The sequence below is a fragment of the Periplaneta americana genome, chromosome 7 (genome assembly GCF_040183065.1).
Source record: "Periplaneta americana isolate PAMFEO1 chromosome 7, P.americana_PAMFEO1_priV1, whole genome shotgun sequence".
Classification (NCBI taxonomy): domain Eukaryota; kingdom Metazoa; phylum Arthropoda; class Insecta; order Blattodea; family Blattidae; genus Periplaneta; species Periplaneta americana.
The window spans coordinates 69,585,610-69,657,698 of NC_091123.1; the positions used below are offsets into that span (position 1 = coordinate 69,585,610).

Consider the following 72,089-nt stretch of genomic DNA (forward strand, 5'->3'; position numbering starts at 1 on the left):
TGGTGAGTTCCATGTATCTCATGAATATACTTACTTACAAATGGCTTTTAATGAACCCACAGGTTCACTGCCGTCCTCACATAAGCCTGGCATTGGTCCCTATCCTGTGCAAGATTAATCTAGTCCCTACCATCATATCCCACCTCCCTCAAATCCATTTTAATATTATCCTCCCATCTACGTCTCGGCCTCCCCAAAGGCCTTTTTCCCTCCGGCCTCCCAACTAACACACTATATGCATTTCTGGATTCGTCCATACGTACTACATGCCTGGCCCTTCTCAAACGTCTAAATTTAATGTTTCTAAGTATGTTAGGTGAGGAATACAATGCATGCAGTTCTGTGTTGTGTAACTTTCTCCATTCTCTTGTAACTTCATCCCCCTTAGCCCCAAATATTTTTCTAAGAACCTTATTATCAAACATCCTTAATCTCTGTTCCTCTCTCAAAGTACGAGTCCAAGTTTCACAACCATACAGAACAACCAGTAATTTGTTTTATAAATTCTCTAACTTTCAGATTTTTTGACAGCAGACTAGATGACAAAAGCTTCCTAACCGAATAATAACAGGCATTTCTAATATTTATTCTGCGTTTAATTTTCTCCCGAATGTCATTTATATTTGTTACTGTTGCTCCAAGATATTTGAATTTTTCCACCTCTTCGAAAGATAAATCTCCAATTTTTATATTTCCATTTTGTACAATATTCTGGTCACGAGACATAATCATATAGGTACTCTGGCTTTTCGCGATTTACTTCCAAACCTATTGCTTTACTTGGTTCAAGTAAAATTTCCGTGTTTTCCCTAACCGTTTGTGGATTTTCCCCTAACATATTCATGTCATCCACATAGACAAGAAGCTGATTTTTAGAGGATGTATGTCATACATCAAGTGTTTGTACATGCAGGTTTCAACATGTATTGAGATTAGAGTTGAGCTTAAACGATATTTTCAAGTATCTGTGACAACTGTGACTGTGACAATTAAATATCTGTGACTTTTACCTGTGATTTTGTCACACTGATATTTTATATCGATAAGTAAGCACAATATGCATGAATTACACGGATATTTTGTCACACCGATAAAAATTAACAGGAAATATTGAAGAGCAGTGCAATGTGAATACGATTTCTCTATACACGCCACACATCAGTGGTTTATATGGGAAAATCCAACAAATAAATTATGTACATGTACCATTAACAAATAAATACTAATCTAACTGAACAGTAACATGTAAAAAGTTAACCTCATATACCAAGAGGTTATATCGTAATTGATTGTAGATATAGAATCAATTGATAATTTTTTAATGTAGTTGGGTATGGAGATATTGAGGTTATGTGATTATGCTAATCGTTTTAAAAATTGATCCTTTTTATTGTATATAATATAATGGATAAATTATTTTAAGTCGTGCATTAACATCATAATACTGAGTCATAATAAAAATTAACGAAACATAAGTATTCGGAAAACAATGGAAAATAATTACAAAACAAAACGGTTGTTCAGACAATTTTACACAAGATAAAGTATTGGTAGCCAATGGTATTATTATTTAATCGTGTAATCACTATATCATTTATAATAAGATGGTGAATCTAGCGTTGAAGTAGTTTCGGCGATTTCGGATGTGAAAATCGTTGCATTTGTAAGGATTTTTTTTTTGTGTGGAGAGACAGTTGCTTGGGTTAAACTAGCGCTGAGGTAGTTTCGGTGATTTCGGAAGTGTAAGTCGTCAACTTTGATTTTTTGTGGAGATGCAGTTGATCGTATATCCAAGGCATAACAAATGCAAAACTAACCAAAGCTAACCTGTCACAGATTCGTATATGCAAGGTGTATATGCATAGTACGAAGGGAACTACCTCAACGCTAGTTTAGTCGTTGATAGTATATGTCTAGGCATAATAAAAGCTTAAACCAACCAAACCTGACCTGTCACAGATTCGTATATGCAAGGTGTATAAGGGGAATACGAAGGAAACTATCTCAAAGTTAGTTTAGCCAAATAAGTTTCCCATCATATTAGCCAGTTTTGTCTCGTTCGGTTTTAATTCTATAGATATTGTTGTCGGCTTGTGAGAAATGCTTCGAAAGTTCGGAAGAGCATAACGTTCAGCAGTGACACGGAGTGAATTAACATGATTTACGTTTGACGCCCCTTATTTTCAAATGTAATTCATTATCCCATTTATGTGTAAGTGTAGGCCTATTTTAAAAGTGTGCAAGGGCAATGAGAACGATTTGATGGAGCAGTGTCTGCTAGACGTCAATCTTTTTTAAATTTATAAAATTGACCATTTTTGCTAACTACCCCATAGTATCATATTTAAAAGTTGAAAATTACTTGCAAGTTGATTATTTTAACAATATCAAGATAAAAATCACTAAATATCAAGTTTGGAGCATTGATTAGGCCTATTAATTGGGGTGAAATAACACCCCACACAAGTACCAATGTTAGGAAGCACTGTGCGATTTCATAAGAGTTAATAACCATAAACAACATACCGGTAAAGAACTTATTACAAAAATAATTTTATTTTAAGTTTAATTATTTTAATTAATACTACCCTGCACGGTTCGTGTTAGAGCTATACATTAAAACTGGATCATACATAAATGAGAGAAGTACAGGACGGTAAAGTTATTAAAATAATATAGGCTCCTGTGACTAGCCTATTCTGTTTGTAATTAATAGTATAACTAAAAAATATATTGTTACAGCGTAAAAATTGGGTGGAAAATACTTACACATTAATATAAATTCACAGTAATATGAAAATGTGAAGATCTCGGGGAATACATAAAATATTTATAAAGCATATATACAGACTAAATATGAAAACAAAATGTTAGATTCATGATTATATTATTATAATGCCGATAATAACTTTGCAACATATCATCATTTTGAAAAAAATAATATTGAACAGAATGTCACGAAAAAATAATCAAATACCACCGCCCGATTGCTGTTATTGTATCATGCGCATGCGCAAACTCACGACGTAGAGGAGAAAATATCAGTCGCAGACGTTGCAACGGTCATAAAGTACTGAATACGGAGCAGATTTCGATAGCGATATTTTGTCACAGATATTTCGCGTCATCAGTCACAGGTTCACCTGTGACAAAAAAATACCTGTGACAAAATATCGGTTTGTGAAATATCGGCCATCTCTAATTGAGATGTTCGACGTTGCCTGTCATTCTTGAGCTATTCTGCATAGCATGAACATGGCTGGCAAATAATATGCCTCCATTGTGGAAAGTAAAGTGATTTTTACAAAAATAAACAATTAAAGAAAAAGTGTTAATCCTACACGAAATTAACCTACATTTTGCAAGTAAACGTTCCTCATGCTGGTATCACCAATACAAAAAGAAAAATAGAAACTGCTTGTGATCAGCATGTAGGCATGAATTTAAAATAGTGGAAGCTAGCAGGAAATGGGAAACTGGATTGGATGACATAAGTTATACATATCAACAATGTGGTACTTTAACGACCTCGAGAACGTCTTCAAAAATCTTCATCTAACAGAGCCATCATTTAATTTGCCCAAGCACTTCCTGAACAAGATTTGTACGCTGAAAAGGCCTAAATGACATTCTCTTCAAAGCAAGAATGAACACACTCCATCGCGGCTCTGTTAATACCAATCACTATTGTCCCTGTATGAGGACAAGCATGCCTTAGACTTTTTAACCCAACAACTCTGAATCTTTCAACAGTTCTGGAAATGTACTGGTGTGTCAATCACAATCCCAAAACTCGGTATCATACGGTATTGTTCTTCTCTAGTTAGTTGATTTTCTTTGCTGTAATCAGTAGGCTTAAACTGTAAAGGAAAAAAAACTGAAAATCAATAAAAAAAAATAGTTTGGATGATATTATGTTGTAGTTCCCTTCAATTTCGTTTCAGTGAAGAAATTATTTCTTCACAAGTTTCGAACATTGAGCATTCGATCATCTGCAGAATGACAACAGTAGAATATTTCGTCTTCGAATGTGCAGCAAGTAGTCAAATATTGCAATGTCCATGACGAACGACATGGAGGTATATATTATGTTTCCTCATCATAGTGTGTTGTTTAAGGTGCAACCACAGTCTAGTACATAGTCACGAAGCTCAATACATAGGGAATATGCATCCAATGACAGTTGAACTTTAGTTGCTAGCCACTAGGATCGCTACTATCACACAGTCTATTGTTCCTAGTACTCTCAGTTGCTAACCGCTTGGAGCATTGTATTGCGAGAAATGCAAAAAATCATCTCAAGCTTCGTGACTGTATGTACTAGACTGTGGTGTAACCATTGCTACAAGCTCCATGAATATCTCATGACCCATTCGAAGATAGTTCTCGTAATTAGCTGGTGAGGTCAACAGTAATTCATCCAAAATATATAGACTCTGACCTGACTCTATTCTGGAACCAGTTTTTCATCCAAAATCTTTTCATACTATTTTTATCATTAGCACAAACGACTCTTCCATTACCTTTACTATTTACTAGTAATGTCTCCCTTGATTGTTCAAGAGTGACTGTATCATATTTTATGTATGTCACACTTATGTGATGATGTATGAGCAATCAGCATCACAGTATGAACAAACATGAAGTATGTCATACCAGTACATGTGTGATCATCAGGGAACGGATTTATATGGACTAAAAATATATGAAATATGTAAATATATATGTAGTTATTTTTACCAAAATATGGAATTAAATATGGATTTTTACCAAAATATGGAATTAAATATGGTCTTAAAATTATAAAAAAAATGACTATGGACGTTAAATATTGGTACATTTTAATCAAACTAAACAAAAAATATAATGGACGTACCTTATCTTCCAATGTAGTTTCAACAAAACACAATTTTTATTGTCTGTTACCATAACAATAGGTTACAAACATTTCTTTCAAGTGCTGAAAAGTGAATCTTCTTCTATTGTCTCTGAGGATAGATTTATACTGACTAAAAGAGCGTTCGACGTCACAAGAAGTAACTAGTACATAATTCAATTTCACAATGTCTGCTGGGGATAAGTCCAAGTTAATCTTCACTGTTGATTCACCACTCATCACAGCAACAACCTTTTGTAGTTCTTCATATCCAGGGTTTTTTGAAAGTACAGTGTCCACCTTAGCTCTTACTGCATCTGCAACTTTACCTCTACCACGATTCAGTTGTTCCACAGTACTATTTATAATTTCAAAACTTTCAGATAGTGAAAGGTGCCTATTTTGGAGACTTTTGAGCGTTTTTATGATGCATGAAAATGTATGCTGAATGTGAGCTAAGTCATTCTCCACACTTATGTCACAGGTAACTGTTTTCGCAGTATCAATTGAGACTGCATCTTCAGAGTCCAATGCAAGGAGAACATTGTTAATAGAGTCTATATGTTCGGCATAATATTCAACTGCTTCTAGCCATGTACCCCATCTAGTTAAAATTGGCTTTGGTGGCAATGGAATTTCAGGGTACATTTCTTTCAACACGTTAACTCTACTGGGAGCTTTGAGAAATACTTTTTTCACTGATGAAATCAACAAATCTACTTTAGGGAAATTGTCTCTGACCACTTCTGCCACACGATGAAATGCATGCGCCACACAAGTAAAATGAGTCAATTTAGGATATACAACAGATAATGCTTGTCCAGCTTTGACCATATAAGGGGCAGCATCGCTAATAAAGAATAACACATTATCGTACATAATACCCTTTGGCCACAGGATACCCATAGCTTCGTTGAACAGTTTAACTATAGTTTTGTTATTGCACTTTTCTAGAACATCACAATGTAAAAGAATTCGTTCAGAATATTGTTCACTTAACAAACCGATAACTACATTACCAACAAGTCTACCTTCTTTGTCGGGAGTCTCATCAATGGAAACCCAAATTGAACTATCTTTAATTTCATCTCTTATCTTCTGTATTGTCTCATCGTAGATGGATGGAGCATACGTCTTCCTAAGTGTTGACTCATCCGGGATTGTATGTTGAGTATATTTTTCAAGGAATTCCCTGAAGACCTTATTCTTTAGTTTGTAGAGAGGAATATCAGCAGAGATGAGAGAACGGCACAGGTCGATGTTAAACTCAGATCTTACATTCGATGTTGTTGGTTGTGTTAAAAACAATTGTCTCTGCTTGGAATTTAGTTGTTTGTTGGCCTGATGTTTACTAGTTGTAATGTGTTGTTGCACCAGGAACGTTTGTGTAGATGATACTGCACACTGACACAAATTACAAAATAATATTTTATTGTCAGTTGATAAACCATCTTCTTTAAATTCTGAAATGTAACTTGTTAGTTTTGATTTTAAATTGACTGAATGACGTACTTTTGGCATATTTACCGTCTTTATAGTATGATTTACAAAACTGAACCTATGTGTACTCTGACTGGCATTTAACTGTTGAGCTGCACAACTGAAGTCTGTTAAAAATTTTAAATTAAATTAATACAGTTTTGTAACTTACTTTCCCATTGTTGATAGGACTGCTAATTTTCAAATAACTCTGATGTTAAAGGGATTACTGAACATGTGTTTAAATCTCTATTGTTGAAATGTATTTTTAAAAGTTAATGGAATTTTGTTTTGTTTTATTGTTAAACCTAATATAATATGGACTGTTTTATATGAAATATGGAAAATATATGGAAATTAACGAAAATATGTACTAAACTCTAAAATATGGAAAAATATGGAAAATAAAAGTAGGATTTTTCAACCCTACACATTGTGAAACATAAAGATAATGCAAAATATAAATTATATTAGCTTTATAAGTAAATATGTATTTACATATAAATCCTTTCCCTGGTGATCATGTATGGGCTACTTTAAGCAAAATGTAGGTCAACAATGTAACTTAGTGATTTTTTTACTTGGTTATTTAACGACGCTGTATCAACTACTAGGTTATTTAGCATCGATGGGATTGGTGATAGCGAGATGAGGCCGAGAATTTGACATAGATTATCTGAAATTCGCTTTACAGTTGGGGAAAATCCAATTAGGTAATCAGCCCAAGCAGGAATCGAACCTACACCCGAGTGCAACTCCAGATCGGCAGGCAAGTGCCTCAGCTGACTGAGCTACGCCAGTGGCTACAATGTAGTGAAATTAATTTACTTTGATACATAGCACAATAATTAACATGTTACTTACTTACTTACAAATGGCTTTTAAGGAACCCGGAGGTTCACTGCCGCCCTCACATAAGCCTGCCATTGGTTCCTATCCTGTGCAAGATTAATCCAGTCTCTATCATCATTTTCCACCTCCCTCAAATCTATTTTAATATTATCCTTCCATCTACGTCTCGGCCTCCCCGAAGGTAATTAACATGTTACACAGAAAAAAAAAGATAGGTGTCTGTAATGTCAGACATCTTGAAATAATGACGTCACATATGCCCTTCGCTACAGATTCAGACAGAACATAATTATGATAAAACGTGATTGTGTAGCACAGCTGAATATCTCCAGTAGTCATACTATTCCTTCATTTAAAATCTCACGGAATAACATAAGCTTCTACAGTAGTAGGCTACCAGTACTTCAGCCACAACCTCACTCATAGACGAGAATCAAAAGTCTATTCTATTATTCTTTTGTAAACACAAGACTTTCCCTTACTGCATCCTATCTTCTACCACCATATAATTATGTCTTATATGATGAAAGACGTATGTTTAATTACAAGCTAAGCTTAGCAAGAAAATCATTGGACTGCCTAATTCAGATTATTTGTTTTTAAATCTCAATTCACACAAAAGAGATTAGAATACCATTCGTACAATGCCCCTTATGGTTTTAGAAGAGAAATTGTACAAAGCAAAGGATTTAAAAGCATCGCAATTCAGAACACTGCAACTTAAGTAGGAAACCATAACCTCATTTCTAAAATTCACTCAAGAGATTGGGTGCATTCAGCCTAGGGTTGTCAGATTCTAAAACTGAAAGTATGGAACAAACTTATGACTACCGTGGACTAGAGACGAGGGTAGGTGATTACAGATAATGGAATCTGATGGGGAAATATATTTGAAAACTTGAACTAAATAAGCATCTAAATGTCATTTTCAAAGTTTCGAGATAATTGTAGCTATCATAATATAATATGTTGAAGCTATTGGCATATAGGCCTACACTTCCCGCTAATTATGAACGCATACATATGCCGTGGGACTGAAGCCGGATGGTCTATGGCGAGTCCTCGGCATCACTTCATTTCACCCTTTTGATTTGATTACCTGGTTGGGTTTTTCCGAGGTTTTCCCCAACCAAAAGGCAAATGCCGGGTAATCTTTTGGCGAATCCTCGGACCTCACCTCATCATTGTAGAAAATTACTAAATTGTAAAACTGTAAAAATTGTAAAATATTGTAAAAATTGTAATTGTAATATTGTAAAATTTTGACTTGTTCCAAATCTTAAAGCTTCTTTGCTCATGTAAGATCTATGGAATATAATAAATGAATTAATGAATGACACATCGACACATCACAGTTTGCAATGAACTGAAACATTAATTTTCATACTCACTGCTCTTTCTAGTTAATGTAGGCTATCTTTAACAAAGCATTATTGGAAATAATACTATCATAAAATTAAGTTGTCCTTTGCTAATCAAATCAACAAGAACCCATCTTTCATCAACAGACAGGCCTATGCCAAACTTTTTCCTAAAAATATATATTTTTATCATGACAGTAAAGTTCTTTAATCAAAAAAATTTCTGAGTACATATCAGATCATAGGGCAGACCAGGGTAATTGTAAACACTTTTCACTCGTTTCAAATATATTTCAACATTACATAAACCTCAGTAACGGTAAGCATGACAAAGAAACATTGTGTTATTTTTAGACCTTTCTTCTCCCTGAAAATGGGGTTCAAATAATAAGGTTGACTTTTTCATCTTTTAATTTACATTTACCACTTTGTGAGGGGAGTAATCATAACACCAATTTTTGCACGGGCTATCAGACAGTGAACATTTTTTGTTCTATTTCAGAAGAAAGAATTGTACTCCTTCCAGCTCCAACTTTGGTCACTCGTACATTTCGTCTCTTCAAATTATGATATATGACGGATATAGGAACTCAGTATCTCTCCTGAACTTCACGATAACTGTAGTTACCATTTTTCACATCTGTGACAATCCTCTACAGTGTAACTGGGTGAGAATCTCTTTCTAATATAATTTCTTGGCATTTTGATTACTGAAAAGTACGGAATGTAACCACACTAAATCCCAAAACATGTTTACAATTACACCAAATTCATGTTTACAACAATTATCCCCAAGCAATTAAAACTATGGGGCAAATATAAACATGTCATAATTTAATGAACTGAGGTTATGGGAGATCTTAAAGCCATGGTAAAAATGTCGTAACTACTATACATTACTCATAAAAACAAGTCTTAAAATAACAGTGTATGTTTGCTTACAAAGCCAAAAATGAAGGTGAAGCAACACTCTTAACCAACTTTTTTTGTAGACTCTTACAAAAAATTCGTTCACAACTAAACAGTTACCCCTATTTGGTGCCAAACTGCTTTATAGGTTAACCAACATGTTTATTTCAATATTCCCGGATCAAGAGGAAAAGGAATTGTTTGGGTCACTGACTGAGAAGAAACTGCCTACTGAAGGATGCACTGGAAGAAATGGTGAAAGGCAGAAGAGTTTGGAGTAGAAGATCAGATGATAGACGACATTAAGATATATGGGTCATATGAGGAAACGAAAAGGCAGAAAATAGGAAAGATTGGAGAAAGCAGTGAAAGACCTGCCCTTGGGCAGAACACTAAATGAATGAATGATATTGACAGTTTTGTATTTCTCACAGCATTTGTTTACAATTACCCTGGTCTACCCTATGTTATCAACAAGAGAGTGATTCAGCTAAACTTAAGAAACTTTTAATCAGGTGAATTTCTCAGGGTAATATATTCCATTTTAGAAAGAACACCTTCATTGCTAAAATAAACTTTTGTAACTTGCACAAGCTTTGTACACATCATGACATTCTTTTACCATAATTCTTCTTGTCATCTACATCTCACTTGTCAGCCTCCCCAAAGGTCTTTTTCTCTGAAGTCTCACAACTAACATTCTATGCACATTTGTTCAAGAATTTTATTTTCAATAATTCAATAACTCTCCTATGTTCTAATAGGCAATTAAAATAAGTACGGTATTTCCAGAGGAGTTTCCTAAAAAACCCGAAACACAAGCATAAATTTAACCTGTGCTAAGATTTTTATAACAACATCTGAATGCATTTCAACACCTGCAATAATGAATCAATTGGTGAAGAAATTCATTTTAAAGATTTCGGCACTACTGTATACATGAGAGTGGTTTATACAGATGACATTCTGTAACAAAAATCAAATAGAAGATAGTTGTTCAGAAAGTGGATTGTGGCTGAAGAATACATATGGTTTTCTACTGATGGCAAAATTATATTTTCTCAAATATGAGATAAAGAGGTAAGTTTTAATCATAATTTTGTCCTAAATTATTATAGTTGTAATTTTGTAACATATTATCCCTTCAGTTTTAAACTTGTATTGTTTGGATATCATATTCATTGCTCATTTCTGGAAATGTAGACTTATTTAGGTAAATACATATTTTCACACTATGTGCATTATTTAACGCTAAATACAATAGCTATCAATTTTTTTCATTACAGGGTAAGCAGTGCTGTAGTTGGAAAAAATTTTTAGGGGGTACTGTTGAAATCTCCTTGATTAGAACAGACTCCATACAAACTCGTACCCTGTGCTTCATTTTCAAGATTATTTCATCAGCATGCAGTCTCCTCTGCAGACCTCCTTCCAGATCACAGCCACAATTGCACATAAGACACGGGGTTAAATGCTGACACCAGTGGCCCCAACACATTTTTTTGGAACAAAAGCCTAGAAATTCTTTTACTAGAAGAGTATTCCTTTTCTTAGTCCAGATATTGTTCATTACACTAACATGCCTTCGTATTCTGAAGTTGAAATTTGAATAGAATCTATTATAGATCTATGTAACGAACTATAAAGCTCTGGTGACTTCACATTGAAGTCAGTATATTCCCTGAATGTAGGCCTACTTTCGCTTCTCTTCGAGATGGAAATGTTCATATGAGTTTGAGATGCATATATCACTACAGGTTATAATATATGTTTGTATTTACAAGTCAAATCAAGTCTTTTTTTTTTCTTTTACCTTTCTTCCATTTTGTATTACTAATCTTAGATTGTCAATTTAAGTAGGATATTTTTGTGTGGGACTGATAAGCCCCTTGTTTGAAGTTTCCTACCAGGCTTCTGTAAATTTGACTAGGGTACATTTCAACTATCTTTGTCCTGCTGTGTAGCTCACTATCTCTGGAAACTTTCTGTTTTGAAGCATAGAATGCCTCCTCAATATAAGGTCCTGGCGAGTATACCATAGATTCAAAGACATTAACAGTACAGTACGTTTTACGGCAAGTAACTATTAAAAAAATTATGCATTTTTTTCATTTTGAGGGCATTTACAAAGTAGGCTCTCCTTTTTCGAATTACACTGAAATCACTTTTCCATCTTCTTTTACACAGTAAGAAAACTTCAATGAATGAAGCTTTGCTAAACCAATATTTTAAATGCAGATTACTGCCAAACTATGAAGAATATAAATATAATATTGCGTGAAATTCATATTTAGAACATACAAAATAACCTACTACAATATTTTTAACTTTTGAGACATCATGGTTCAAAAACAATGACAAAGGGACTACCAGAGTGATATCGACTTTAGTACAACGTTTCCTGATGCACATTTACCAACTTGGCAACATTTGCAGAAACTTAACCTAAAATTCGAAAAGACAGGAAACACTGGAGATGCATCAAGGTCCAGTCAGCCACATACTATCTGTAGTGAAGAAAATGCTCAATTGGTTGCTGAAGCATTTGTAGCAAATTCTCATAAACCAACGAGGGAGGCATCTGCACCACAGTTGGGCATGTAAATGCATTATATAAACTTACGTGCCATACAAAAAATGTTATACAACATACATTCCACTCAATAAAAACAGCTGACTCACAACTGATAAATGAAATGTAGTGCTGCAAACTATTTTTACCGAATTAAACTTAAATCTATGCATGTATTGTCTCATTATTCATGACTGCATAAGGGAAAACTGAATTTTTAAGAGTGGAGAATATGTTTTCTAATGCCAGGCATTTGACCTCTTGCACTCCAATATTTTTCAAAGATATTATCATGACCAGCCACTGAAGCACAGATTTTGAGGTGTTCAGAATCCATTTCTTGGTTTGAGTTGCACAATGGACAGTTAGGGGACTGATATATTCCAATTCTATGCAGGTGTTTGGCCAAACAATCATGGCCTGTTGCCAATCTAAATGCAGCTACAGACGATTTTCGTGGTATATCGGGAATTAACTGTGGATTTTGATGCAGAGTGTTCCATTTTTTCCCTTGGGATTGTGTTATCAAATTTTGTTTGTTGAAGTCTAAGTATGTAGATTTAATAAATCTTTTCACAGAGTAATACATAGATTTAGTAACAGGTCTAAGTAGCAGTGCTGCCCTTCTTTGCGAAAGCATCCACATTCTCGTTTCCCAGGATTCCACAATGGAATGGTATCCATTGGAATACAATTCTTTTATTGAGTGATATTGAGAGAGCATTTTATTTATTTCTGCTGTTTGAGATGGTGTGTGTTTAGAGATGATTGATAGAATAGCTGCTTTGGAGTCTGCCAAGATAACTGCATTCTTAAATTTATTGATGTGGCATAGAAGATTCCTGAGACTTTCCTCTATTGCAATGATTTCACCATCAAAACTTGTTGTTCCATATCCAAGAGATCTATAAAGTGAGAAGAGACAGCACGTAACACCTGCACTGGCACCTTGTTCTCTGGAGATCAAGGATCCGTCGGTGTATAAATGAAGCCAGTTTTGTGGAGGGTACCTAATATTAATTGTCTCTAAAGACAATTGTTTCAGTATTTACTTCTGATTTCAGTATTTCTTCTGTTAAATTTAGATTATATTCTATATTTAATAGAGTTAAAGGGTTTGGTTTAATTTGTAAGTTTTCTTTTAAATTCGGGATATTGCTTTTCTGTTTTAATTCTTGAACAATGGATATGAAACTTTTTTGAGTTTTCAATCTACAGAGAGGACTGTATGAATGCCACATGTTTCCTGGTAATCTGATATGTTTTTCATATTGAATCAGTGCTTTTTCTTCTATAGAGTGGAGAATATAATTAGTCTTCAAAGCCTGTTAAAAAGGAATTTCACTGTAATCAGTAAGGCCATGAACTTTAAAAAGCATTCATCCTATACTTCCAAGTTGCAACAGTCAGTCAAACTTTCTCTACAGGAAGCTAGTAAGATTTGTGGGAGGTACACCCTTTGACACTGTAAATTGATTGCTGTTCAGAGACTGAGTCCCACCTCGGAACAACTCGAGAATCGTTGTGTGCACTGTTTACATGCATGCATTTTACATATTGAGATTCAAAGCCTGGGCTTTGTAACAAGAGGAAAGACCTCTATTGCCAAACCATAAAGGCTTCGTAGGGAATATGTCATTTCGTGACAGACACATCGCTGTTGTAACTTCAGTTTTCATCCTCTGACCTTGATGCTTAATATTTCCCTGCTTGAATATCACATTAAGCCAAAACGACATTTAGACAAATTCGCACTACAGAAGAACAACCATTTTCCGTGTCAAAGGGTATACATTGAATAAAACTCACAAGAACTCTGAAAGAAAGATTTATTAACCTTTAAATTTCCCATTGAAATTAAATTATTTCATATTCATAATGCTTAATAGTAATGCAGATGTTGAAATTTTAACCAGAAGATATACCTACGTTTTCATCTACTAATTTTGAAGTAATAATGAAGAATTTGGACCAGAATACATACTTTAATATTTATCATTTATTTATTTTTTTTTTTTAAGGATTTTCTGACAATTGTTATAGATTTTATGTGTTAGGAACACGTTTTGCTCTTTTTATGTATTATTTTTCAAAAACAATTTGTTGTGTAATGTTACTTAGAGAACTCTTAGCAATTTTATAATAACGGACATACCTATTGTACACAATAGCCCTAGGGGATGAAAATTTCCACGTGGGTTTGTTACAGTAAGAATGAAAGGTTTTGCCATTTTTTTTTTTTGTTTAAAATAGGAATGCATTAACATGGTAACTTGTTTCAACATTTTCCCTCGGTTTCAAATAACTGGTGAGGTAAGGCAAAGTAGAAAAATATTAAATTAATCATATAACACCCTAAAATTAATTACATTTGCCAATACTTTTATCAAGTTTTCATCAAGCTATTAAAGTGCTGTAGCAGATAAAATGCCATGCCTCCCTCAAGCATCAAAAGTCATTTAAAATTGTAGAATGTATATAAAACCAATGGAAACTAAGTAACAGAAACGCAACAAACATCAAGAAATATACATTTTTATTCTCCCCAAGATTGACTTGGGCTCAAATAGTCATTGAGAAGCCTTGGAATTTATTTTTAGGGCTGTTAAGTTGGGTAAGTTGATCCCACTTTTATTATTTATTTTTTTTTTTTGCAAACTAAATGTGTGAATATTTTTGTAGCCTTCCATCATTCAACAGCAGCACACAAGTCTCTCGGCACAGTCAAGGCAGCAGAGAATTGCGGGTGCCTTACATTTCAATCTTACAAGATGAGTTCCATCCACAATTAAAACCACAATGCTACACGTTTATAAGCAAAATTTCAGTTTAAAGAATTCGAAGAGACAAACTTAATAAGCCCTACATCATATGAACTCCCAGAACACAATAAAAAAAAAAAGTCATCCAACCAGACAGCACGGAATTTGGTTTTGCAGGAATTTCATCATTCACATCTCTCCTCCAAACTATCGTAACATATTATAAGCAATGGTATTCATTTAAACACTATAGGAAGCTGTCTGGTTGTGAACAGGTGAAGTGGATTATTCCTTCTTAACCTGCGATGCAGCTTGCTTGGCCTGATGAGCCTGTAGCACTGCAACAGCTTCTTCAACCTGCAACATCAAACAGAGTGATTTACACACATTTATGTAACAGCCAATTATTTGAAGAGACAAAAATGTTGTTGTTGTTTTCTAATGCCAGGCATTTGACAAAGTCATTTGACCTCTTGCACTCCAATATTTTTTAAAGATATTATCATGGTCAGCCAATGAAGCACAGATTTTGAGTTGTTCCGAATCCATTTCTTGGTTTGAGTTGCATAATGGGCAGTTAGGGGATTGATATATTCCAATTCTAAGCAGGTATTTGGCCAAACAGTCATGGCCTGTTGCCAATCTAAATGCAGCTACAGACGATTTTCGTGGTAAATCGGGAATTAACTGTGGATTATGATGCAGAGAGTTCCATTTTTTCCCTTGGGATTGTGTTATCAAATTTTGTTTGTTGAAGTCTAATTATGTAGATTTAATAAATTCTTCACAGAGTAATACGTAGATTTAGTAACAGGTCTGTAAGTAGCAGTGCTGCCCTTCTTTGCAAAAGCATCCACATTCTCGTTTCCCAGGATTCCACAATGGGATAGTATCCATTGGAATACAATTCTTTTATTGAGTGATATTAATTGAGAGAGCATTTTAATTACTTCTGCTGTTTGAGATAAAGGTGTGGTTTAGAGACTATTGATAGAATAGCTGCTTTGGAGTCTGACAAGATAACTGCATTCTTAAATTTATTGATGTGGCATAGAAGATTCCTGAGACTTTCACTTATTGCAATGATTTCTCCATCAAAACTCTTTGTTCCATATCCAAGAGATCTATAAAGTGAGAAGAGACAGCACGTAACACCTGCACCGGCACCTTGTTCTCTGGAGATCAAGGATCCGTCGGTGTATAAATGAAGCCAGTTTTGTGGAGGGTACCTAATATTGTCTCTAATTCTGTTAAATTTAGATTATATTCTATATTTAATAGAGTGAAAAGGGTTTGGTTTAATTTGTAAGTTTTCTTTTAAATTCGGAATATTGATTTTCTGTTTTAATTTTTGAACCATGGATATGAAACTTTTTTTGAGTTTTCAATCTACAGAGAGGACTGTATGAATGCCAATTGTTTCCTGGTAATGAAGAGACAAAAATACAAAATTGCATTTGTAATAACACAAATTCAGCACTTTACATATGTGAATACCAACAATTTAAAGGAAAAAGTTTTTACCACTTTTTAAAAAAAATAAGATTTTTTTCCATTTCTAAGAATGTAACGTGACTGTCAACTCCGGTTATAGTGAACCTCTGTGGACCAGCATATTCCATTCACTATATCCGAGGTTCACTACAACCGAAGTGTCTGTTTTTATACAAAGTCTGGCAGAATGGTCTCCCTGGTTTGAATTGGCCACCATACAGGTTTCTTGACAGTTGCACTGGAGTGGCATATATCTTTGACAGCACAAGCCATGCCATTTCAGTTACCATCATAATGTGGGCAGGTGAACATTGTGCATTTTGTTGTTGAGCTTTTTTAAAAAATGGTGACTGTGATTACAACGCTATGGCAATTTCGTACCCATTTTAGAGGAGGTCGACACGAAAGGATTCCTGATAAGAAAACCCTACTGATATGGATGAGAAATGTCAGACTATAGGTTCAACTTTCAAACAGAAGTCGTCTGGAAGATGTCGCAACGTTCAGGCTTCCGAGAATATCGCAGCAGTGAGGCATGCTGTTACCACATCTCTACAACATTCAGTCATTAAATATGCTCTGGTATTGGCAATATCTCATCGGAGTATCAGACGAATCTTACACATACATCTCAAGTTTCATCCCTACAAAGTTACGGTGGTTCAGGAACTTCGGCAACATGGCTGGCTCAACCGCCAAGATGCTTGCGAGATCTGTATGACAAGTATTTGCAGAAACAAGAAACCGAGCAAAGCATTTGGCGCAGTGCAGAATCTGATCATATCAAAATGAAGAACATCACAATGGTGATAGGTTCAACCAGTATGACAACTACAAGAAGCAGTCAACAAGCTAGAAGTGTGGGCCGACGAGAACTGCCTTATAATTAACGGAGACAAAACAATGCAAATGACATTTAGAAAAGGAACACACAAAAACAAGAGGAAAAAACCTAGAAATCGCCAGGTCATACAAATACCGCGGTATCACCTTGCAAACAACAGGAAAATCATACAGAATACGCGTAAAGGAAAAGGTCTCAGCTGCAATCAGGGCAACATACACGATAAAAGACCTGCGAAACCTCTCGTTAAACTCAGCAATGAGATTATTCCATGCAGTAGTGAGCCCCATTATAACACATGGGAAAGAGATCATATGGGACGACCTAACAATAGCAGATCTAAGATCCACAGAGACAGCCATGGCGAGGTTCCTCAAGGTCTAAACAAATACGCAATCAAGACTAGTCTACGAGCTGGCAAAAGAGCCTTTCTACATCGAGGAGCTGAGGGCCAAGTACTCACTTCCATACACCCAACAGAGCGACAGAGTACTCAAAGAGAGGAGACAGAAGAGAGAGGCGATATGGCTAGAGTTTTACTGCACAGACGCCATGATGGAAAGAAAATGGACAGAAGCCAACCAAGAGCTACGACATGTTATCACTAGACTATCAGTTCATTGGTATCACCATAAACTATGTGTGACAATATGTTTCCACGAAGTGAACAATGATTGCGTGTGCTCTCTGTGTGGAGAAAAGTGTGAAAGCTACCATACACAGTGTTGCAAAAAGAAAACCAACACAGTGAAGAACAGTAACAATTCAAAACCAATGCACTTTCGTGTGCACTCATACTATTACTATTATTATTATTATTATTATTATTATTATTATTAGAATGAAGAACATCATATTATGAAGTATACTTGTTCTACCTGGGTACCAACGTATTAATTTTTGAATCTATTACAATGAAACTTATGTTCAAAACCAAGCTCCCAGACTCATTACTGGTGGAATCAAAACAACTCCAATAGATTCTATGAGATTCCTCACTAATATTAACAGCATCAAAATGACAATAGAAGAAAAAGCACTGATTCAATATGAAAAACTTATCAGATTACCAGGAAACAATTGGCATTCATACAGTCCTCTCTGTAGATTGAAAACTCAAAAAAGTTTCATATCCATTGTTCAAGAATTAAAACAGAAAATCAATATCCCGAATTTAAAAGAAAACTTACAAATTAAACTAAACCCTTTAACTCTATTAAATATGGAATATAATCTAAATTTAACAGAAGAAATACTGAAATCAGAAGTAAACACTGAAATACTAAAACAATTGTCTCTAGAGACAATTAATATTAGATACCCTCCACAAAACTGGCTTCATTTATACACCGACGGATCCTTGATCTCCAGAGAACAAGGTGCTGTCTCTTCTCACTTTATAGATCTCTTGGGTATGGAACAACAAGTTTTGATGGAGAAATCATTGCAATAAGTGAAAGTCTCAGGAATCTTCTATGCCACATCAGTAAATTTAAAAATGCAGTTATATTGTCAGACTCCAAAGCAGCTATTCTATCAATCGTCTCTAAACACACACCTTCATCTCAAACAGCAGAAATAACTAAAATGCTCTCTCAATTAATATCACTCAATAAAAGAATTGTATTCCAATGGATACCATCCCATTGTGGAATCCTGGGAAACGAGAATGCGGATGCTTTAGCAAAGAAGGGCAGCACTGCTACTTACAGACCTGTTACTAAATCTAAGTATTACTCTGTGAAAAGATTTATTAAATCTACATACTTAGATTTCAACAAACAAAATTTGATAACACAATCCTAAGGGAAAAAATGGAACTCTCTGCATCAAAATCCACAGTTAATCCCCGATTTACCACGAAAATCGTCTGCAGCTGCATTTAGATTGGCAACAGGCCATGATTGTTTGGCCAAACACCTGCATAGAATTGGAATATATTAGTCCCCTAACTGTCCATTGTGCAACTCAAACCAAGAAGTGGATTCGGAATACTTCAAAATCTGTGCTTCAGTGGCTGGTCATGATAATATCTTTGAAAAACATTGGAATGCAAGAGGTCAAATGACTTTATTGTCAAACGCCTGGCATTAGAAAACAACAACAATGAAACTATGTACTTCACACATAAAACCATAGATGAATTTTATTCTCACTTCATTTTGAATAGTGTGAGTTTCAATTAAGTGCAAAATAGTTCACTAAAACAGAAGTGTTTCGAACCACAACGAGACAAAACTAAGTTAATGATATTTTTTCACTGGGTTTTCTCAGCATTACTGCATGCTATGGTAGAAAGTTTGATTCATCACTTCTTATAGCGCAAATTGAATAATCAACACTCTGAATAACACACGTGATATTTTTAACCCTCCAGTGGCCACGTGGATCACTAAAGTAATCCAGTATTTATTTTTTATTGGTGATCCGAGATATCAGCACTTATTGCATCTGTCATCTGTGTGCCTTTCCTTTGCATATTTATTTACCCCCCTTGACAAGTGTTAAGCAAATTTTTTTTGTTGCATAATTAAGTTGACGCATTCTTGAATCACAATTGTGCTCCATGTAAACTTTCTTAGCCTCTAAATTTATGTTTTTACAGCATTTATTCTAATAAGTATTTGGAGAAACAACTGTTATATGAATAATGAAAAATGAATGCAGCTATACTCTGCTAATGTGTAATAATTAGTAATTAACTACAAAAAAATTATTAAAAAAAATCATATGTAAAAATATCAACTTCAAATATCACAATTTGTAATCCACGCGACCACTAATGTTGCATTTGGGTGCGCAACCACTGCAGGGTTAAATAAGTTCATTCTATCTTCTTTTCTTGAATTATGAGGCCTTGGCTGTTAGTAACTCTTCAATGAAAAATTCATACATGATCTCCCTAGTTCATAGTAATTCATTGCAAAACAAATTCTACTGTAATCATTCTTTAAAATGATTCTTCCAATTAATGATGAGAAATGTAACTTCAAATTGGAAGGAACTTAAATCAGTTAGACTGGAAGGAACACATCTCAAGAATGGTTTCATCCAGGATCCCTAAGACAATAATGAAGTATCGTCCAAATGGGAAACGGTCACTTGGTCGACCTATGAAAAGATGGCAAGAAAATCACTTTTTCAGGCCGTAACAGTTCTTTTGGGACTAGTACTTAACAGGATGATGATGAAAGAATATTTTCAATCATTTTATTAGGAATTAACCTCAGATTCAAGATTAAATCATTTACAGAAAGAATAAGCACGTTACACGTGAATTTCCACAAATAAACAATGATGTTCCTAGGTTTGAAAGCTATAGGTACCTATTCTATCTCCATTATGATGGAATGTTGTCAAACATAATGAAGCTGAAAAATGTGACCTTTTATTTTTAAATAAACATAAATAATGTCCCTCTCTATGTACAATATTCACCCCAGAAATTCAAAGTCTCCATTCTAAAACATGCAAATTAGTTTTGAAGTGGAACTTCCAAAATGAGTCTAATAATTACGATGAGTAGCACAGCTGAATTTCGAAAATGTCAAGAACCCTAGCTTAACTTTCAATCTGAGAGAAGCCATATTTATGGTTTTTATCACCATCAGCCACAGACTTTGGGCCTACAAGCGAGAATGCAATCAATAGACACCGAGAAAGAATAATATTCAAAATGAACTTTAATACAGTTTAAGTGAAAACATCGTTCAAGTTAATATACTTTCACTTGATTTGTTCTTACCTTGGCCTTGAGAGACTCGTGATGTTCAAGCATGTGAAGAAGCTCGGAATTGTCTATTTCTAGCAGCATGCCAGTTATCTTTCCAGCCAAGTCCGGGTACATTCGCTGGATCAAGGGGAACAAACGCTCACCCAGCATCTGCTTCTGTTCTTGAGGTGGAGCAGCTGCCAACATCGATGCAGTCAAAGGCTCCTGCCCTTGGATGTGTACAGCCTGCAACATTATAGAAAAAGAATTATTAAATGTGCTAACCTATGAGAAGGGATGGGGATTAAATACGCACGAAAGTTGATAATGTTGCATATTTAAATATGTAATTGTAAAATTTGCATATTTATGTATGTAACTGTATTCAATATATTCAAGTGGGAATCGTGGTACATTCTTAAGGCCCACTTCCACCTAGTGGAATAGGAACCAAAATGAAACGTCTGCAGACTATCACATCTAGTGAAATCGAACCAAACAGTGTGCAAACTAAAATGGATTGCATAATGGCTTCAGCAGTTCTATGAAAAGGTGGAAAGAGAAGAAATAAATATCCAAAGCAAGGAAAGTAAATACTGGATTCATGGAGAATTTTCACTGTTACTATATTCTGAGAGGTGAAGCAAAATTTCTTTCTTTAGCAGTGCTTTGGATTTTAATTTTTACCTGATGTTTCCCATAATTTACTTATTTTGCTTCAAGCATTATCACGGGAATAATTATTACAGTAGTACTTTTGTGTTTCGTCACACAATACTGCCAATTTCGAACAAAATTTATCAATTTTTCTTCGTTCATATTACTGAATTATAATTTTCTATATACATACTATTTCAGCAATAATTTTCAATAAAGAAATTGCACTACCAAAAATGGATATAGGTCATTTGTTTTTCATGAAGGCTTCACAAAACGTACGATCATACCTGAACAAGAAATTCTGTTCTGGCAGTGGAATAAATATTCTAGCTCATGAATTCTATTAGATTCGAAGTGTCGCTGTCTGCTATCTTCCATTTAAATACATTGTGGAGAGAAATTCTGTTCGGTTCGATTCCACTAAGTGGGAGCGGGCCTTTACAAATCCTGTACGAGGAAATTTCATCACAATTATCCTATGATCCACGTTCCATCATAACAATTAAAATTAGTGGGAAAAGTGCGAACCCATGGTATTCTCTATTACTTTTATTTATGGACTATGCTTAAATAAGAAATGTATGCAACCAATTCACATAATACAGAGAAATCAAAACAAAATATTTAAGTCATTTCTGCAATACAGCAAAATGAACTTCACGCAGATAGACAGATAACTGGGTTTAAAAAGGGCACGCCAGAAACCATGACTATTTGCACCCTTATCAATAATTCTTAAAAACAACAAACTAAAATCCAGGGGGGAAAAAAAAAAAGACACACTAAACTTCACGCAGTTTCCCGCAATCTTGTCAACAGGACTGATGTGTATTTAAGAGCAGAGGGTGAACATTTTGGTCTGATGTAACAGTGCATGTATTATTGTAGTTTTTTTTATCCTCTACAAAAATAGAAATGTGTTTCTGTAAAATAAGAGCAAAATTACATATATATTTTTTTAATATATAAAAAAATCTAAAATACCTGCCAAATATATATATATTTTTTTTTCAAATAGTTTCGTCACTCCTCCATGTTAGTTTTTACAGTATGAATAGCACAGGAATGTGACTTATCTGATATTTAGTTATTGTTATCTGAAAAGCAAGTTTTCAACTAATTTGGTGCTAGTAGTATAATATTGGCTATCAATGCGATCTTTAGGTCCAGTGTCCCCTCAAGTTTTATGTGGCAGCAGTTCATTTTGATTGAGTAACAAGATGGGTCACAATAAAATCACACTACATCTTTTGATATGTTTCTTAATGTTCACGATGTCACTGTAATTTTAAAATATGTTCCTTTGACATCAGTGAAGTTACAAAACAGTAATGACAGAGATACAGCACTTTACTGATTACTAATCACTGCTGAATCAACCAGATTGGTGCTGAAGTACAATTTTTGTAGTTAATCCTGTTTTCTACTTTTATTCACGATGCTGTTGCTATAACATTTGAGACCTTAAAACCTTAAGATATTTTGGATAAAATGAAATGTAACTATCACCTTTCGAATGATGGAAGCAGCAGCAACAATTAATATCATGAAACTCTTTCAGGTATCATTAATTTAAGTTGAACTGAACTAAAATTTCATGTGTCATCTAACAATTTAGCTCAAGGGTGGGAAAACTTATTTACAGGAGGGCTAAATGAAAAGACCAAAATATTCTGGCAGATCAAAGGCTTTTACTAGTTAATTTTTCTTCAATATTAATTTTTTAAAATATGCTAATGCACATTAAGGCAAATGATCTAATTACTATATGATGAGAGGGAGAAAAGGGAACTTCCACAACCATTTTTATCTCTCGACACTCGACATTCTGCACCAACGTTCAGTTTCTTAGGAACACTAGCCATTATTTACAAATGAAATACTGTAATACAAATGCAACAAGATTACAAGATGATGTTTACATACAAACAAATGAACTAGATGTCATATACTGACAGAGAAGCTGGTTTAGCACTGTGATGGGGGTGTCAGGGTGGAAATTTAACGGAACTCAACCAGTAAGCTGCAAATAGCTTTGGAAAACAAGCAATACAGCAACGATGAAGCCTTTACATGATCAAGGGTACACCATCCCTACATTGTGTTATTTACAACAAAGGGTGAAATTTTTCCTTAATTTACCATTAAATTTGTTCTTACCAACTTGTAATATTTGTATATGTTTATGTAAAATAATCAATTGAAAAATTATTTATGCTGTAGGCTGGACTGATCAGAGGGCTGTATTTGGCCTGTGAGCTATAGTTTTTCCACTCCTGATTTAGCTTATACAACACAGACATGAACTCCCCCACCCATGAATGGAACTTGTTCAATTTTGAAGTAAATTATTTTACCACAATCCTATAGCCGAAGTTTCAGATTCAATGAACTGCTAAAGAATCAGAAAACAAACTCATTTACACTAATAATTACATCACCTTACAGTAGGTTTCTATAAAATTACTGCACACACAGTCTTATGTATTAAAGAAAGTCAAATTCGGTGGAAAGAGGAAAAATGAGTATATTCTGAACAGCAAATCTGTATCCTGCATATACATTTAAAAACTTTCAGCTATATACATACCTGCTGCACAGGTGCCTGTTGAGCAACAGGAATCGGTTGTGGTGGGTTGCGCATGTTTGCAGTGTATTTGTAGTTGGTAGGGCGGCCCTGAGCGGACACGGACACTGTTGGGGCCATTGGACGGCCCTGGATGTTTGCTGCACCGACTGCTTGTTGGCCTAGACAATGACATTTTTATTTTTATATACAGTATAAATGAATAGTGAAACATTTAACAAATGTGCATTACTTTGGCTTCCAAAGAAAAGCTTTACTGTAAACTGGGTTAAACTTGACCACGAAAGAAAGAAAGAAAAAAATAATCATGATCTCAAATGCACTGAATATACAGTACTTTTAAGTTCATTTATTTTTTTCTCCTTTTCTTAAGTTTTTTTTTTTTATATAATTCTAAGTCACAAGTAAGGCAGATAATAATAGGATTACATTTTTCCTTTTGTGTTTACCACAGTTTACGCTAGTGTGGGTCAAAATACAAAGAGGTACAATATCTTTAATTATAAAACTGTGCTATACTTTTACGCTAAATACAGTGCGTTCATAGCTCGGCCGGACCGTTATAACATAACCTAAATAATATAAACAAGTGTTAGAAAAGTTTTAATTAGGGATGATGAAATAAACAAGAAAACTTTTAATTAAGGATGATGAAATAAAAAATAAACATGAATAATTTTAAAGGGACCAATAAAATTATTGAAAGTACAATTTTCAAATTTGAATGTTTTAGTGGTCCGGCCGAGCTATGAATGCACTGTAGATGTTTTAAAATTGCAGTTACGGTTTCACATGATCTACTACTGTAAATGAAATTCGTTAATTCTTATTACGAAAAAATGTAATTTTACCGCTACTACTACTAATGATGATATCTTTCCACTGCTTGGATCGAACGTAATTTTTCACTTACACTTAAAATTGTTAAAACTAGCTTTTTCTCCTTGGTGTTTACTGTATACTGTGCTAGAATGAATTAACCACAAATGTTTCTAGGTTGAATTAAACACAAGTGTTTCCTTTTGCTGAGTCTACTTAATTAAGGATCCAAACATTTTAGTTACACACATTTAGGGGAAACCCATACCGTTTAACTTTCAACGAAGAGAAATCGAGATTCTCTCTGCTTTTCAGGACGATGATTTTGGCAATTCATAATAGTTTGAAAACAGTAACGTTAAAGACATGCCATTATTTCCTACCAGTGGTGCTCATTGTGCAATACCGTTACGGTACAGATACATGCCTGTAGTGATTGATAGAGATAGGATTAGTACTAATTGCAGTCTAGTATGTACAGTCACGAAGCTTGAGTTAATGAGGTTGCTAGGAACAATAGACTGTGCAAGTACTATCTAGCATTGTCTGTAATGAGGCGATAGTAGCGATCCTAGTGGTTAGCAACTATCTATGGATGCATATTTACTACATATTGAGCTTCGTGACTGTATATACTAGACTGTGCTAATAGGTGATTCCTGGAGGACAATCCTAGACATTTTCAAAAGGAGGTAAATACTAATGTACAATGCTTGTTAAACTAATGGCATTTCATCAAATTCCTTCAATTTTACTTACACATGTGTGCATACTTTCATTTTTATCTTAAAATCGAGTTAAAGAATAAGAATTTCCTACTGGGAAAAGAAGTATTCATCGATATCTATGTAATAAACTTCGAGACAGAGAAAAAAAATATTACATGTAAATTACAGTATATAAGGTAAATTAAAATTACTTCGAGATATTGAAAAATCGACTATTACATATGCTCCAGCAAAATATTGTAGCCAAAAAGAAGATGAGTCACATGAACTAAGTCATGCAAAAAGCATTAAAGTCTTTGTAACCCAGTAGACGTAAATGAATGCCACATTTGTTCACATTGTCTCCAATTAAAAGATCAAATTATTATGCACATTGGTGAAGTAATTTAACGACAAAACATGATAAATGGACTTAAAACAAAACCCATAGTTATGAATTATAACCTTCAATTCTTCTATATTTTTTTATTTTTTAAATCAATAAGAAATATACCATTTCACTTTGCCACTTTCTTGAAAACTATATATTGTAACTTTACCCTCCCTCCATACATTTCATATAAAGAATAAATAAAAAGTGACGTGCTCTGATGACTTTTATTTTATTGGGTTATTTTACGACGCTGTATCAACATCTAGGTTATTTAGCGTCTGAATGAAACGAAGGTGATAATGCCGGTGAAATGAGTCCGGGGTCCAGCACCGAAAGTTACCCAGCATTTGCTCGTATTGGGTTGAGGGAAAACCCCGGAAAAAACCTCAACCAGGTAACTTGCCCCGACCGGGATTCGAACCCGGGCCACCTGGTTTCGCGGCCAGACGCGCTGACCGTTACTCTACAGGTGTGGACTGCTGCTCTGATGACATCCCACTAGTCTAGTACATGATTCCATACCTGTGATGGGTCTTGCTGACAATGCATTCCGCATGGAACCTGGCTGAGCACCAGGGGCGCGGGGAGCAGTTCGGAATGGACCCTGCATATTTGGAAAACCTGAAGCACCACCCTGGGCATTTGGGCGTACTTGGGGTTGGGCAGGCCAACGTGGGGTAGCACGGATTTGAGCCATCTGTGCTGGTCCGTAAAATCTCTGTGGTTGGGGCAGTGTTGGTACAAAGTATCCACCGGCACCACCTGGCTGGAAGATTTGCTATAGAAATACAACACACACATAATTAATATTTTCACTAGATATTTTAAAATTTACATCTATCACTACTCAAAGGAAGAGAATTTGTAACACTGACAAAACACATCGCATCCCAGCTCTGTAAACTTGATAGGAAAGAGATCAGAAGCTGTTGTGAGTTATGGAAAGTAAGAGAAAATGGTATAACTTATACAGTAGAACCCCGATTATCTGTCACTCTATTAACTGATCGGCAGAGTACCCGACTCTCTTTCTGTCGCTTTTTTCTTTCTTTCTTTCTTTATTGCCGAAAGAAACATGTAAGAAACTTAGTACTATACCTTATATTAGTACCTATTTTCTCTAGTGTCTTGTATTACAAGCTTTACCCTTACATAGTACTACTGCCAGCAATAGAAACAGTTACTTGAAGGTGTTTTTCCCAACTTGTAGAATAGTCACTGCCTACTTTCAAAGAAATAGTCCCAAGAACTTCCACACAATATATAGCAAACCTGTGCAGCTTTCAGTCCTTGTCCTACTGTTCGAATGCTCATACTTTATAACTTCTATGCAAGACATCTCCCATGGGTGTTAAAAGTGTTTTACTAAGTATCAAAATGAAAATGCAAATAATTGAAAGGTTTGGAAAAAGAGAAATGCGGCCGATTTCGCATCAGAATACGAGATTGTCGTTACAACTGTGCGCGATTTAATGAAAAATAAGGATAAAGTGTATAACGTAACTTATGTAGATCTACAACAGGAGACCTCTATCTAGCCTTCCACAAACAACTATCACAAGGAATTTTCTTGGCCCTTATAAACCAGTCGTTGGCAGCCAGAATTAGATTAGCGAACTTCTGATTCACTATCTAGCATGTTAAACACAACACCACAGAGGAAATTATGAGATTGTAGTATGCACTTATAAAAATATTTTATGGTACGGATTATCAGATTCTTTTGATTAACCATCCAATCCACTCCCTTCATTACCACAGATAATAGAGATTCTACTGTACCTCCATTCCAAACAAACGTACACCTAAGAGGAAGGCAGAAGATAAGAAACATTGAAGAATGCTGGGTTTGCAGTGAAAAATCTGCACTTAGGCAGGAAACAATGAATGAATGTACACCTTATTACAGATATATATATATATATATATATATATATATATCTAATAAGTTCATAAATGTGTCTGAATGTAACGTAACTATGGAATGACCCTATTGTAAAATTGTACATTTATTGGCCACATTTGGTGTATTACAATCTGTTTTTTTTAATTGAAAAAACTAAAAAGACAAGTTTGAAAGCAAACCCAGAAAAAACAATTTATATGAATATGTCTCGTGACCAGAACATAGGCCTAGCACGAAATGGGAAACAATGGAAATTTATCCTTCGAAAAGTTGAAAAAATTGAAGTATCTTGGAGCAACAGTAACAAATATAAATGACACTTGAGAGGAAATTAAACACAGACTAAATATGTTTATTATTTGATTGAGAAGCTTTTGTCATCCAGTCTGCTCTCAAAAACGCTGAAATGCAGAATCAAGAAACTTGAGAAAGTTTAATAAAAATCCATTGATTACAATTTTGAAGGAAACCATTCGCTGAGGTATGTAACACATACAGTATGCAAAGTCTCAGCAAGATTGGAAACAGTGGGCAGCATGGTCTGGATGAATTTACATGGAATGACCCCCAATTGTCAGAAAAACTCTCATATCAGAGACAGCATATTTCTACTTGTATGGTACACCACTAGCCAAATGGCTAGAGCATCTGCTTTCCATGCTGGTAATCCAGGTTCGAATCCTGGTGGATAGAAAAGATGGTGCTTAACAGTAGGTTTTCACGGGATACCATTTCTCTTATTAGCATTCCACCATTGCTCCACTGATCATAATCATGTGGTGCTATATAGTTCGCCTCCCCCCCCTCTCCATTGTGCACTGAGGGCAACACCTATGGTGGCAAAAGAACTACAGCTCCAGCAAATGTGGATACTTGGGTGGATAATGCAGTTAAGTACCAGTCGTCGGATAAAAACAAAAATTACTGATGTAGAATACCTAGTTTTATTGAGCACTTTGCAACTAGCCAGACACTTACTGGCAACAGCCTTCTCAAATATGGTCAATGAAAAATGTCAACTTACTTGTCCCATCTGTTGCATGCGCATGTTAGCCATGCGTTGCATGTACTGTGAGGCAAGATGTGCCTTGCGATCTTCCTTTCGTTGAGCCAACGCGACATAAAGAGGCTTAGTACCAACAATTCGGCCATTCATTTCCGTCACAGCCTTGGTAGCTTCTTCTGGAGATGAGAAGCACACAAAGCCAAATCCCTTGCTACGTCCTTCTTCCAACATTACCTGAATAATTGAAATTCTTATTAGCCAAATGTAGTTTCGTTATTGAATATTGAAATATTTATATTTTGGAAATATAATATAATACACAAATTCAATCACAACCGCTTTACGAATCTATTTAAGGATTTGTGCATTGCTTGTGAATAAACAGTATCAACTCTGGATAAATCGACGAGACTGTACCTTCTCAATCTCAAATTCGGGAAATATTCAATTATATTCGGAAAAAAGTGTTCTATATAATTTCGGACAAAGTAATTTCAGTTTCGGAAGATGTAAAGTTAATTTCAGAAAATGGAAATTCAATTTTGGAAAACAAATCTAATTTCCAAGCTTTAATATTAAATTACTTTTCTGTTCCCTTGAGAGAGTATGGAAAATAAATTTTATTTTAACATACATACAATTGTATTAAATAAAATGTGCATAGACAGTATTAGTATGTAGCTGAAAAAAGTGAGAAAAAACTTTAAAATTCTAAATTGACTTCATTGTTTTCAAAGTCTGGTATTATTGCCGATATAGGATTTACATTTTCCGAAAATGAGGTATAGTTTTACCGAAATTAAGTTTATTTTCTCTGAATATGATTTAACCATTTCCGAAATTGAAGTTGAGAAGGTATATTATTAAATGATGGAATGTTTTCTATGTGTAGGCATAAAGAGGCAAGACATTTTACTATGAATTTAATACAGGAAATCTATGAAAAAAATCATACTGTTCTCCAACCAGGAGATTAACCGTGAAAGGAATGTGCTTACTATTGCGTCATCTATGGGAATGAAGTAGATAATATTACCGTTATAACGTCAGTTTAAAAAACATGCGCTCTCCTGCATATGTTATTTCCTGTATGGAGGGATTAAAAGACCAGGAGATTAACAATGAACTAATTTTGTAACTAGGGTAGTATAAATATGTATCAATGTTATCGTTTGTGCTTTGAGAGTTAGCCAATGGAGATGCGTGTATCCACGTGTGTGACCTTATGACATCAACATTCATTCACAGCATTACCCCGCTGCGTCTCATTCTCCTGGTTGGAGTACAGTAAGCAGAACTTATGAAAGTACACAAATTTTTAACTGAAAAATGCTCGTGTTTCGAACAGTCAGCTAACTTGAATAGCAAGAAACAACCCGAACACTTATCAAATGCCTCTTGTTATGGTATAAGATAACCAAAGCATAATGGCATTAATTAGACATACACAAGAATTCTGTCAACATATCACTGGGTCAATATTACAAGGTTCTATGTCTATGTCAGAAATATTACTACATACACCCTTGTAACATTTAGCCAGCAATATATTACTGAAACATTATCCACGAAGATTTGTTTTCAATTGTTTCAGTACATCTTTTAGAATTTTTTTATAAGTTAAAATAACTATACACTACACAGATTAATGAAACAACTTGTAATTTTATGCACTCAGCATTCCATCTGATTTTCTTGTAAGATGTCCTGAATTTTAATTTCCAACATAAAACAACTCTCTACACACAATTGTTACCTTTGCACTGGTAATGGTTCCAAATGGAGTGAACTCTTTACGAAGACGTTCATCATCAATTGTGTCATCCAAATTTTTCACATATAGATTAACTCCTTGGTAACGGTTGAGACGTTCGATCTTGAGCTGCTCAAATTTTCGCTTAAGCTCTTGTTGACGTTCAGCCTTCTTCTGTGCACGGCCAACATACAGTGGCTGGAAATGAAGGCGAGAGAGTCAGAAGACAATTCAGCATTGAAACAACGAAACAAAGAAAGAAAATGGTAGTTTGGAACTGCATACCTTGCCTTCAATAAGCTCCTTGCCATTCAGCTCATCCACAGCCCTCTCTGCATCCTCAGGTTCCTCAAATGCCACAAAACCAAAACCACGGGACTTCCCATCATCCTTGCTCATGACCTGAAGATGTAAAATTCGGAAATATAACAAAATATTACACAAGTGGACGTATTCAATTAGTTTTCTTTGTCCAATGACAATGCCGTTATTTGCCTCAACTTTACAAGCGAGCGCATAGATGTTGCTAGTACCAAGCAGCAAAGGGCACTCCACACGAGGTGAATTTACTACATTATGATCTTAATGAATATGGAGAATTACTGGGATGTCAAAGGAGAACTGGGGTACCCAGAGAAAACCGCTGTGTTGCCTGGACCATGGGATTTCCCAATGCAAGTTATAAATAAATTCAGGGTGGATCGACTGGAATTTGAACCCAGACTACAGCTTATAAACCCAACACACTATACTAAAAGCCAGGTTATGAACCGACTAAACAGGAAGTAGTTGGGTGGGCGAGAGGAAAGTGCAGGTTAGAGGGGTAGCCTGTGCAGCGATGACACGTTGAGTATGGGGGGTGGAGGGGAGAAGGAGAACGGAGGTTTTCATTGGACCTCACGTGAAAATGTCCGTCTGCTAACGAAAATCTGGCAACGAGATCACGGAGACAGTGTAGCCAAACTTCCCAGTTCATTTGCAATACCACATGCATTGCGACTTGTATTTCGTACCAGTGTCATTAGCTCTTGCTTTCTTAAAAACAGTAATTTTAATTACTAATATTGTTGATAGTGTTATTGATAACTATATACAGTAGTATTTGAAATACAATAATGAATTCTCCCGAGTGCTACGATACAAAAAGGAAGCGGATTTTTAAGTCTGGAGAGACAGAAATGATTTTGTTTGTAAACAAGCTTTAACGACTATTTTTTTTATAAAACATGTAAATGGAAGCATCACATTGGTAGAAGAAGCACTGCAAACGGCTGAGGCACTATTTGTGACTGACTTAACTGTTCTAATTTCCATGTTGTGTGTACTTCCTATAAATTAATAGTAGACCTAATAGTGTCCGAATACTCTTATTTATTTATTTGTTTGCTTATTTATTTTAAACAATGGCTCAGCCGGCTCAAGTTTTCCTTTTAGATTTGTATATTTGCTTATTGATATATGTGAATAATAATAATAATAATAATAATAATAATAATAATAATAATAATAAATATATATATACCGGTATATAACTCAATCAGTATAAATATAAAATTAAGATCATATCCATTAAATTATTATTATTGTTATACAAAAATAGCCAAATAGTAAATTCGATTTATAACTGATTCAAAATAAAATAAAAATTTCTATAATATATCTTGATACATTTAGTTAACACTATATTGTTATCGTTATTATTATCATTATTCTTTTGAATCGAATTGTTGTTCGTTCGTTCAACTGAAATGTCTGAATTCGTTATATACTTATTATATTAATAATTGAAAACACCAAAGAAGAAAGGGCAACCACTGAAGAGTGGAGAAGCCCACCAAAGAAGAAAACACAGCTACCTTTAAACATATCGGTGACAAACGCTGAACACACTTTGAATCTCGTGCCACTACGTGGCAACAGAGCTCAGAAAGAGAGCAACAGAACGTTGCTTTCAGTTTAGTCGGTTCATAACCTGGCTTTCAGTATAGTACTGATTTACCACTACACCTTCAATTATGTAGGTTATAATAATTGTTGCACGAAATAATGTAATGCTATATTATTTTTGAGACAAGTTTTAAAATGTCGTAAAAAATGTAATGAAATGATACAGAGTTCTATTTATGATTTTCTAAAGCATAAAAAATTAGTTAACTTACAAGATAAAATTGTGAAAAAAGTTCTGTACACAACTTATTATAATTAACAATACATTCCTAGTTCATTTATTTTATATATGTGGAGTGATTTAACTCATTATTGGGGGGGGGGGGGACTGTCTATTAAGCAACCATCTCTCTAAAAGAAACCAGTGATCGTTTAATATAGGTTTCACTGTATTTGAGTCATATGCAATGAGGGTGTTTGTGCTTACAATTATTTCTGTTAGATTAAACATACTATATAGTATGTATATATTAAACAACATCAAACTGTGTTCACACGAAGTCCCAACCAGCACCCAAACTTCTTCTCTCTCCCCCCCCCCCCTCGCTGTTATTTATACTCGCTTTAACATATCTGAGTTAATCTTCTGTGTGAAATCCGAAGGCCTGTTTACTATTGTTGAGACTGGTTCTATTGTTCTGAACTAGATGGCAACTGTATATGCATTACTGATTTGTTATGAATATGATTTCGATGATGAATGAGCCGGTAATATTCAGGGATGTTGTGGCCCGAATTTTCTGGCATTTGCCTTATGTTGAGGGAAAACCCTGAAAAAACCTCAACCGGGAATCGAACCTGGGCCCTCTGCGTAAGAGACCAGCATAATGACCTCTACACCACACAAGTGGTCGGAACTTCTTTGTTCCTCTCAATAAAGAAGAATTTAATTGCAATAGTTTGCTGAAAGCAGACATTGAAGAAATAACATGAAATATAAATTTGGTGATTTGCCCGCGAGTTACTTGTATGACAGTTACACTAAAAATGGTACAGCATTTATTATCTAGCTTTCCTCTTCCTTGAAAGAAACTTAAGACAACATCTAAACAATGTAGCTTACTCGAATTAAAATTACATACTATGAACGTTTAACACACTGTTATTTTTATGCAGACAGCATTGTTTCTATCACTTTATATCAACATATTTCTAAAGAACAACTTATTGCATATTTTTACCTTGTGACTGGTGATTCGGCCATACTTCTCGAACATCTCACGAAGTAGCTCATCGTTGAAGTCCTCGCCAAAGTTTTTAATGTAGACATTTGTGAAAAGCTTGGCCTTTTCTCCCAGCTCCTTCTCACGCTCCTTACGTGGAACAAACTTCCCAACAAATACCTTTTTTCCATTCAACAACATTCCGTTTACTTTTTCAATAGATTTTGTGGCAGCTTCTTCAGTTTCAAAATGCACAAAGCCATATCCTTTTGATGCTCCAGTTTCATCTTGAGCAACCTAATGGAATCAGAGAAAATCGTATAAATTACGACCTTGTATCTATCAAATTACACGAAAGGTTTACACACTAATGCAACATTCTGGAATATATATTTCTGCTTACTGACACTAACTGGAGCAGTGAATGAATTTAAACGTTGCAAAATACAACAGCTCTGAAAAGGATATAAATCAGTAATATTAAAACTAATTCATATGTATGATCAATGAAATGTGCAGTCTTAGAAACAATTGATGACACACAGATATTTTCAAAGTCCCAGAAAGGAGGCACTGCGCATGATCAAAGGACAAACTACCAGGTTCACAAGCAAACCACTAGTTGATGTAATAACATTTGTTCTGTTTCGTTATATGTCATCCCTACATAGCTACAACAAGTGCCAGGGAAAAGAATTTAGCGTAAGTAGTGTGATAAAGACTGCAAATGGAACAAAACAAAAGGGGGGAAAAAAAGAAGAGAAAAACAATCCCAAGGGTCGAACATGACTCCAATGTATGCGAAGAGGAAGTCTCCACTAGACAAACTGTCTGTGATAGAAATGGTCTGTATGAAGCAATTTAATATTCTAGGACTGATTTAAATCATGAAATTGGACATTAACTTCATTTAGTTTAAATTAATGAGACGAGTTTTGCATTAATTGTGGAAATAAATCATTTTGTTATGCTCTGTGATATATAAATGAATTAATGTGGGTTTGAAAATCGTTATTCATTTGCTATATGTGATCTTTTTCCTTTTACTAATACAATTCCACAACTTGGCTGACTCAATGCCTCGAAGATGACAGGCAGTGACAATGTCGGTGGCATGTGAAAGAGGTTAGGTCCACATATCTTTTTTTATATTGAATAATTTCAAGGAAAAATTGTTCCGGGGCCGGATATCGATCCCGTGATCCTTCCCTTAGTGCGCGAATGCTCTACCAACTGAGCTACCCCAGGAACTATACACGACAACGTCACAATTTTTCCTTTATATCCACACAAATCAAATGAGCTGACAAGATGCCAGAACTCAATTATGAGTGCACACAAATGCTGTGCGACTTTTTTATATTGTTGCATTAATTTGTTTATCTTTGTTTTATTTCGAGAAGAAAATTTATCTAATGTTTATCTCCCAAGCAATATAGTATGTAGTTTTTTAAAATCAAGCCAAGTATTAATCCACAGATATTGGGTATAAGTTGTTTTTTTTTATCAATTGAATGCAGACATACAAATTGGAATTATATCGTTTGAAAAGGTGGAAAAATTCAAGTACCTTGGAGCAACAGTAACAAACATATATGACAATCGAGAGGAAATCAAATGCAGAATAAATATGGGAAATCCTGTTATTTGCTTGAGAAGCTTTTGTTAACCAATCTGCTCTCAAAAAGGTCAAAGTCAGAATTTGTAAAAGTTATATTATTGATTGATCTGTATAGTTGTGAAACTTGAGCTCCCACTTTGAGAGAGGAACAGCTGTTAAGAGTGTTCGAGAATAAGGTGCTTAGGAAAATATTTGGGGCTAAGAGTGATGCAATTACAGGAGAACGGAGAAAGTTACACAACACAGAACTGCATTCATTGTATTCAACTGACATAATTAGAAACGTTAAATCTAGATGTTTGAGATGGGCAGGACATGTAGCATGTATGGGTGAATCCAGAAATGCATATAGGTGTTAGTTAAAGGGAAAAAAAAAACCTTTGGGGAAGCAGAGACATAGATGGCAGGATAATATTAAAATGGATGGGATATGATGCTAGGGACTGGATTAATCTTGCTCAGGATGGGGACTGATGGTAGGCTTATGTGAGGGAGGCAATGAACCTCTGGGTTCCTTAAAGGCCATTTGTAAGCAAGCAAGCAGACAGGTATAGTAGAGGAGGCAAGATCTGTCCTGTCACCTTACGTGTCGTGGCTATATCACCAATGGGTATGGAGAGGGAAGACATGTTTTTAGTCTGAGATGAACTTCTGCGTCAGTAGATTTGTATAATATTAACCATCATGAAACAAACTCGCTTTTATTATTTTTATTTTATTGGGTTATTTTACGATGCTGTATCAACATTTAGGATATTTAGCATCTGAATGTAATGAAGGTGATAATGCCAGTAAATGAGTCCGGGGTCCAGCACCGAAAGTTATCCAGCATTTGCTCATACTGGGTTGAGGGAAAACCCCAGAAAAAACCTCAACCAGGTAACTTGCCCCGACTGGGATTCGAACCCAGGCCACCTGGTTTCGCGGCCAGACGCGCTGACCGTTACTCCACAGGTGTGGACAACAAACTCTCTTTCCGATAGCTTATTCTTTCCCCAATTGCACAGCTTACATGTCAGAACTCGTTTGCTTATGTATATCATGTATAAAAATTAGCGACTATATTTAAAGCACACATAAAAAGTTACTGGTGTGAATAGCTTGCGCCATATATTGTTTCTAAGACTGTACATCTCTGGTTTTAAGTACACTGACCGGCAAAAAAAAAAAAAACCGATCACTTGAAAAAAATACTAAAAGTCAAGTTTAAATGTAAATTATGAAGTAACCTAAGAAATAACATAACTGTAATCGTACTCAATTTAAAGATTACACTTTTATGAACTTGTGACACGTAAATTCACACATTTCATTCCAATTTTGAGTCAATGACCGTCATATGTTCATAAATCTACATTTCTGTTGGAATTTTGCAAAATTTTTCACTTAACTTTCAGCTGAATAGTTGTTCATTAAACTTCACTGAAAATGATGTTGATGCACAAAACTTAAATTCACACTATCAATAACTGAAACAAACACTCAGTATCCGGTGTGTCCCCGCTGGCCCTAATTACAACTGCCATTCTCTCAGGTATGGTTTCGATTAAGGTTATGATGTCTCTCTGGTCGATATTGTCCCATTCCTCTTGGAGTGTCGCCCACAGATCACCTAAGATCTCCAGAACAGGATTACGATCTCGGATATATCTACCCAACCTATCCGAGATTTCTATAGAGTTTAGGTCGGGACTCCGAGCTGGCCAGTTGAGACAACCAATCTCCAAATGCATCAAGATACTGTGACACGCAGCGCGCTGCATGAATATGAAATCATCGCCAATAAATGCAGCAAAGGACACTACGTGATCGACTAGAATCTCGTTGATGTAGCGGTGAGCGTTGAGACTACCATTCTCGATGATCAGCATTCCGTTCGGGCCTCCATGGAGATGCCGACCCACACCATCACGGAACCTCCACCGAATGGCGTCCTTGCAATGTGCATACCTCTCTTCGTACCATCTGGGGATTTCAGGGAGAACCTGGACTCATCAGAGAACAGCACATTGCTCCACTGCTGCACAGTCCATTGGGCATGCTGACGAGCGAACTGAAGACGGTCGGCTCGGTGCTCTCTGATCAGATCTGGTCCCGTAGCAGGTCGTCGTGATTGAAGATTTTGTTCTCCAAGGCGTCGTCGAACAGTCCTCTCGCTCACATTAACATCCCGCACATGTTGTAGTCGATTCTGAGCTTCAACTGCTGTAGTATGGCGGTTTCTTAGAACCTGGCTGACGAGAAATCGATCTTCTCGGGCTGAAGTCTTCCTTTTTCTGCCATACTCAGGTCTTCTGGAGTAACTCTGTGTTTCCGGGAACCGTTTCACAGCCTCTTGCACCATGGTGTATGGTGCGCCTATGGTAGCAGCGGCGTAACCGAGGCTGCGTCCGTCATCAATGACAGCGACAGCTCTGGCAACGTCTTGGGGTGAATGAGGCATTGTCTGAACTAAATTTATTGACGAAATGGCAAACAAACCATTTTCGACAGTTGTTATTCATTTTCAAAAAGGAAAGGAAGCAATAAAGCAATAAAACCACTTCAATTGTTTATGATGACCTACCCCACATGTTCAGCACAGAAACACACTCCTTCGTTGTTAGACGATAAACCGAAGATTTATTGGTGTGAAATGCGTGAATTTACATGTTAGAAGTCCATAAAAGTGTAATTTTTAAATTTAGTACGATAACAGTTATGTTATTTCTGAGATTACTTCATAATTTACATTTAAACTTGACTTTTAGTATTTTTTTCAAGCGATCGGTTTTTTTTTCCAGTCACTGTAGTTATAACAACAAATAAATGTAATTTTTATTGATTTGTATATTATATCACTAAGTTTCATACTATTCTGTTATAAAAACAGAGTACCTCACAATAAAGCATTTTGAAATATTTATCTGATTAAACGCAAATAAATATATTTCACACTAACATAACAAGAAACGAGAAATACTAAAAATTAAATTCTAGTCAAACTTTGTGTCAAAATTGTCCAAAGAAAACAATGTAATGTTTAAAAATACATTTTGGTTGCAATATACCCTTACCATTATCCACAATTCCTAAAGAATGCCAAGGCCATGTCTGGCCACAGCTTGTTATTTACATTCAGGATTACAAGAAACAAACTCAATATTCAATTGTATACTTTTAATTCCAGGGGGTGAAACAATACAAATTAAAATAACACCGAAATTCATCAACCTGAAAGACATTTCCCTACACATAAGATTCTGCTTGTCTTTCGAAAACTTTCCCTTGTTTCAGATCTCAGATGTTTCATGATGGTAGTATATGTAAAAAGTATCTACATTCATGTGTCCATGGCCATGTTTTTGATGATATTACTAATTACATATGATCAAAACTAGCACCAGATTGCTTGTGTGTACGGATAATGATCAACAACATGAGGCTTAAAGGGAGGAAGGAAGTAAATGAGAGATTATTGGAGATACCTAGTTTGCTAGTTTTTACAAATCCAATATTCAATTGTAGATTACAAACTAGCATTCGTGAAATACAGTTTTGAGAAGTTTTCTTTTTATTAGAGTGGGTCATGGAATTAGTATGTTTGTTTCCAATGGTGATATTATTTAAGTGTTTATACTGGCATTCAGCTAAACTCTATAAGTCAATTTAAACTTTATTTGTATTATAGATAACTAAAGAAATTGTGGAGATATTAGAAACATTTGTATTTAATATAATATTTAATAATTTAAATAAGAACAATGTGGTTATCTGAAAGACAGCGCTTTGTCTTTTTATAAAGTAAAACACATTCTTACATAGCCTACAACCCTGGCATCAAAATTGAAAAAAATTGAACAGGTTAAGATTTTTTATAAACAAATTCAATATGCTCTCATCAGAGCAGAATACCGTTGATAACTCTGAAATATTCATCAGTGTACAAGATGTCAGTGTAATGATGACATTAAAAACTTGTGCCATTTCATACCATGCTGTGTGAAGCATCCTCAAAACCCATCATTTTTCTGTGTGCACTAAACCAAGGGGAAGTCGAACCAACATGTGTAAACTGTGAAGGAGCACACTCAGCAAATTTTAAGGGTTGTTAAAGAAAGACAGACCCAAATTTTCCATAGCCAAAGCTCCGAATACTTTCCTTCTCACAGTATATATTCTCCTACATCATCTTGATTACACTCTATACACATTAAAACCAATGTCACTAATACTTCAATTCAAAATATCTCTCCAGCTACAATGTTATTGGAAGTTTAATGCAGTTGCACTTCCCTGAAACCATACCTATCAGTGATTAAAACTTTCCTTCAACTTAACACAGGCCTTCTCAATAATGGGCATTAAGGTCAATGATATTATAAAAATTCTCTGAATTGATTTTAAACTGGAATTCAAATTGATAGAATCAAAAAAAGATGACACTTTTAGAATTTTTCTCTCTACACAACGCAGCTGTAGCATGTTTTACCGAAACTCATTTTATTAACCCAGAGAAGTTAACAATTCCTGGTTACAATATTTACAGAACTAATCATGTTGCTTCCTGCTCCCAAAGTCTCCAGTGGTGTGATTACCCTGGGTAGAAAAGGTATACAGCATCACTTAATACTTCTGCCATAACTGAACTGTTTCAATGCCTGTGTTACTAAACTGTCTTCAAATTATCTTTCAATAATTTACTATATTTTCAGCATATAATCCACCAAAAGGATGCTTAAATTCTCAAAATATTGTTAATATTTTCTCTGATACAACAACAATACTAACAGCAAACCTAAATAGTAAACATCAAGTATGGGGATGTTGTGTAACTATCCCTAATGGAAGATGTTATCTATTGCAGAGGAAAACCCTATCAATGTTATTGATGCACTTTCTGAATCCAAGTACTATCGTCGTAATTACCCAATACAGTCAACTCTGGATATAGTGAACTCGGTTGTAGTGAACATTCGGCTATAGTGAACCTAAATCATTGATCTCAACCTGCATACATTAAAGAGTATATTAATATATCCGTTTATAGTGAACCTACGCTTCGGTTATAGTGAACCTAAAAGCTAGAATTTCCAAGAAAATGCTGTAATTTTAAAACGACCAAAAGGGTAATTTATGAAAACTTTTTCTCGTATAAACTTCCAAGAATATGTTTAGAACAAAATTTCAAACCTGCTACTCTGTAAGTGCATTGAAAGACAAAGAAAGAATTTGTTCACCTTCCTGGACAGCTTGGAACATGTTTAAGAGAATAGATAGAGAAAGGATTAATTCTAACCCCTTTAAATAGTAGAAGAATAGGAATAGAAAGTGTTTTCTTTTGTAACGGGAAGTAGAGTAATGACCAAAGGGTAAGTATAAGAAGAATTGGTGTATAATGAGTCTTAACCCTACCTATAAAAGTGAACCCAGGAAAATTCCAAGGCCGAGTATACAGTAACTGTGTTATATTAGTTATATTAATATCCATTCTTCTCAATTTAAGCTTTGCTTATTTATTTTTCATTTATTGCCAGAAACATTAATACTGTATGCATTACAATGTCAGTAATATAAAAACACACACTTTGGTTTTAGTGAACCTCAGATATAGTAAACGAAATATGCTAGTCCGCAGAAGTTCACGATAACTGTATATTAGACATAGCTCTGCCAGTGTTGCATCTACAATGGTTAGTGGTGGATAGCAGAAATTGTGGACATCAATTTAGGAAACAAGGATGTTTGTGTTGTTCTATCACCCAGCAGGTCCAAGAATCACCTTCAAAAATTCTGCTGATAACAGAAAATATCTGTTTTCGAACTTACAACAGTAAAGGCTGCTTGCATGTTATTTTCGACAAATTGTCTGAAGAAATATCTTAATCAAAATCTTAAAAAGTTATTGGTATTGGACTTCTTACAAAGATATTATGTAATTAGTAAGCATAACAACTAGAATGTAAATCCATTTTCACTAATTTCTCTCTGTTGTAATTTTGCTCCCCAAAGGAATATCAAAGTTCAATTTTCTGCAGGTACCTCTCATAAAGTGGCCTACTCTTTGTATTAAAAACATGAACATTTTATTAGATCCTCATGAGATACGACTCAAATTAAAAGAAAACTGAAAAGTCAGCCTTTTTAAACCATACAGAAATATCGGAACTGTCAGTACTTCATAAAATTTCAACTGCGTTTCTTTTATACTTAAATTCCTTCTGATTTTTCACACATACATAGTATCCTAAATAGTTGAAACTATTAACCTGCTCTATTATATTCCTTCAATATGGATCCCAATGAGTTAAAACCTGAGGACTGCTCTTGCCATCTCTTGCATTAACATTCTTGCAGTTTCATGGCACTACAGTCTGACAAGTGTTCTTTTGTGCAACTAGTGAGTTATTTAAGGAAACAAATCTTACCTGAATTTCAGATCTTTTGCTCAAAACATCCTCCATTACGTTCTGTACACATGATGCTGTGATGCAGGAAATTCTGGGATACTTGGAGCTCATCCTCACTAATACTGCATATTAGCCATGTACAATATTTCCTTTTATCGAGAACAGAACCTTTTTCTAGCCACTTATCAAAATTAAATTATAATTTAACACGGTTCAACAGTTTTGTAATGTATAGTCTCTGGAAATACCATCAAAACCTGTGTAAAAGCAACTTCTACAACTTGTTCAGTAGATACATTTCAATGAGAAAAACGTGTTGCTGTACTGTGTACCTAAAGCTAAAGTCAAGATGTCGGAGCCACCTGCTTTCTTTATTTCCATGCTAGAATAAGGCACAGTGGTTGGCATGAAGTTCCGACTGTCTCATACTCCTAGGAAAGACTCTGTACTGAATTTGATAAGAGGCTGAGTAAATTTCGCTGGAAGCTTTCCCAATAAAATAAATCCTGACACTACCTGGGATTGAATCCAGGACCTTCCAGTCCATATCAAATCACACTACCAAGAGAGCCACCCAGTCACCTGCTGGGTATGTAATCTTATGTATTTCTCAACAGAGTTCAGTCAGCTGACTAAAAATGTGGTGCAACAACTGATAAGGCAAATCTATGTACTCTATTGTGTGTGTAAGTTGCTGGGTATTTTTACGAAGGTTCGAGATTCCTGTGTGGCAGTGTTTTCCCGATCTGATGCACAGATACGGAATTAAAATTTGGAGTGAGTCTTGATGGGAGTCCACCTGAATGTATGCAACAATTTCATACGATTGTCCACAAGTAGCATATATACAGAGGCTCTTGTTTACCGCACACATGCTGTATGTGTAAGAGAAACTATACAATAAGGGAGCTCTCAATTTTATTTCCGTATCTGTACATTATCCTGTAACTTGATATATTGTTGTACAATGTATACAGAACATAATGGAGGATATTTTGAGCAACCTCTCTGAAATTCAGGCAAACTTACATGAATAAACCATTAGTTTTTTTTCCAAATGTCGATATTTCTCTATATTCTAGGATTATTTATTTTAAATTAACCGCTTTTTCTGGCACTCTTAAGAATTCAAAGTGATTAGCAGTATATGGCAGTCAAGTCAAATACAGTTTCAATTTCATTAGTATAAAGCTAGAAGGCTTCAATACATTGACATCTTTAACAAACCATCGATATATACAGTATATTGATATTTTTTTTCTTCAAAATGTCTTCCTGTTGTTTGTCAATTTAGCCAATATTGCTGATTGTTGCTTTTTAAATAATAAATGTCAGTATCCAAAGGCTGTAAAGTGACAGGAGGCATATTTTATGCAAAAACTTACTTCGGAGTACAGATTGGAGACCAAAAGTTGCTTGGGTTCCTCATGTGTCTTGTGGTCGCTATGTCTACTTTAGAACAAGAAAATGTATGCCATTTGCAATTTCCTGAATACAGAGAGAGCCAACAAACCATCACAATTGTTACTTTTTTTTATGGTGGACAGCACCAGTACCAAGAATATAAAAAATATTCTATATCCTAGCATATCACAAGTATCCAGTATCACACAGCAAGAAGTCTCAACGTTGTCCTATTGCACAATGGGAACAAGTTTCCTTCCATTCCAGAAGCTCATTCTGCTCATACCAAAAGGAATTATGAGAATGTAAAAGTTGCTTTAGAAAAAACTCAACTACAGATATTATAAGTGGGGCATTGCTGGCGATTTTAAGATGTTAGAATTTCTTCTGCTGTTTCAAGGTGCCTACATTAAGTATTTATGCTTCCTCTATCTATGGTATAGCAGGACAGACGATAAGCATTTCACTAGAAAGGAATGGACAAGGAAAGAATTGGTTTCAGGCATACTCAATGTAATTCATGAACCCCTTGTGTTCAGAAAGATTTTGTTACTCCTATTCCATACGAAACTTGAAAATATATACCAAAGTTTTGGACAGCAACTCTGACTCATCAGACAAATATTCCCCAAATTACCTCAAGCAAAATAAAAGGTGACTTTTTAGTGTACCTCAGGTTCGAATAATGCTACAACCTAAATAACTTGTATATACAAAGACTGATAAACATAATGAATGGAAAGCTTTTAGAATGCTAATACAATGGTTTTTTGGAAACACAAGAATTGAGAATTACAAGGAACTGGTTGAAAATATGACATGGTGTGCTTGGGTAGAATGTCAGTCATATTGATTTCTTCAAATAGAATATAGAGTTGTCAGCAAGGAGTATGAACATCAGGACATTCACCTTATGGAAAAAGTTATCAGGGGCAATGGGATTGTGCTCTGAAAGGGAACATGTATGGGACATTGTGTGTGAAGAGTCAAAAGTGAATAAACAGAAAAGCTGTTATGTATATTTTCGAATGAAGGTGTAGTAGTATTGAAAATTTAATTTAATACTTTACTTTTGTACTTATTCAGACTACTGTACTATGTATATTGTATTATGACGCACTACGTATCTACTTATATTAACTCAGAATATTAATTTTAATCGTTTTTAAGGAAATTGAAGAATTCATTATTGTAATTAAAATATCGACATTAGGGAAAATCCAATGCTGTAACCACAATCAGCAACACAAAATGATGTAATACACACTAAAAAATAACAAACAAGAACTTGGTCGAATTTTGTTACCTAGTGTTATTCAATAAGATAGTCATGCTAGTTTTTTCCCCTCCATTTTCTTAAAAATAAGATGAAAACATAAGGCACTATTAACGATCTCTAAACAGTCGTACATATAACAGGTATAATATTATAAGCCTTTCAGTTGAAGGGTAATGCAAGGACAACTAAATGGACCACTCATTTTTATCAACTCCTACGTTTATTAGCTGCATTACAAGGCAGTACACAATGGTTTCAAATCTCAAAAAGTGAAGTTTTAGCATTAAACTCTTGACTTAGAATAATTGAAATGTGATTCATGCAAAGAACTCCAGAATATTCATCACTTTACCACCGTCGGAATTAATACATCCTCAAAGAATTTAAAATTGATGCTATCGTTAATTATCTACAGCAATATAGACTGCAGTGGAAAAAGCATGTCAAGAGGATGGATCTTACTAGATGGCTTAAACAAATCTTATGTCCCAAGAGGTCGAAGAAATATATGACGACCTAAAAAACTGCTGGCACAAAAACTAACAGATCCACTGGGGTCTAATAAGAGTACATGAAGGCTCAGGATGATATAACAGCATGGTACAAATTCAGTCCCAACACAGAGCTTTTGCTGAAAAATTAGTCTGAATCACATTACAAATGTAAAATCCTTAGTGTAATTCAGAAAATATCTTAAAAGCATATAATTACTAGTATTCTTAGATAAATATTTCATTTGCACTGAAACAGAAGCTTGTAATTGAGTTGAGTTTCAGACATGATACTCCCAGAGAATATAGCCTACTTTAATTTTCTTCTTTTCACAGAAAATTACGTATTTAAAATTTTTTTTTCGGTACCTAAATACGTATTTTTAAATATTCACATGAAAACATAAAAACTCAGTTTTCATTAAATAATTTTCAATAAAATCCCCAGTTCAGATTAAAGACTACTGGAATGTAATATGGATAAAAACTGATGCGACATTTATGGCTCTGCATTGTAAGATATTGTAATGCTGATTCAGTAAGGAACCTATTATTGATTGATGCTGAGCGTACAGTAGAACCCCTTTTTAACAAATCTCTGAGGAATTACTCCCTCCCCCCCTTAAATAGGGGTTTACATAAAATGGAAAGGAAAGGCTAAAATAATTAATACCAACATGTGTGTTATATACTAAACATTACACAATTATTTACAATAAATTTCATTATAAAATTTTCTAACTCTTCAAATGGTGAGGTAAGAATGTTTTCCAGTTTGGTCGAATACAAACCACACAAACTCGACATTGAAAATTTCTTCTTTCTTCATAATGAAGTGGTTGGCAAAACAATACCTTTTTACCATATACAATAGTGTTACCTAAGGATTAACCTCGACATCCGTTATTATTTTCACTTTTCGTTTCTTCTGTTTAATTGCCATTATGATGATGCATAAACTAACACAAAAAATGGAAACAGAATCCACACAACTTGCGAGAACAAAGCAACCATTCTGTGACAGTAATGCAAAGCAAGACCATAAAAAAACTATAAAAAATAATGCCCTTGCATTACTATTGAGATGCACTATCGAATATGGTGGTGCTATTGATTATTGAATTGATTTGATGTTTCGGGCTTCACTATCACAAAATCTAATTGAAAAGTATTCCTTAAAAGTGGGATTTTCCTTAAAACAGGTTTCCTTAAAAGCGAGAATTACATTATTCTTATGAAAATTCGGCTGGGACTTAACAGATTATTCCTTAAAAACATTAATATTAAAATGGGATTTTACTGTATATGAAGAAAGCAGTGACAGACCTTATCCTGAAATTATTCATGTTATACTAGTTTCCAACAAGATTGTCTGCTTGGAAGAGTTTGTCCTCTTTAGAGCAGTGCTTTATACTATTTTTAGATATTTTATTATATGCCAGTAGCAAAATTCGTCTTCTTCCAAGTGGAAGTACTAAGAATAATGCATAGTGGAAGTGCAGTTAAACCAATATACTAGTATCTTGTTTCAGTTAAAGCGGTGCAGTTGGTCTGAGTAAAAGCAAAATAACCCCAGGAACTCACAAACTCAAGGAGGTCGCTAAAAATAACATTCTCTCACTTGTGTGGGTTAAATGACATAATGGTACTCAAGACAGTGAAAACGCAGATGGAACTGTTAAACTGACTTAGAACAATCAACATTACTCTCATAAAATTTACTAAATGCTGGATAAACAATATCAGCTGTAGACAAGAGCTGTTGTAACAGTACCTGGTGAGAAGGCAGAGACGTTTCTCTACATTTATCTATGATTCATCTTAAACTTAACAGGTCATCATAGCAGTTGCATAGATTTAGTTGTAATTCAGACTAATGTAGGTGCAAATTAGAAAGCAAAACAGCATATGTTCTGAGTCAACAATGTTCTATTTCGCAGAATTACGAGGATTGTGCTGAAAATTCTTTGCTCTGACATAGCCAACATCAGCAATACTCTCTATTTCTAGCATACAGTTCGTCCAGCATCTTGGATGGCTTGAGTGATGCATGAGTCACTAAATAGATAAGGAGGGAGCACAATGGACCCATGAGTTGCTTAAGTATATGTGGGCTCACCCTCCACCCACTGCAATCCAATACAGAGTTACTTTGTATTTGTGAAATAAATACCAGAGTTCCAATTATGTTTTACACAGGACAGTGTGCTTAAATTTTACGAGTACATACTTTCAACCAGATAGAGAAGCATCGTCAGCGCGCGCGCGCACGCACGCACGCACGCACGCACGCACGCACGCACGCACGCACACACACACACACACACACACACACACACACACACACACACACACACACACACACACACTTAAAGCTCTCTTACTATCTGCTCAGTACCCCATATCCACTTGCCTTCATTCCTGCAAAGTCAGAAGTGCCCTATACATGCACACCTTTTCCTGGAGGCAAACCTGTACAAACCTAAATCCATAGGCAAATCCCCATGCATGGATGAAAATTATGAAGACTTTCGGCCTGGAGGTTAGTCTCCAGAGTTCAGCAGCTACTTGAATTTTTCTCTCCAAATTAAGCAGGAGAAAAAATTAACATAGAAACCAACAATACTGCAAGAATATGGTATATTTTGCCGCCATTTTGTTTTAAGCAATTCTCTGTAGCAAAATGTTGGCGAGCTATGAAAGTTCTGATTTGAGAAACTATTTAAAATGATAAATCAGCATAGAACCATGAAGAAATAGTACAGACCGATTTAGTCCTCACAGCTCAGCGACGTGAAAGAGGGGAAGTAATTAGGAGTGCTGGGGAGAGCTCCAGAGTAGAGATAAGGGCGAGCGGTTGGCAAAGGAATGCAGTACAGCTTAATTGTACTGGAAACATACCTCTCTACAACACGCATGACATCCGATCGCTTCGAAGACAAGCGAGTAACTAACCCATACACCCCTTGGCATAACTAAATCATACTGTAATTCTGCGTGACCACATTTCTTCATGGAGAAATAACAGATTTCAACGACCTTCTTCTACTGCTTCTTGGTGATCTAAGTCTAGGAGTAAGTCTTGAGCATGTATGGACAATCATCCAATTCAGATAAACCTCCCAGAGGTAAGTTTCAGATTCAAGTCTTTGCATGTATAGATGGGACTCATAGCGATGTGCATAAAAATCTGTTAAAAACATAATAACTGTGGATTATGAAGCAGATAAAAAAGTTAACCATGAATTTTGAAAAAAAAAAAAAAAAATAAATAAATAAATAAATAAAAATAAATAAATAATAATAAAATAAATCGTAAATTTTTTTTTTCATACAGGCCTAGCAGAAGGACAGTGTTTTACACATACCAATTTTCACACTTTCAGAATGGCCCCGAGGTTCACTCTGCCTCCTATAAAACTGAGTACAGGGTCTTTCCCGGGGGTAAAAGGTGGTCAGAGCATGGTGCCGACCACACCACCTCATTCTAGTGCCGAGGTCATGGAAAGCATGGGGCTCTACCTCCATGCCCCCCAAGTGCCTTAACGGCATGTTACGGGGATACCTTTTTTTTACAAGATTCAGTAATGGAGTAAAAAAATGATGAGTATTTCCAAAAATTTTACTGCTGTAAGCTGTACCTAACCCCTTAATCCAGTGACTGGTGGAACATGTTTTTCGGTGATATACGATCATATAGCCTACCTTCATCAAATGCGCCTAGTTTCAAGACATTCTTTTTAAAAGTGTTTTCTTATCCTATATTGCCACTCTATTTTCCTCGTTTCTGTCACAATTTTTTTTGGACACTACTATGGGACTGTAACCAATCGCTCTTGAACTCTGTGTAGAGGAATTTCAATTCCTTGAGAAACTTCTTTGGACACAAACACCAATACATCATTTATAACTGCTTTGGTCTGACTATGAAGCTTCTTCCCTTTTAATTTTGAAATACTTGGAACCATTTTCTTATTAACTGCAACATATAAACACTAACTCTGCAAGTATGTATGCACAATTTAAATACACACACAACACTAAACATTTTTTTAAACTTCCGTAATGTAACACAAAGCAATTCACTACAAGCATCCATTAGAAAACAAGCAAATGACGAGAGAATGTCTTGCAAATAAACTTTACGCCTGATCAAGAACAGATACCTGCTGTTTAAGTCTCAATGGTTGCGAGGCTTTCAGATGTTTCACAGGAGCTGTATGAATAACTGTACAGAGGTTCCTATGCAAACCAGTCCCAGGTAGTCATGTTCCATGGGCTTGTATGACGGTAGTGTGGAGCAACCATCCCAAGGGACCTGAACGATGAGTGGAGCAGGACCAGTTTGCATAGGGAAGTGTGAATTGACCTGTTGGTACACCAGCATATAACTACATGCTGCCCACTAACTTATTTTGTTAAGTAGAGGGAAACCAGTTTGCATAGAAATGCTCTGTATGTTTGTTCTTATTGCCGAATTTAACACGATATGGTTAGATAATAACAAGTCCTTTAACATGACCATAAATCAATCTAGACATGTTAAGATGAACAGGTAAGTTTATGTGAAGTGCTGGTACTTTTACATCAAGGCCTGCAAGTTGATTTTAGATGAAAGTATTCCAATAATATATAGTACACTTCTAATCTTCAACTTGCAGTGACAATTTGACGCCTCCTATACAAGTTTCCCGCTTTTCTTTCAGAAGCAAGGAGGTCACTATTTCAGAGGTCAGTGCTTAAAAATGTACTATTCGAAGATAAAGATTTGAAAGACATCTACAATGTATAAATTTATATACCTAACATTGCAAAAAGCCACAAGAAGACATGCTTCTCAAGTACAGTAACAGGACTACTTTGTAGTACTACAAGGTACAGTCAAGAGGCATCTCACGTTGTAGCATCATGATTCTTCAGCATCATGCCTGGACTATCATTACAGAATGAGCACTTGAGTCCTCTTGTGGGAAGAAATTTTCTCATGAAATGTCGGCCAGTGTATGGCACCAGTGTACACCTAGCATTGTAATGATTGCGAAGCTACAATAGGTATCAATCTCCATTACCGTGAATCAACTATGGCGGCTGGGAGGAGGGGAAAGGGAGGGATCATCATGCTAACCACAAGATACCCCTAGTGTTGGATGATCATACAACTCTGCTGAGGCATGTGAACTGTTGACTGGTCGACCTTGGCCTATTATTATTATTACTATTTGGGGTGAAAGGGAAAGTGATGCGAAAACATAGCCTCTCCCATCCAAGCATCCTCACCTTCCTGTGGTCATCCTGTTTTTACAAATGAGGGTTTAGCGAAACAAGCATCAGCGGTATAATTGTAACATTTAGAACAGAGGAAATGCTGTTCTGCAAGTTTGTCTAGAGGTTTAAAGGTAGCAGCCCTACCACTGCACTCTATACCAGATGTCTTTGGAGCAGACCATAACAAAGGTCTCGACGCATCTCATGTTATCGTTGCGCTCCCATTGGTGAGTCATTACTTAGCTGAGAGCGTTGTAGACACTGGCGCATGCATATCCTGGTTACGAGACGGTATTCAGAGACACGTCCACTGCTACAGTTCTATTGCGTGTAGCATCTGTGCGGTGTATGAGCAGACGACAGCAGTACAACTGTTGACTGATGCAAGAAGGTATGTTCAAAGACACATTACTTTAACTTTCACTTTTCGTTATATGAACGTAGTCAGTCATTTAATTTATAAACAGACATTTAGTATCGTGTGAATCGCACTCTCTTGCATTTCATTCCGTTGTTTATATCAGCTCCAAAGTCATCTGGTATAGGGTATAGATTTGCTCCCTATGTTGGCCAGCATCCCACCGGGAGGACTTTTACTTGCTTTCATGTCTCACAATCGAAATCTTCACACTTCTCATGGAAGGAGATCTGTAGATCACCCGCCTAAGAGATGGAATGATGTGAGACCATAACAGACCACCTGGTCTAATACATGTTTTGGATTATTATTATTATTACTACTACTACTGGTATCATACCAGTCGAGAAGCATGCAAGAACCCTACACATTCAACAAAGGATACAACTTCTCTGCACATAGCAATAGAGAATGCCTACAGAACACATCCCATTTTTACAGGATTTAGCTTAAATTTCGGTTATTTCTTTTACATGTATTAAAAAACTTCTATAATAGGGATATCTTATGCGAAGTTTTACCGTCAGATGGCAGGAGCGATCCATGCGGCGCAACATGTTGTAGGGCTATGTTTTGACATATGCCTTAGTTGATTACGTTTTCCCACTTGTTCGTTTTCTGTGCGTGTCAAAATTATATTTACAGTTATTTTGTATAACCTAGTATAATTTAATATAATTCAATATTTTCTCTTACCTCATAATTTAATTTACAATAAGTAATAACGTAAACCTGTACCGGTATAATATTCAGCGATTCCCCAAGATGGGTGGGGAAATCTGCAGTATGCAGAATATAAATACGAGTAAATTGAATGTTCATGAACGTAAACGAGAACTTTGAGAAAAATGTGCACGAATAAAAAAATAGGAAATATGTCGAAAGTGTTATTGCCCTCTTTAATAATTAGTAGGCCTATTTAAGAACCGTACGCTAAAAACAGGATATGCAGCCACCAATGTGGTTTTTTTTATAGGGAAGAGACTATCGAGATTGAATTCCTTGTATTTTTTCTGTAGTTGCAGAAAGATCAAATGCAATTTTTAATAGGATGATATAATATGATCGCAGTAGTATCACGATTAGTCGTGTGTTTTGTAGGTTAAGGACATGCAGTTTTGAATATTATGTAGGATGAGTTTGAAACTTTGAAGTTAAAACATGGTTTTAATAATCAGGGTACAGTACATTAAAAACATTATTCACGAAATGGGTTCCACTACGGATTGTCCTGGATAATAAACATCCCAGTTTATCGAGAGTTTACTGCAGGCGTAAACTTCGGAGACTCCTACAACTACTGCATATAATCTAAGCTAACACATTTTGCTGTCAAGGTTGCATAGGTTTTTTATTAATTTTTCTTTTTCCTCTTCCAAAATGAAACTGTAGTCAACAATTCCTTACTTGAAGTAGTTACTTTTATTTAAGAGCTAGCACTTGCGAGGCGCAATTTAATTACTTATATTTTTTAAGATTTAAAGCATATATTCAGAATATTTCGGGATCTGACTGAAGACAAAAAGCTTTCCCTGGTGTTTACATATAGGAACGTAACAAAAATTTGCCATTTTTAGTTGTTATTAAGAGTATTTAATATACTAATACACTACGTATATCCTCAATGTTTATATACCGAAAAACAAATGCACACGCAAAGCGCATCCCTCATAGTACACGTGCGCTATCTGTTGGTGCTAGTTCAGGATATCCCTATTATGTAGTGAGTATCTATCAGGCCATCTTTTCCCACAGTAGAGGTTCACGCCACATTACCAAATAAGGTATATACCTACATGACTAGAAGAGGTGGTGGTGGTGCACAACTTCTAATCAATAGACTGTGCACCAATATGCCTGGGTTAAACCCCAAATCTGGTGCATATGAAGAGAAGACATATTCACTGTTGATAGTGATTCATCTGTAGGATGGGGATGTTAAGCCTGATGGCCCGCTTGGTGTTATTCGACAGGAGTAGTCTACATGTCTGCACCAGGTTTCCTCTTCTCTCTTCACCTTCAACCTCACTCATTCCCTATACTACATTTACACGAAGGCTTACACATACGTTCAAACTCGTACACCACATAGCTTTATATAGATACACATCATGCACAGCATGGTCTTCTGAAATGGTGTGCAACTTGAAAATGGTCAGTCCTGCCATCCATCCGCAATATACAGAACCCGAATCACGCAAGTGAAGTGGGTACACATTGGATACATGGATACACATATATTTCAGTTAAATTGTCAACATCTTCTTATGACTGAGTGTCAGTTTCTTTACACTGTAACGAGAAAACATGTGCCCTCGACCTCTATTGCGGGAAGATAGGACCTGGCCAATCACTACTACATAACTTAATTATCAAAGCTTCAAACTTACCTAGATCAATAAGCTACAAGATCAATGAAGTGACCCTCATTCTTCGTCACTGTTTTATAGATTTTGTTACAACAATCTCTCGCTATGTGTATAAAATGGAAAAATTGTTCATTCAATTAAAAAAAAAATCACTATCTCTACTTAGCTCGAGGATATGTTATGTGTAGCATCAAAATTACAAACTTTACTATTTCGACAAAAAAAATATTTAAAATTGGTTTTGAACAGCAGCATCAAAATGAACTCAACTATTTCGTCGAAGGAATTATTTAAAGACATAAAGACTCATACCTACATATAAATCACATTAAATAACCTCTAAACAGTAACAAGTAAACTGCACATTTCTTTTGAAGCTTACTGTAATCCCAATCAAAATATTTCATTCCTACTACAACCAGAAACAACTCCAATGCATATATATTGCACTATAGAATATACAGTAGTACGTGCCATATCTAATGCAAGAAACTACAAAGGCATTTCTAAATCTAATGCAGAAAATATGCTAAACAAGAGCATAACTAAGAACTATTGACACAAACTATTCTACATTTGCCTGTTCAACTACCAGTCAAGATTCTTCACACTTTAACAAGCTGTTTATTTTTATTAATCACACTACTTGTATTCTAACCTCTTCGAAATATTTACATGCAACTTCAAATTAATTTGAAAATTGGGCTCTTTTAACTCAAGTTCGTTCATTTTCTGTTAATCTTAGTGCTAAACAACTAGTGTTAAGAAGAATGCAAATGAACTTAATCACCCGAACTTCCACATTACGAAACACAATGACTAACAGTACTGAACAGTTTTGGCAATTTTAATTGACAAAATGCTAAATTCAATTGGGCAACAAACATTTCATGCACTTATGGCTTTAATATTTTGACCAGTTTTGACCTTGCTCTATACCAAAAGGTGAATGCTTTTTAATAGTACCAAATTTGGCTAAACTAGCGCTGAGGTAGTTCCCTTCGTACTTCGCGTATAGGTGCGTACACACTTAGCGAACGAACAACGAACGAAAGACAAACGATTGCATTCGTTGATTGAAATCGGTACGTGTGTACGTCGCAGCAAAGGCAAACCGATCGTTTGGTTTGCCTTCGGAAGTGATCCGTCGCCTGTCGGTACATCAAAGGAAGTTGGTATTCGTTGTGGACGGGATTTGCCACTAGCTTGTAGTTCGTAGCAGAACGCAGCGCTTAGTTCAATTTCACTAACAGGATGTCGAAACTGGGGTGGACGGAAGACGCTGTTATAAATCTTATTAATGCATATAGGGAGCAGGAAACTTCATGGAATCCCAAATATCCTACTTACCACAATAAAATAAGAAAACATGATGTTTGGGAACCTATTGGAAAGATGTTTAGCTGCAAGATAGGCGAGTCAAACACGTGCAAAATTTGAAAATTATTTTTGTTTATTTATTTTCAGTGGATATATGTTTTTTGTTTATTGTAGGGAGCAGAAGTCAAAAAGAAAATTGAATCCCTACTGACATCATTCTGGAGTGAAAGACAGAATTCCATAAAAAGTTCTGGAATGGGGAGTGATGAAGTGTACGAGTCAACTTGGTTCGCGTATAAACATATGTCGTTCCTTTTGGACAAATTCACGCCCAGAAAAAACAAATTTCCAACCTTGTGCACACAAAATAAATTATTGGCATTGAAAAGTGTCTTTTCGTAAGCATGATGCGCATACGACAAACACAGACAAATCTCTCTTTTTAATATTTTAAGATAATTATTGTCAGTGAGGTATCCGTGTACTGAAACTTTCCCCTGGGGCCTGTTTTATAAAAGTAATATTACTAAAAAGGTAATAACATTAAGTAATATTATTACTGTTCTGTTTCATAAAAGTAATATTTAATAATATTATTTATTACTGTAAACGCTCATATTATTACTAAAATAAATAATAATATTACTAAAGCGTTTCATAAAGCAGCAAAGATAATTAAATTTATTAATAATATTAACGTTAGTTCCATGACTGTATTTTAAGTAATAGTTTAATAATTTGTAAAAAGTAAATGCCAATGTAGGGTTAGATTTTGAAGATAAAACCATGAAACCATTTGAAATGGATAATTCTGACTCAAATAGTGATGAAGAGGGAGTGTTTGTCCGACGTCCAAGAAATTTTAGACAACGAATATCCTACAACCATATGCAAGAAAGTTACGAATATAATGAAATAGTTGACCTTTCAATTCGAGAACTTTTCGCAAAAAACTCTGTTCCTTCAAGTTATTTTCACGTCTTTTCCCCATTTTAAAAAGCATAAGAGACAAAATGAATGACTAACAAAGTCCCTCTCCATACTTACAAATACTTACAAACTGTCATAGACGCCAATGTAGGTGGACCAGGCTGAAATTGAAAACTATCTTATCTAATTGTAAAAGAGGAACAATTGGAAAGGATGAAACCTAAATTAAATTCAATTACAGTATAGAACTGTTAGAAAGTAATTACTGTATATTTTACATTATTTTATGTTATTTGAATGATTGAACTTAACGTTTTTCCCTCCTTTCTCGTCATTTTTAAAATTATAATAATTGTTCAGAAATATATGCCTATGGGACATCTACATAACAAAATACAGTAATATTAATATTTTCTGTACCTATTGAAATGTTTTTTTCAATGTATACTTGTGACAACCTGAATCTATATACTCTTCACTAATTAACATTGTGAAGATCTTGGTGAGCCAAAATCTTTTGCAGACATATATCAACAAGTAGATCTATTACAAAATATGTGGACTACTTTAAACCACCCCTATTGAGGGCATAAACTAAAATTAACTTACGAGATTTATAGGTACCGTATCCACAATTCCACATCACAATCTCTAATTAGAACATATGTATTTGCATTTTGTATAGTCAGGTAACTTCTTGAAAATACTACTTACAACATAATCAGCAATAAAAACCCATTAAGACAATTTCAGTATTTTTATTAATTTCGTCATAACATTAATCTTCTGCAACATCCACACCTTCAAACTCAAACACTATATTTTCTAGGAACGACTTCACCGCGTAAGTACTGATGTCGTTATTGCATTACTTATTTATTTTTGGTAAAAGAGTAATTTTTATGTGTATTTATTTACGCTTGCACCAATAATTTTTAAGCCTTTTTATTTAAGTACTTGCGCAGTATTCCGAATTATAACGGAACTTGAAATATCTTACATAAGACGCTTTGCAGGGTCCACTAACCCTGTCGTTAAACACTGTCCTTAAGGCTGGTACAATATTGTCATCAAAAGTTTTCACTGCTTAACATTTTCATATGGTACTTCTTTAGATAACGAGGTCCAATTTTTACACACACGCGCGCGCACACACACGCTTCTGTCACTGATACACTGTTTTTGGAATTGCAAACTTTACAACAGCAGAGACGTGAACAATTAGGAATGATAAATATCTGTTCACAATATTTTAGATTTATCATATTGTTTCTTTTACTCGTAAATCAACTGAATCAAATAACAGAAACAATAACTTCGAGTTGCAGTGATTTACAATCTTATCTGAAATAAATTGTCTCCCAAACCTTCACACATATTACGATTTACTCAGTTGTTGCTATTAAAGATAGTACTTCAAAACTTATTTCATTCAACAACTGTTAACAGAGAGAATAATATAAATAGCTGTAGAGTGCAGACCAACTTGGTTATGTTTGTCAGCCTTAACCTCAAATCATCTGGCTACTGTACGTATTTTATGACTCGTGCAAAACGTTTATGAAACAGAATTTAGTCGGTTAATAAAATTGTTTTCATGACTGCAATACTATTACTTAATATTATTACTGTGTTTATGAAACAGGCCTGCACTTGCTATAATTATATTTTTGTCTGCCTTTATAGCGAATAATCAGCGAATGTGAATGTTTTCTGACAATTTGCTGATGATTTGTACGTCGCTTCAAACAGCGAACGAACAACGAAGTTTTGCTTCATCATTCGTTCGTTGTTCGTTCGCTAAGTGTGTACGCACCTTATTACATCATGCATATACGAATCTGTGACAGGTTAGGGTTTGGTTCGTTTAGGTTTTCGTTATGCCTTGCATATAGGTCTAGGCTCTATAAGATCAACTTCATCTCCACAAAATATCTCTCTATAAATTCAACGATTTTCACCTCCGAAATCACCAGAACTACCTCGGCGCTAGTTTCACCCAAAACTGTCATTCCAAAAATCATAGTTGCGAGAACGTCTTTTCCGCTTGTGATTATTACAACAGACAAAACGTAATCGCTACACTTAAATACTAACCTACATAAATTCAGATCACTAGGCCTAGTTGGTATTATAATGTATATAGGCCTATAACGTCTTTTTTGGATAACTTTCAGAATATGGATTCCTTCCTTTCCCTCTTATTTCAAAATTCCAACCTTGTGCACACAAAATAAATTATTGGCACTGAAAAATGCCTTTTCGTAAGCATGATGATGCGCATTCGATAAACACAGACAAATCTTCTCTTTTTAGTATCTTAAAATATTGTCAGTGAGGAATCCGTATACTGAAATTTTCCCGATCACACTTTTATGGACTAACTTGAATGTCAAGTGATCGTCAATCTACACCGTGCCTACAGCATCAGTGATGCCATTTCACAAAAACAAAACTTACAAAAACCTGGATTCCCTATAACCATTGTAATTTCGGGATACGAAGCACAGTAAACCTTCACAGTCTTAAAATTTTTAGGATACTGGTCTTACCTTGCAACTCAAGATGTTTCCAAATGCAGAAAAGGTGTCGTACATCGCCTTATTATCAATACTTTTGTCCAAATTTTTTATGAAAACGTTGCCAACACCAGACTTTCTAAGTGATGGATCTCGCTGAGACCACATGATGCGAATGGGACGCCCTTTTATCATATCAAAGTTCATCGTGTCCAGGGCTCGCTCAGCTAAAATACATACACAAATTTTATAAGCAATATCTTAAACACATTGATGCGATCGAGAGGAAAAGCAGATAGGGAATTATGAATATTCAATATGGTTAATTCACCCATCACAAAAAAAAAAAATTGGTCTGTAGCGAACAATACTTTAAAACACAACACTCACCGTCTGCTGGTTGCTGGAAGTTGACGTAGGCATATCCCAGGGATCTGCGAGTAATCATATCCCTACAAACCCGGATCGACAGTACAGGGCCAGCCGTAGAAAATTTTTCAAACAGCATGGCTTCCGTGACATCGTGGTGCAAATCGCCAACATACAGAGAGGCCATAGGGTAGTTGGGACCACCTGGATTCATTTTGGGTTAAGATGTTAAAATACTTTACCACAGAAGCTAATAATATTATGCAATAATGTTTCAATATACGGAACTTCTTTTCATTCAGGAAAATGGCTAGCTTCAGATTCTCTCCAGAATGCCCACGTTGTACGATCACGAACACACGCACTTCAGTCAACTTGTTTCACGTTATTTTTCACAACTTTTTCGATTTTTTTGTATTTTTAATACTTTTATAATTTTTTTGGTTTTTTTAAGAGTTATTTCACGAAATGGAGGTGGGTTGTGTAACCTATTTTTGAGGAGACACAACCTCACGTGAACAAACCCTACTCAGTATGAGGAAGAGGCAGCGGAAGTAGGTCGTGACTAGTTTATATATGTTACGTATAGTATTCGTCCGCGACCGTTGCTCGACAAGAAATAGTGCCCATTATACGGCCATAGACTGCAGAAATTAAGGGATGTAATTAACTTATCAGATGTGTATTTTAATATGCAATTATTTCTAGTAACTATATTATTCTTCTCCACAATAATATTCCTATAATATAAATTCTATCTCAGGGTAGCGAATGGAGAGACGAACTATCGAACAATCGAACATCGAATAAGCTCCTCTTGATTTCATTGGTTGTCGTAACCAGGCGTAACCAACGAATAAAACAAAAGAATAGCGAAATTGATTTTCATGGATTAAGTATGAATCAAAGGATTGCAATAATTTATAATCCGTGGAAAATGTAATTGATTTCCCATAATCTTACTTTCTATGTTAAGATTTTTTTTGTTTGTTTTGCTATTTGGTTTTACATGTGTAAAATACCAATGTAGGTTTACGTGTTGAGCAAGTCACAAGATTTCAAATTTATATTGGGGGGGGGGGGACCGGCTAATGAACCTAGGACTATTAATGTTGCAGGCAAAATACACTTACAAGAATTCTGATTGCACTTTTCTCCCTTATGACTACTAAAAGTTATACTGATGCAATACCGGTATCGTAAAATAATAATAATAATTTCTTAGAAAGAAAGGGTGACCATTCATATCCAGATTACAAATATACAAGAATATAATTTAATTAACATGAAAATAGTATAAATTTGGGGATTAGTATCACTAACAATAGAAATTGCTATAAAATGTTGATACAATAACATTAATATGTGCAATACAAATGAGTATTTAGTATAAGTATAGAGTCTCTAAGAATTTGTAGACAAATACTTTCTATATCATGCTGCAGTATACCTAGAGTATTATTATTATTATTATTATTATTATTATTATTATTATTATTATTATTATTTCTTTGTCTATTTTTTAGCAGCAGTCCATAGCAGTAGCTTACCTGTTATAATGCAATGAGCATAAGGACAAAATCTTTTGATTAACCCTTCATAGTTCCATGTTATTTTTATAAGTCAGTAGTCGCGTAGATTACAATAGTAATCTATAATAATTAATCAATAAACCATGAGTAGCAAACGCAAAATAAATGTTCAATGCACCATTATGTATTTATTATTACATCTGAAAGTCATAAGGTATTATCATAAACATATTAATTCATGTATATACTTTCATCCAGTGCTTTTTTTCTGGAGGAACGGCATTCCGGCACGGTTTTGTTGTATTTATCATCATGAAACAGAGAAATGTGTTTTTAACATAATTCTTTTTAGAACTCAACTCAGGTCTAAACTGCTTGTCAGTAATTAGATATTCACTGGGTGTGTATAGTCGCTGTAAATTTTGTACAGATACGGAATTAAAAAAGGGCCGAATCTTGGTAACAGTCCTCTATGTAGACAACAAGCTTCGCAAGACTGTCCACAAGTAGCATACATTTAGCCGCTCTTGTTTACTGCACATGAGCAATGCGTTGTATCTGGAACTTAGTAAAATTAGGTGGCCCAAATTTTGTTTCTGGGTCTGTACAAGCATTTCAAATTATGTACATCGCGTATTGCTACCAATTTGTCAATCTCTTTCTGTTCAGACATGTTACTAACGTTGTCAAAGCGCAAACAACATACAAGAAATCTAAGTCTGCTGTATGACATGGTATATAACTTCCCCTGCGGCAGGGGCGTAGGCCTACGTAAGGGGGAAGTTGCCGGGTTTGAACTCTCCCCCTTGAACTTAAAAAAAAGTGACATATTTAGATTTGAGTATTTTTTTATCCATATTCGTTTACCTATCATATACAAATAACTGTCGATTAAATATATTACTGTATATAATTATTATGTAAGTGTAATAATGACACAAGCATTTTTTATTATACAAAATTAAACAGAAGTTAAAATTTGTTTCAAATAGAATAGCTGTGAAAGTATTAGTCTACATTTCAAAGATTTTATAAGGATATTCAGGAATATGTTCTATTAGAACATGGTATAATATTAATAAACATACCGTAACGTAATAATAATAATAATAATAATAATAATAATAATAATAATAATAATAATAATAATAATAATGCACAACATTTAAAATACCGACAATGTAAATTGTAAATCCTCTCTCTGACAAAATTCTGCGTACGTCACTGTTCAGTCCTCCATCCTATCACGCAGGTGGTCCAGGTTCGAGTCTTGATTATATCTGGGAATTTTTCATTGAAACTTGTCGCAGCTGCGGTTATTCTAGGGGTTCCCCCGATTCCCCATAATAGATACATAAGCTTACATCATTCGGTCAACATCTCTCCATTCCGTCATTTCATAGAAATTCCCGAATGCTAGCTGGCGATGCACGGAAGGGGCTGATCTAGGAAGTAGTGGAGTTGCCTGCTCGAAGCCTGGGTACGCAGCGAATCTTAGTGCAGTCAGCTGATGTGGGTTTGGGAATGTGCCTAGGTTGAGAGTTAGCGCAATGGATCCTGAAATGTCTCAGTGCTTAGTTATAGTGTCCTACCTCCCGAAATTAAATTCAAAGCTTAAATTCCTGTGCCTTTAGTACCTATAACTCCTCTACATTCAATTTACTGGGATTCATAATGTTTTTTTTAGTAGGTTATTTTACGACGCTTTATCAACATCTTAGGTTATTTAGCGTCTGAATGAGATGAAAGTGATAATGCCGGTGAAATGAGTCCGGGGTCCAACACCGAAAGTTACCCAGCATTTGCTCATATTGGGTTGAGGGAAAACCCAGGAAAAAACCTCAACTAGGTAACTTGCCCCGGCCGGGAATCGAACCCGGGCCATCTGGTTTCGCGGCTAGACGCGCTAACCGTTACTCCACAGATGTGGACTTCACAATGTCAACAGGGTACAGTATTCCAAAAAGAATCCTAATCTCTAGCTCGTTTGTAAGTTTCGCACCCGTATTCCGATTCATTTTTCATTAGGCGTATATACATTTTTGCTACTCACAATAATATTGAAAATCATTGATTTAAATATAAATAAATTAAAACAATTATGCATTTTTGCAACTTCGACATTTTTTGTGACTCCCCTGTGGCATCCCAACAAATCTCCATAATCTTCTTATTTCATCGTGGGTGTAGCGTAGACCAGCCAGTACAGTAATATAGGCTACTCGTATGTAATATCGATGGTCCAGAACCAGACTGTTCCAAGTCTATTTTACTTTTTTTTTCAGAAGAGCTATTCTAAGCTCCTGACATTTAAAGTTTCATGAAACAATTTGGAATAGCTTCATAACAACCTTATGGAGGGAAATATTTATAATTTTGTTCGATTCATATATGCAGAGAATAACTGGAACACAATGAAACACAGATTTCTTTCTTGTAAAAAGTTGGACTTAGAACAGTCTGGGTCTCAGCCATCGATATATTAGTTTGCTCCGTTATTTTAAAAGTTTGGTGAACTAAATAAATAAATGAAATAAATGCCAAAAACTCTCAAAATAATAATTTGACTGTGTTAGCTCATTTGGAAGTTGACTGAAGTTAGGCTATATCACAGTCTAGTATATAGTCACGAAGCTCAATACGTAGTAAGTATGCATCCCTAGATAGTTGCTAACCACTAGGATCGCTACTATCGCCTCATTACAAAGAATGCGAAATAGTACCTGCACAGTCTATTGTTCCTAGTATTCTCATAAACTCAAGCTTCGTGACTGTATATACTAGACTGTGGTTATATGTTACAATGACTGCAGAAACATAGGCTATGCATCAAATAAATACATGAGTCTCCAAGGGCGCCCGTAGGATCCAATCTCAGTGGTAGCAAGATGTTAGAAAATTAGAGGAAATGGATGGATGAGGAGAGAGAAAATTGAACATAAAAATAATCAGTTCTGAAATCTAAATTACTTTGCGCACACATTCAAAGTTTGAAGTACTGGCTCTTGTTGAATTGTTTATCGATGATTTAAGGAAAAACATGTATGGAACTCAAAAAGATAAAAAAAGAATCTCGTAAAAAAATAAAAAATCTCAGTGGTAGCAATTGCTATCATTGGCTACCTCCTGCGGGCGCCCTTGTGAGTCTCAACACCAGAGTACAACATGTTCTTGACTTACAGTAGGTACGCCTACTGATTGACAACTGAAATTTTATGTGATTTTTTCAGAAGCAGTAATATGTGCTGCTCTTTTCCGGTTAAAGATCATACTACTGACTTAATGAAGTATGCTCCTAAAGTAATGTGTCATGAAAAATCCCTCAAGCCCAGTATCTCAGAATTGAATGTTTAGTGACTTACATAGACAGGCTGTTAAGTTATTCATAACATTATTGGGTTCGCCGACATACACCCAGGCCATCGGATAAATGAAGTCGTGTGGACTCATTTCCTTGTCCTGAACTCAATGGTTTTTATCGCAGAAGTTAATATATTTCAATTATAGCTATCTCAATATCTGAAACCGCTTTCCAACCGTGAAAATATCACTTCCTATAATGAATCGTAGCGGTTGCGTAGCGATGAGTGATGACACAATAATAAATATGACTGGATTACTATTGTTAACGTCACTGCGATATGAAATGCTATGCTGATTATTAAATTTATTGTTACACTTAAATATACTCTTTACCTAGAATTAATAAGACAAAATAATAACATTTAGTCTAGGCCGTTTCCTAATTTTACTGCATTTAAATAAAGTGATACTATACAAAATATTTAATACCTTTACGTTTAAATTAAATTAAGTTACTTAAATAATTAACAGTAAACTGTAAAGGTTTTTAATTTTTAACATCCTAAACATAAAATTTATGGAAAAATTGTACGGTTAATTTAATGAAAGCTACAATTTGCACAAATCATGACTGATTTGGGTGCCTCCAGAATTTGGTATTTATTCTAGAACAGCGATTCCCAAAATTTTTGAAGGTGCGACCCACTTTTGGGTGAGAAAATTGTGGTTGAGGGGTTAGCGAGTCTAACTCCGAATCCACCGGGCCCGGATTCAATCCCCGGTCAGGACGAGTTGCCTGGGTGAGGTTTTTTCGGGGGTTTTCCCTCACTCCTATGGATGAATTTCAGGTAACTTTATCAGGCGATTGGAACCCCACTCATGTTCGCCACTTACTTTCCTCCCCTATCATCCTTTCATTCATCAACCCGTTACTTCTTCTGGTTTTCACAGGGGCCCTCCGAAGCTGCTGGCTCTCTCGACCGGCCTCCATGGATTGTATTCAAGTGATGATGGATACCTTCTGCAATGGAACCCGGGGCAGACCTTCTCGGGGGAGGACTTCCGCCTCGGACCGTTAAGGAAGCCTTGGAGGGGGTTGCCGAAGCAGGAGTGGTACATGGACTCTGTTGGCTGTATGGACCAGTCGTTAAGAGGTCAAGGAGTTAGGTCGGTGCGCGTAGAGAATCGGTGGACACGCAACTCATCCCATATCGGGGGGTGTACAATAGACCTCAGGTCGTAGTGCGTGGGATGTTCCCTCCCTCCTAACAAGGAAAAAAAAAGATCGTGAACAACGATAATTTTACTCGAAACCAGTAGATATAGCTCGCGCAAGAAACGATTACCGAAAACCAATGGTGGCGTTGTTGTCTGTTTTGACGTGTGTATGTAGGCACGCCGAGGGAGAGAGGTGCGGGCCGATGGAAGTACTGTCTCTTCCAAGAAGATGAACAAATGAGGACATCGCTGTGGAAATAAAGAACGTAGCAAGAGAAAAATTCGAAGATAATTAAACGCGCAACATATGTTTACGAATGAAATATAATATCGTGCGATACACGACACGCATTCACAAGCAATGGAACAAACTAAAGTCGTAATGTAACTATCACAATGCAAGACTGATTTTATCGATGTCATTTCTCTTCCGACTGTACTCTTGAATATCATTCAAGTCATCTCGTGACCTTTCCTGTCGCCCGCTCTTCCTTATCGCAGTGTTTGATTCGCATTCCTTCCGTCGGTAATCCGTGCTTGCGAGACCTATACCACCTAACTTCTAATGTGCCGATACCTGCAAAACGAGAAATTACAATATGCAAACCTATTTTTAAATTCTTTTTAGCTTTTTAGACGCCTTCCTTTTTGATATATTTTTCCAAATACTTAGACACTTTAAATAATAGTTTGTGAGACAAAAATGTTAAGATAACAGTCAGAGATAAAATCAATGGATTTATAAGGAAATTTGGTTTTTTGTAGACAACACTGAACAAAAAGAAAATTTATTCATTCTAGTGCATTAGAAAACTCACGGAAAATTTAGCTACAGATTGTTTTTGCGGACATACAATTAACTTTGCACAATTTTATACAACAATTTTTGTAATATCTTCCGGAAGACATTTGAAACAATCATGACAGTGACAGATAGATACTGAATCCGTTTCTAACAGTTGCATTCAATTGCCTGAAATTAAAAAAAAGTAAGGAAAAAACTTATTGAAATATGCGCTTACTGATGGAAGGTTAAAAGTATAATTTTTTTTCATAGAGCGTAGATTAGTTTTAGAACAAAAGAATGTAAGAATACCTCGAGCTTGCAAAAGAAAGTCTTACAGTTTTGATAGCATTTGCAAACTCGTACTTATCCAAAATAAGTTTTCATTCTATGATTTCCATCAAAACAAAAGCCAGAAATCTCCTTCAAATTGGAAATGATATAATTGTGTGTATATTGAATACGGTGCCAAGATTTGAGAAGCTACTTTATAAAAAACAGTCACAATTATAGCATTAATTGAAGGGTTCAGAGCCATACTGGGCCAAGCGCCATTTATTAAAAACGGAGAAAGCAAGGATTAAAGTTAAGTAAATAGCATAGTTTAATGAAGATTGATATATAATTTAGTTTTAATGTGCATATTTTATATTACTTGCTATATGTTTAATTGAATTATGGTATTCACTCAATTTTAACCCCTGTTTTATCCGTTTTTAATACAAGGCGCTTGGCCTACTACGGCTCTGAACCCTTGAATTATTTTTTACTTTAGTTATAACTACTGAAACTTTTTTTTTTGTTTTTATGTTAAATTTTTTTATGATTCAATGTATTCATTTTTTATTTTATTTCGTAAATCATCTCGCGACCTCTCTCAGATCTTCACACGACCCCCCAGGGGGTAACGACCCACACATTTGGGAACCACTGTTCTAGAAGATACACAATATTGTATACAATTACGCTCTGATTAAGAGAAATTATCTTTCTACTTCCCATTAATTCGAATTTTATTCATTGTGTGTAGTCTGTATTAAATATAGCTAGCAAATTATTCTACTTGAATACACACGCTGTCAGATAAATCAATGAACCTATTTTCGCGCCGAAGATTCGCGCTTCATATCTTGGTGAACAATTAGGGCGTCGTAGCAGCATTAAAAATAATAATAAATTACATTTTCCCTGTCATAACTTAATTATGTGTTAGTAGTTCATAATAAGTATTGCAGAAAGTAACAGAATACCGTTAAAAATATATCGTACAGAATTTTCATGATCGAAGTGATGATTGCCCAGAGGAGTTCCCTGAATTGGGTTCAGCATCTGAAATAATACATCTACTTGAAAGTTCTGTAAGTCGTTAGTAGGGCAACTCAACTATTAGCAGGACCATATTTACTCATGGACAAGACCCAGGAAGGAAAATAGAAGAGTGGTGGTTCCATTTATAGTACATTATGCAACGAGCCTATAATTTTCATACGAGCGTCTTAATTACCATTATAGGCAAGTTTCATACGACTTTTTATGCTCGACCATATTTCTAACTTGAAATTATTCATAAGTATTCATGTTAGGATTATCTAAGTGAAGAGCGGAACTGACCTTCTAAATTGTGAGATGTGCGCAGACGCGAAAGTATTGATTTTTTCCGAGGGACGAATGTCATTGAACTTGATATAATCTAGAGAATACATGAACATTAATATTGATATAACCTGGAAATTGATTTAGAATTGAAAAACGAGATGACAAATTGAATTTATTTGAATATTATTTACAATTAACGCTAATTATTATAGTAACAGAACATAACCTTCTGCGACAGTACTGGATTTCTAGCCTCCGTGACGTTTCGCTAATTGTCTTTCGATTGCATATCCGAGAATAATCGATACTTGCGGTTTTATAATGGTACAATGGTGATTTCACATTGGCTGAACAACTGAATTATAATGAATAGGTGTACTTTAATGAGGTGCATTAAAGGGCTACTACCAGGTGTATAATTATTATATTTCGGCATGGTACAGCATAAAATATTTTATGACATTCGCATTAGTGAAGTTCGAAAAAAAATATACCTGCAAGAAAAAGGCTATAAATTGTTACAAAACAAGCATTTCTCCAAAACGAATATTTACGTTTTTTCGTATATTGTCACAAATCCAGCTTAACGCTCGAACATCAAATTTAAGAAATCGCCTGTGTTATATACTTTCTTCTAATCGTGTAATAGTCAATTAAATCCTACTCGAGTTTTGATTTTCTCTGGATAAATCAAAACTTTTTTTTTAATATCCAAATTTATTGAATCCTATTTTACTATAAGGTACATTAGGGTTATAATTAAATACATTGCAGTTACAAATAAGTACACAAATGTTACTAATACATAATATAAACTATATTATAATAATTATAATTTATGTTATAATTTATAACAGACAGACAATTATATCACATGCAAGTACATACCTAAGTATGTAGAATATATTATACACAGCAACATATATATTATATAAAAGCAGACGTATTACATAAAATTACATACATATGACATAAAAAATTAGTGAGATTATTGTTGATAAACTGGTAAACTGTGGAAAGTAGTTGTGAAATTAAACATTTTTCTGTTATGTTCAGTTTTAAAATATTATGTAATAACACTTCCTATTAACGAATAATAATAATAATGATAATAATAATAATAATAATAATAATAATGATAATAATAATAATAATAATAATAATAATAATAATAATAATAATAATAATAAAGTAACAGTTTCAGTAAAATAAAGGAAATTAATACTTGAGGAAAAAAATTCGCTCCGGCACCGGGGATCGAACCCGGGTCCTTGGTTCTACGTACCAAGCGCTCTGACCACTAAGCTATGCCGAATTCAATCCACAGCACCGGATCGAACTTCCCTCCTTTAATATTTTCCCTTTATGACCGGACTCCGAGTTAGGCATACTAGTATATGTTGACGTATATGTCCAATGTCAACTGCCATTATACTAGGAGCGCACTCAGCTGAGTTCGATCCGGTGCTGTGGATTAAATTCGGCGTAGCTCAGTGGTTAGAGCGCTTGGTACGTAAAACCAAGGACCCGGGTTCGATCCCTGGTGTCGGAGCGAATTTTTCTCCTCAAATATTAATTGTCAATGTTACAGATATTATTCTGCATGACAAATTAATAAATCTATAATATTCTCATAGCTGCAGTGCATATGTCTGTACAGATTACTGTGCACTTAACTGCGGAATCTCGGCCAAATAAGTCACTCAGCTGAGTGCGCTCCTAGTATAATGGCAGTTGACATTGGACATACTCGTATATACGTCAATACATATGCCTAACTTGGAGTCCGGCCATAAAGGGAAAACATTAAAGGAGGACGGTTCGATCCGGTGCTGTGGATTGAATTCGGCGTAGCTCAGTGGTCAGAGCGCTTGGTACGTAGAGCCAAGGACCCGGGTTCGATCCCCGGTTCCGGAGCGAATTTTTCTCCTCAAATATTAATTGTCAATATTACAGATATTATTCTGTATGACAAATTAATAAATCTATAAAATAAAGAAATCCCAAATCAATAGGGTATCTAATTATAAGTAGGCCTATTTATTATTTCCCTTACTTCATATAGTCTTCTTCGTAGAATATTGATTCAGACATATGCATATTTACCATGTTCAAAATCTATACGGTGTACAGCACGAATTCACAAGGAAAAGCAAATATTGAAACGGGTCCTTCCTTACTTGAACGGTAATTAGATATACAACCTGGCACACAAGACATTCGTCACATTTTGTAAATTACAGCCTATACTACCAACAAAATAAATAACGGTAACTGAATATATGACGCTATAAAAGTTCAAATTTTTCACATAACCTAAAAATGCCGCCACGTCTCAAACGACAATCCAAAAGCAGTACAACGTTGCTACACAAAGATATAATTTTCTATTAATGTTTCGGACTCGAGACTTTTATCTTAAATAATTGAAGAACCGCTTAAAGCTTACTTTTAAATCAAAATCACATCATCATAACACAAACTTCCATGCTTCTATGTCTACCAAAAGCACGCCTCGTGTGACGTCATACAATCTGAACTGTCAACGAAATTAGGCCGGAACATCATGACGGCCGCAGATCTACCCCATGTAGTTGATGATGATGATGATGATGATGAATATGGAAATTTTAATCCTTAGACTATGGATTCCGTATCTCAAGTTGTTTGCCTAGAAGCCCTCTATATTCAGTGAAAATATTGGGCCGTTGTTCATTAGACGTGGTTAAACATTCACAATGTTACGTTATAGTTCAGAATTTTTGCTAGTGTGTAGTATAATATCAATAGCAGCAGTAGTAGATTTGCTGTAAGCAGTAGAGCATACTGTATTTTGTTTTACAATAGAAAAACTCGGTAGTCGAAGAAAAAAACGATAGATTTGGGCGATTTTGTGTTGCTGTTTAATAAGGCGAATAGATTGCAACGTCGCAAAAACGTCGCTTTTTCACCCATGCGCGAACGATCTTCGTTCACCCGCACAGATGTAATTTTTATACTCTGATCACCTATGAAAATTTGTCACGGACTTTGTAGACATAGGAAAAGGTTACACGAACGTTACATGTTTGCTTTACAGGAGGTAATGCGGAATAATCTGAACCTTCAACTTTGTTCCAACTAAACGATTCTGTCATTAAAGGGGTCTAGAACATGAGACCTTTCAATCAAGTGTCGACCAATGGAAGCTACCTGTTGCTAGATGTCTGGTGCAGTCGTGTGCACACGTTCGAGAGCCATCATTATACGTATTGATTATTGACAAAGCTCGGTAAACCGCTCTAATTGACTGTCAATTCCGTAGATTTTGCAACTCAGAAATAATAGTCTGTCCAGAGCTGAAAACAAAACCTGACAGCAAATGACAAATGAACGTTTTGGCAGCGCTAACGGTAAAGAATTACATAGTATTCTGAATATGCAGTGTTATAATATACCCTACTGTAATACACAACATAGTAGATCAGGCGTCAGTTCCAAAAGTGCGAAGTCAAATGCTGAAAAGTGAATGGGATTTTTTACAGAGAACCAAGCCTCTTTGTCATTAAGATTAAATTAATTATACAAATATTTTTCAATGGATTATTGAGTTTATAACTTATTCTACTATAATTGACTTTAAGTCTAGTCAAACACAAAACATATTACAGAATTTTATGAAGAATAAACGTTTTCGCCATGACGGCATCTTCAAGTCCTGAATCATGCAATGTTCTATGAACATCTGTTTCATGATCAAGGATTAAAAATATGGTATACAAACTATATTAAAGCAGTTTACAACAAAATAAATCAATTTACACAACCTGCGTTTAAGTTACAAAAGAGTAGATTACTTGAGTTTATGTGTTCACACTCTCTAAATATTATAGGATTAGTTGGACAACTTAACGTGACATGCTATAAGCATTATTCAATCCTGACATTATACGTAAATACATGATTATCAAATTGACATCATAAGGTAATGAATGTTAAGTTGAATTATAATTTAAAACAATTGTAAAACAGTCTTGAACTGGGTTAATGTATGTACGCAATTCGTTTCTTAAAATGGAGCTTTACATATATCAATGCATCAAGAAAATTTATACTATAAGTCACTAAAACCGTTCATATGCATTATAATACAACTTTTATTGATCAAGGCATGTATGTTGCACCGACATTATATCAACCAAGTTACTTCTGTAAACATCAATAAGATGCAATATATCAAGTATTAAACTTAGTATAACATCAGCATTGAATTTTGAACAATTTTTATTTTCACAAGACAGCGTTTTTCGCTCACAACGCCCAATGGAACAACGAAAACATTCACCAACTTAACGATTCTTTATATCTGTTGTTTCATAAACCACTAGATAAACAGAATTTCCCTCACATTTTTTGCTTAGTTTTCTGGAGGTCTTCTTCAGCACGCTTGACAAGTTATCTTCTCAGAGTAGTAGCTTCATACATGTACATATTGATATCCACTGATGAAATTGTTAATTTCGGAAGCCATGAAGTGGAAGCTTTACATATATAACAATGCATCAAGAAAATCTATATTTTAAGTCATTAAAACCGTTCATATACATTATAATATAACTTATATTGATCAAGGCATGTATGGTGCACTAACATTAAATCAACCATGTTACTTCTGTGGACACCAATAAGATCCAATATGTCAAGTACTAAATTTAGTATATAACATCAGCATTGAATTTTGAACAATTTCTATTTTCACAAGACGATGTTTTTCGCTCACAACTCCCAATGGATCAACAAAAATATTCACCAACTTAACGATTCTTTATATCTGTTGTTTCATAAACCACTAGATAAACAGAATTACCCTCACATTTTTGACTTAGCTTCCTTGAGGTTTTCTTTAGCACACTTGACATGATATCTCCTCACAATAGTTTCCCTTGGAGTCGGCTTCATACATGTACATATTGATATCCACTGATGAAGTTGTTAATTTCGGAAGACATGAAGTGGAATACCAGCAGAAGTGAATACATTAACCATTTCTTCATATTAGCTTTGGAATCTTTCATACGCTGCAGTACTTGAGGTATGGTACTGATGCATATGCTGCTAAGACCGCCTGAAGTTGAATCACAGTCTAATATATATACAGTCACGTCGCTATAGTAGCTTATAAAATGGTCACCTAAACGCAAGCAATCTGCATAAATTAGGAAAATTTCTGTTTAGAGTTAAAATTAGATGGGAAGAGAAAGTCAAAGCTTTAACGGAGATGGAATTATAAATGTTGAGTAGTTACACGATAAGAAACTACGAAGAGTAGTCAATGAAGTAATAGAATAATTCTTAAAAGAGTAGGAGTTTTAAATAAAAGAGGTATACTTAGGCCGTGTCTCAAAGCTCAAGTCCAAACTACACACTAGGGAGCTTTGGAAATGTATGCTTGAAACATGGCCTTCTTCATAGATTATTTTTCTAAAAACCATGACATCGC

The 72,089-nt window shown here is 35.1% G+C and overlaps 1 protein-coding gene across 1 annotated transcript; it reads right to left on the reverse strand.

The window, feature by feature from the left end:
• Nucleotides 1-13,861: 13,861 nt before the first annotated feature.
• On the reverse strand, nucleotides 13,862-58,724 carry pAbp (poly(A) binding protein). Its single transcript, XM_069830883.1, has 10 exons — nucleotides 58,199-58,724; nucleotides 57,842-58,035; nucleotides 33,822-34,100; nucleotides 30,979-31,095; nucleotides 30,697-30,891; nucleotides 28,959-29,174; nucleotides 26,551-26,806; nucleotides 24,112-24,269; nucleotides 20,895-21,107; nucleotides 13,862-15,168 (listed from the first exon to the last, which is right to left on the reverse strand). The coding sequence occupies exons 1-10, from the start codon at nucleotides 58,389-58,391 to the stop codon at nucleotides 15,097-15,099; spliced, it is 1,893 nt and encodes a 630-aa protein (XP_069686984.1). The 5' UTR covers nucleotides 58,392-58,724; the 3' UTR covers nucleotides 13,862-15,096.
• Between the last annotated feature and the right edge of the window lie 13,365 nt (nucleotides 58,725-72,089).

Bases quoted from the DNA above. Each gene is read 5' to 3' on its own strand.
- pAbp (XM_069830883.1), bottom strand. From the start codon at position 58,391: ATGAATCCAGGTGGTCCCAACTACCCTATGGCCTCTCTGTATGTTGGC. The intron at 34,101-57,841 runs GTAAGACCAGTA...TGATTCCATTAG, and splicing joins GAAACATCTTGAGTTGCAAG to GTTGCTCAAGATGAAACTGG. The intron at 31,096-33,821 runs GTAAAAATATGC...TTACATCTTCAG, and splicing joins GCCGAATCACCAGTCACAAG to GTCATGAGCAAGGATGATGG.